General features: G+C 37.6%; 2 protein-coding genes across 2 annotated transcripts in view; both read left to right on the top strand.

Annotated features, from left to right (window-relative positions):
* Positions 1 to 27,404: 27,404 nt before the first annotated feature.
* Positions 27,405 to 49,410, top strand: LOC149789541 (uncharacterized). Its single transcript, XM_089973311.1, has 4 exons — positions 27,405 to 27,566; positions 28,412 to 28,492; positions 29,841 to 29,942; positions 49,195 to 49,410. Exons 1-4 carry the CDS (start codon positions 27,519 to 27,521, stop codon positions 49,312 to 49,314), a joined length of 351 nt encoding a protein of 116 aa, XP_089829437.1. The 5' UTR covers positions 27,405 to 27,518; the 3' UTR covers positions 49,315 to 49,410.
* A 22,344-nt stretch (positions 49,411 to 71,754) lies between these two features.
* LOC149789540 (uncharacterized) overlaps positions 71,755 to 72,089 on the top strand; it is a 6,470-nt gene continuing 6,135 nt past the window's right edge. Inside the window, exon 1 of the mRNA XM_089973310.1 lies at positions 71,755 to 71,818. Within this exon, the coding sequence (XP_089829436.1) occupies positions 71,801 to 71,818 (18 nt within the window). The 5' untranslated portion in view covers positions 71,755 to 71,800. The remainder of the gene's footprint in view (positions 71,819 to 72,089) is intronic.

Below are 72,089 nucleotides of genomic sequence, written 5' to 3'. Positions count from 1 at the left end.
ATGGGAATATATAGTGATACTGTCTAGCCTCAAGGTGAATTGAACATGGTGGGACTATACAGCGTCAAGGGAAATTGAACATGGTGGGACTATCTAGGGACAATGGGGAATTTGTATAAGGCCTGTCTAGGGACAATGATGGTAGAGGGCCAAAGACAACAGAGACAGAGACAGACCTACACTAGTACAAGCCTGAGATTTATATATAAAGCATTACCAAGACCAGAAATTTTGCTGGGGTGTTCAAAAATTTGCATAATTGTAATGATGCTATAAATAGCTACAATCAAGGTAAAGCTCAACGACAAAATGGATGTGACTAAAAGTAACGCTAAATTGACGAAATTGTCCCAGAATTTAAAGGAGAATAAACATATCCCCGAAAATTAAGTTACAATGTTTTAGACTAAAATGGATAAACCAAGTAACTACTTACAATATCAACTTGTGTGACGATCGTGGATAAACACCCATGTATCTATTTATAGCTATAATCAGCTGAAATTCCTATGAAATCTAACTATCTATTTATAGCTACAACTTGTGGGAAATTCTTTTGGAAAACCTCACTATCTTTTTATAGCCTCAGCTTGAGTGGCGTTCCTGTTTATGAACTCTAGTACATATATATAGCTACAACCTGTGGAAAACCCCAAGTCCATTTTTAGTGTCTCAAAATTTCCAGCGTCAGTGACGTCACTGTACTGGACACTAGGGGATAAATGACAACAGTGTTGCAAGTGGCTGACCTGAATACGCGCTACTGTAGGTTGGTATGTAGAATGTATTTGATAGGGATAAAGGGAGTTTTATAGGGACAAACAGAGGCCAATACACACACACACACATACGAACGCGCGCAGACATGCGCACAAACACACTCACACGCATACACCACAGAAGAAAGAAGAAGAAAAAACAAACTCAAAATATGCTATTCACACAGAAGGAAGCGGACAAAACCACCAAAATATACTATTCACACGGAAGAGAGGGAAAACAAACCCAAATATACTATCCATACAAACGTACGCGAACGCATACAAGCCCCAAATATACTATCCACACACGGGAGGTAGAAGAAAACAAACACAACCAAATAAACACACACACAGAGGGAAGAGGAAAAAAAAAACTAACCCCCAAATATACATCAACACAGAGGGAAGCGGAAAACCCCCAAAATATACTATCCACACAGAAGGGTGGGAAAACAAACCCAAATATACTACCCACACAAACGTACGCGACCGGATACAAACCCCAAATATACTATCCACACAACGTCGCTAACGCGTACAAACCCCAAATATACTATTCACACAGAGGGAAGCGAAAGAAAAAACAACCAAAATATACTATCCACACGGAAGGGAGGGAAAACAAACCCAAATATAATATTCAAACAAACGAACGCAAACGCATACAAACCCCAAACATGCTATTCACACAACTTACGCGAACACACACACACACACACACACACACACACACACACACACACACACACAGGGAAGAGCAAAACACAAACCTCCAATTATATTATCAACACAGAGGGAAGCGGAAAAACAAAAATATACTAGCCACACGGAAGGGAAGGAAAACACACCCAAATATACTATCCATACAAACGTACGCGAACGCATACGAACCCCAAATATATTATCCAGACACGGGAGGAAGAAGAAGAAATAAAACAACCAAATATACTATCCACACAACGTACGCGAACACACACACTCACAAACACACAAACACACACAAGCACACACACACATACACACACACACGCACACACACACAAACACACACACACACACACAAACACACACACACACACACACAGAGGGGTAGGAGGAAAAAACAAACCCAAAATATACTATCAACACAGAAGGGAGATAATACAAACCCCTAGTATACTATCTACACATGGAAGAATAAGAATACAAATCCCATAACTACTATCCACACACAGAAGTGGGATGTAAACAAATAAACCCCATATCTACATTCCACGCAGAGGGAAGGAGAAACAAAGAGCCCAATACACACTATCCTAAAAGTGGGAAGAGGAAAAAGCCATAATATACTAACCATACAGAGGGAAGAAGAAAACCGTTTTACACTATCCACACGGAGTGAAGAAATAACCCTTTATAGATACTATCAACATAGAGTGAAGAAAATAACCCATTACATTCCATCAACACAGAGTGAAAAGAAAAGTTTTTTGAAAGCACCTAAGTCCTCACCTGCAATGACCAACTCTGCCAAACACCTACACCCCACCCCACCACCAACACTACAAAAGCCATTTAACCCGTTATTTTATGGCATCAGTGTGTGATTTAGGAAACATCAAGACACAAAATGATGGATGAATAGACTGACAATTGTTTACCGATTTGCATGCCCAAAGAGCGTGCGTGAAGGAAAACAACCTTCCATTTCAATTCTAACTAAAACATGATCCAGAGGGATAGAGAGAGGTAAACGAGCACAATTTCATAAAGTGTGAGTAAAAACAAAACACGCCATCCTTATTATACAATGTCAAGACCAAGAGACACTTACGTTTTCTTTCTGGTCTATTCTCTTTTAGAAGGTAGTATGAAATTTCACATCAGGGCCAACGCATCGGCTCACTTTGTCAATTTTTCCATTTCCATGTCTTCACTAGCACAAGTTCTTCCTCATCTTCAATTTCTTCTTCTTCTGAATCCCTCTCCTCTTTTTCGTCTTGTTTCTGTTTCTTCTCTTTTCTCTTAGGGCACTCTGAATCCCAGTGTCCTTTCTCCCGACAACGATAATAGGCATCTTGACTTTTGTCTCTCTTTCTTAGACGAATCAGGTATTCTGGAGAGAAATACCCATTTACCTTTGCAGATAGCAAACTTCATCAGCACTTCTACACTTTCGTATGATTCTCATCAAACCAACGACCAAAAGAGTAAGTTTTGTTGCCACTTTCGCCTGTGAATTATGCTTTCGTATGACTTTTAGCAAATTTTGACCAGCAGGTCAATCTGTGCTGACTCTTCCATCTTCTTGATCGTTTGAGCGTGGAATGAATACTCTGACTCTAAGACACTCTCCCTATATACATGGACCTGCTGCGTATGAAACCTAGTCAAATGTAAGTTTCCAATAAGATGAAACGATTTCATTGAGAAAGTAAAAGGCAATGACGTACCGTGTCGCCTCACACAAGAGCTGAAGTGTTAGCTCAATTCCGTGTCAGCGATTTCGAAGACGACATAACTGAGCTTTGATCAATCCTCTCCACTTATGCCACAAAACTACGAGACCTGATTCACGCCAAAAGAAATTTCGTTCGGTCCATAAAAAATAGTATCACATCTGAGAAACTCAACAACGAACTTCTAGAAAACTTAGAACGACGGCTTACACCTACAACGTGAAATGCATGAGTTCAAGTAGTGCGTAAAATTTTTATAGTCAAGACGAAACGATCCATTTTCGAGGAAGAAAGCAGACACCAAGCGACAATGGCGATCCGTGTCACACAACACTTTCAAAATGTATTATTAGAGGTTTGTTCTAGCAATCTGCACGGTTAAATTAAATGTTGATGTATTGTCCAATAGAACTGACACAATATCCATGGGATCGCCCATGGTACGGTTGTTCGTGCATTAGTTTAATTTTTTAATATTTTTTTAAATAAATCGCCTATAGGATAGACCCAGTTAAGCATGGCCATTCTCGTCACTGTGTGAATAGCTACTCAAGTAAACGCAATAAGAAAATAAGTATAGCCAATGAAATGGCTTACAACGGGTGATGCATTGTTTTTTCTAAGGCTGTGTGGCAAAAGTGTGTGCGTGTTTTGGAAAATGGTAAAAATTGGTTATACAATTTTCTCGTGACACTTATGAAGTGAAAAGTCTGTGCAAGTGTCAAAAGCCAAGGTCATAAATCTTTCGTATTTTGTACGGCTTGTAAAGATTTCCACTTTAGAAAATGTGAAGTATCACAAGTTATTATCACAAACAGAAGTGGAACACAGGGGCTTGTAAGAAAGAAAATAACTGAGACAGTTGGTGTTTACAAAACACGCACATACTTTTGCCACACAGCCTTAGAACAAAACAATGCATCACCCGTTGTAAGCCATTTCATTGGCTATACTTATTTTCTTACCGCGTTCACTTCAAACTGACTTGAGTAGCTATTCACACAGTGACAAGAATGGCCATACCTTTTTTAAAATTGATGAATGAATGAAAACAATGAACATTTCTCACATAGAATGTGAGGTTTTCTTAGTTATCTTTGACCTATAATACCGCAAAAAATAACAAACCAAAAATATTGTCCTACGTTTTTTCTTTATCATTCTTTCTTTCTCTCTCCAATGTAATGTTAAGTCTGCCCATTTCTCAAAACACTCCAAACTAAAGTACTACCCGTTCTATTGTCACCCAGTGCAGTAACACGTGTGTGTGTGTGTGTGTGTGTGTGTGTGTGTGTGTGTGTGTGTGTGTGTGTTAGGCTTCGCTTATATGCATATCGTTTGTACAACAATTTAATTACAAATAGAAACCATTGACGTAAACCATTTAATTTAAGCGTGCAGATCGCTAGAACAAGCCTCTAATAATACATTTTGAAAAGTGTTGTGTGACACGGATCGCCACTCTCACTTGGTGTTTGCTTTCTTCTTCGAAAATAGATCGTTTCGTCTTGACTACAAAAATGTAATTTGACTAAGTTTTACGCACTACTTGAACTCATACATTTCACGTTGTAGGTATAAGCCGTCGTTCTCACTTTTCTGGAAGTTCGTTTTTGCGTTTCTCAAATGTGATACTATTGTTTATGGACCGAACGAAATTTCTTTTGGCGTGAATCGGGACTCGTAGTTTTGTGGCATAAGTGGAGAGGATTGATTAAAACTCAGTTATGTCGTCTTCGAAATCGCTGACACGGATTTGAGCTAACACTTCAACTCTTGTGTGAGGCGACACGGCATGTCATTGCCTTTTACTTTCTCAATGAAATCGTTTCATCTTATTGGAAACTTACATTTGACTAGGTTTCATACGCAGCAGGTCCATGTATATAGGGAGAGTGTCTTAGAGTCAGGGTATTCATTCCAATCTCAAACGATCAAGAAGATGGGAGAGTCAGCACAGATCGACCTGCTGGTCAAATATTTGCTAAAAGTCATACGAAAGCATAATTCACAGGCGAAAGTGGCAACAAAACTTACTATTTTGCTCGTTGATTTGATAACAGTCATACGAAAGTGTAGAAGTGCTGATGAAGTTTGCTATATCTGCAAAGGTAAATGGGTATTTCTCTCCAGAATACCTGATTCGTCTAAGAAAGAGAGACAAAAGTCAAGATGCCTATTATCGTTGTCGGGAGAAAGGACACTGGGATTCAGAGTGCCCTAAGAGAAAAGAGAAGAAACAGAACCAAGACGAAAAAGAGGAGAGGGATTCAGAAGAAGAAGAAATTGAAGATGAGGAAGAACTTGTGCTAGTGAAGACATGGAAATGGATAAAATTGACAAAGTGAGCCGATGCGTTGGCCTGATGTGAAATTTCATACTTCCTTCTAAAAGAGAATAGACCAGAAATAAAACATAAGTATCTCTTGGTCTTGACATTCTATAATAAGGATGGCGTATTTTGTTTTTACTCACGTCATGAAATTGTGCTCTTTCAACTCTCTGTACCCCTCTGGATCATGTTTTAGTTAGAATTGAAATGGAATGATGTTTTCCTTCACCCACGCTCTTTAGGCATGTAAGTCGTTAGACAATAGTCAGTCTATTCATCCATCATTTTGTGTCTTGATGTTTCCTAAAATCATACACTGATGCCATAAAATAACGGGTTAAATGGCTTTTGTAGTGTTGGTGGTGGGGTGGGGTGTAGGTGTTTGGCAGAGTTGGTCATTGCAGGTGAGGGCTTAGGTGCTTTCAGAAAACTTTTTCTTCTTCACTCTGTGTTGATGGAATATAATTGGCTTTTTTCTTCACTGTATGTTGATAGTATATATAAAGGGTTATTTGTTCACTCCTGTGGATAGTGTATAATGGTTTTCTTCTTCCCTCTGTGTGGTTAGTATATTATGGCGTTTTCCTCTTCCCATTTTGAGGATAGTGTATATTGGATTATTTGCTATTTCTTCACTCTGCGTGGATTGTAAATATGTGGTTTATTTTTTTTACATCTCACCTCTGTGTGGATAGTAGGTATGGGATTTGTATTCTTCCTCTTCCATGTGTAGATAGTATATTAGGAGTTTGTATTATCTCCCTTCTGTGTTGATAGTATATTTGTAGCTTTTTCCTCTTCCCCCTGTGTGTGTGTGTGTGTGTGTGTGTGTGTGTGTGTGTGTGTGTGTGTGCGTTCACATACGTTGTGTGGATAGTATATTTGTTTTTTTTTTCTTCCTCCCGTGTGTGGATAGTATATTCGGGGTTTGTACGCGTTAGCGACGATGTGTGAATAGTATATTTGGGGTTTGTATGCGTTCGCGTACGTTTGTATGGATAGTATATTTGGGTTTGTTTTCCCTCTCTTCCGTGTGGATAGTATATTTGGGTTTTTTTTCCGCTTCCCTCTGTCTTGATAGTATATTTGGTTTTTTTTTCTCTTCCCCCTGTGGGTGTGTCTGTGTGTATCTGTATGTGTGTTCGCGTACGCTGTGTGGATAATATATTTGGTTGTGGTTTTTTTCTTCTTCCTCCCGTGTGTGGATAGTATATTTGAGGTTTGTACGCGTTAGCGACGATGTGTGAATAGTATATTTGGGGTTTGTATGCGTTCGCGTACGTTTGTATGGATAGTATATTTGGGTTTGTTTTCCCTCCCTTCCGTGTGGATAGTATATTTTTGGTTTTTTTCCGCTTTCCTCTGTCTTCATAGTATATTTGGGTAATTGTTTTACTCTTCCCCTTGTGTGTGTGTGTGTCTGTGTGTGTCTGTATGTGTGTTCGCGTACGTTGTGTGGATAGTATATTTGGTTGTGTTTTTTTTTTTTCTTCTTCCTCCCGTGTGTGGATAGTATATTTGGGGTTTGTACGCGTTAGCGACGTTGTGTGGATAGTATATTTTGGGGTTTGTATGCGTTCACGTACGTTTGTATGGATAGTATATTTGGGTTTGTTTTCCCTCCCTTCCATGTGGACAGTATATTTTGGTGTTGTTGTTTTTCCGCTTCCCTCTGTGTTGATAGCATATTTGGGGGTTTCTTTTTTTCCTCTTCCCTCTGTGTGTGTGTGTGTGTGTGTGTGTGTGTGTGTGTGTTCGCGTACGTTGTGTGAATAGTATATTTGGGATTTGTATGTGTTCGCGTAGCTTTGTATGGATAGTATATATGGGTTTGTTTTCCCTCCCTTCCGTGAGGATAGTATATTTTAATTTTATTTATTCTGCTTCCCTCTGTGTGAATTGTATATTTTGGGTTTGTTCTTTCTTCTTCCCTCTGTGGTGTGTGTGACTGTATGTGTGTTTGTACGTATGTCTGCGCGCGTACGTATGTGTGTGTGTGTGTGTGTTGGTCTCTGTTTGTCCCTATAAAACTCCCTTTATCCCTATCAAATACATTCTGCCTACCTACCTACCTACAGCAGCGCGTATTCAGGTTAGCCACTTGCAGCACTGTTGCCATTTATCCCCTAGTGTCCAGTACAGTGACGTCACTGACGCTGGAAATTTTGAGACTATAAATATGGACTTGGGATTTTCCACAGGTTGTAGCTATACATATGTACAAGAGTTCACAAACAGGAACGTCACTCAAGCTGAGGCTAAAAAAAGAGAGTGGGGTTTTCCAAAAGAATTTCCCACAAGTTGTAGCTATAAATAGATAGTTAGATTTCATAGGAATTTCAGCTGATTATAGCTATAAATAGATTCATGGGTGTTTATCCACGATCGTCACAAGAGTTGATATTGTAAGTAGATACTAAGTTTATCCATTTTAGTCTAAACCATTGTAACTTAATTTTCGGGGATATGTTTATTCTCCTTTATATTCTGGGACAATTTCGTCATTTTAGCGTTGCTTTTAGTCACATCCAGTTTGTCGTTGAGCTTTACCTTGATTATAGCTATTTATAGCATCATAACAATTATGCACATTTTTGAACACCCCAGCAAAATTTCTGGTCTTGGTAATGCTTTATTTATAAATCTCAGGCTTGTACTAGTGTATGTCTGTCTCTGTCTCTGTTGTCTTGGGCCCTCTACCATCATTGTCCCTAGACAGGCTCTATACAAATTCCCCATAGTCCCTAGACAGTCCCCCCATGTACAATTTCCCTTGAAACTATATAGTCCTACCATGCTCAATTCCCCTTGCGGCTAGACAGTCCCACGATATATTCCCATGTTAAACTCCCATTGAGGCTAGACAGTCCCACGATATATTCCCATGTTCAATTCCCCTTGAGGATAGGGTACAAACTCTGTGCTCCCCATGTTAAATTTCCATAGAGGCTAGGGTACAACCCTCTTATTTTAACATTAAAGTCCCCTAGAGGCTGTACTAGATTATGGTCATTATGATGAGCATTCGTACCTCAATTTGCATCATACACGAATATTTGTACTTGATTAAAAGAACTTGAACGTTTTTCATTGTTTAGCGCGTACAACATATAAGTGGATTCAGCTTGTCTGTTCAACTATAAAATATCTACCTTGGAACATTCTATATTCTATTCAATTACATGGCCTTATGAGACATAGGCCTGACCTAATAGAAATTGAAAAGAAATTCCACATTAAGATTCATTATAGTCAATATTTCATCGCATGTAATGAATAGTGTAAAGAATAAATTATTGCATCAAACATATCTCTACCGCTGAATATTTCTTCCGTACTGTGCACAGCATCCTGGAAAGATTCATCTGCATTATGCTCATATAGATAAAATTAGCACTATAAATGTCATTGGCAAGCTCAAATCCACTGTCAAAGAGCTCGGATTAAACCGCCACTCACAATGTCCGTCTACACCATGCGATTTGTGCAAGCCACGGTGAGTGAATAAAACTCTGTTTTGAAATCCCCAACCCAAAGATATACAACCTGCAGCAACGAAACCCATCTGGACAAAATCCCAAGACAACGATCTATATAATGATATGCGATAATGGATCAGTAAATGCGCATGTGGTAAATATATTCATCGTTGTATGCATAATTCAGTTATTGCATTGCAACTTGTTTAGCCATCACTTGTTCTCACAATTTGTCTCAAGGAATTATAATCAAGACCACATATTGGGCATTGAAAGTGATGATATGAATCGATTATGCTTTGCTGAAATAAAAACTGAGCATTGCAATTAATACTAGTATTGCGATGTCGGCCTTTCTTGTAAAAAAAATACGTTTAATTTCTTTCAATTTTCTCTAATCTTACAATAATTTGACTAGATGCGTTTCGTTGGTGTCAGTCCCAACCATTTCGTCTTCACGAGGAATACATTCACGAAAACGAAATATTTTCTTCAGCAATGAGTTAACAACTTGACACATTTTTATTCGCACACAACGTTTGGTGGAGGACGATCAAACAAAAGTTGTTTGTGTCCTCCGAAACCTTTGTCAAATTAGGTTTTATCTGAATCGCCTGGTCCATCTATCAGATTTTAAAATAGCGGCAACTATACACCCACCCACCCACCCCCGCCCCGAACTGTGCAAATATGAACGTTGATAAATCGTTCTTACAATGGAGAATGGGATTTGTCTCTAGAGTTTCTTTTAACCAAAGAAAGGGACAAAAACAACGTTTCTTGGCAAACCATGTTAACGTTCCTAAGCTTCGAATACATGAATCTCAAGTCAGGCATATCATTGCAGTCAAAGAAAGATACAGGAAGATTAAAAGCGAGGAGAAAAGGGCCGAAAAGGAATCCAAAAAAAAGCAGACATTGACTTTAATAAATGTTTAAAACGTCATTATGGATATGATTATTATCATTATCATTATTATTATTATTATTATTAGGGGAAGTAAGGCACTTAAAATTGTGAATAGTCATTGAAAAGTCATTGAATTTCACTTTTCCTGATTTGCATATACCCATTATATAACAAGGTTAGTTTAAGCCGTTAAATTATACACATTTTATTAGGAATCGAAGTAGATTTGGTTATGTTTTTAGTCCATTACAAGAAATATTTAAAATTGTACATGTTGTGGACCTACATGAGTTGGTTGAAATTTGATAGACTTATCTTCAGAGGATTTTAAATGACGTTCAGGTCCATAAAGCAGTTTTTCAGTACGATAAACGTTCTATACAATTTTGACCCTCAGCTTGTTACAAAATATCTGGTAGCACAATGTTCCCCTCGCCAACAAATGAGGTAGACATCTTTGAATTGTCCTGCCAACAAAGCAGTGTTTATAATTTTTATTCCATTTTACATTGTAGCTGTTTTTCAATGGGGCTATCGTGTTTTATATCTCTGTGTTATTTGTTCTTTATATGCCATCTTATGATCTTATGCAAACTGTATCTAGATAAGACTTAAATATGAATAATATAATATTTTTATAAAATTTATATATCTAAATGTTTTGTAATTAAGATTTGTTTGCATTATTTCCGTATAATTTATGCTGTATTAGACTGTACATAAGCAAGTTTTACCTTTTATATCTTCTTTATAGATGCAGTCCAAATCGTGTTTCGCTTATTTTATCCTTCAAATGTGTTGATTGCATTTGAATATATGCAAAATACAATCTTCTTGTTTTAGCTTTGCAGCCTGAGTGAGCAAAGAATGTATCATTTGACAGTTAAACTGGTATGCTGTCTAAGTTAGTATGTTTCCTTCGTCAAACTTTGGTTCATTGGCCAACTGATCTTGTGATCTGTGCTCTGACCAGTGAAATCATATCAATGTGCCAAATTCACCCAAAGTGTGTAGGTTTTTCTCATATGTGTCTACAGATTCAATTGTGCATTATACAGTTTTGCAACTTTATAATAAAGATAGAAGGGGATAAAATGAAATTACCACTTTTAGCTTGCAAACGCTGTGACATCTGGATATAGGATTATCAGCATATTTTATAGCCAAATAGTAATGTTAAAGTCTATGCTAACTTGAATTAGAAATGATTTTGAAACATAATATCAAAAAGATATCAGTGGCGCTAAAATGCTCGTTGATCTGAGAAACGTTTTCACAAAAATCATCGACTTTCCGTCATCAGCTTCAACTTTTTAAAATGTGTTCCTCGTCTGTATTGGAAGTTACTGTATTTTGATGATTTGGTTTCTTTGGCGGTGTCGGGCTCCGTCCCTAACACTTGATCAATGGAATTTTGTATATCCCGTTCAGTTACTTCAGTTTAGCCAGAATTGTACGTAACAGGTCATCCGATATGTCCATTGTTTCAGCCTATAAGCCTGGAATTGTTGATATTGTTAAGACCTTCAACCATCAACGACGTATATTTTCGTAGGATGCGGTATACCTTATGTCGCTACAAAGCCTTAACAATGTTAATTTCCATAATATATTTCAGATAAAAATGCTTTTGTCAGACTATAACTCCTTCAGGAACGTATGACTTTGTACAGTCATGAATTAATTATTTTCATATACCCCAAAAATAGTCAGAGAACAGAAATTACTATAAAATCTACAGCACATATCCAGCTTTCAAAACAAACTTAATAATGATAGCATTCATCACTTTGCCATGAGGGAAAATATATTTAAAAAAAACAATGCTGTCTGACTAAAACCCATTAAATACAGTTCAGGGTCATCTAGTTTTCGATAATGGCTATGACAACATTTGTGTCACAAGTCGTGTGACTGAACAAGCAAACGAGTTATGTTGAAAACGAACCAACCATATTATATTCATATTAATGTCACTGTTCATTTCACATCACTTCTGGCATTAGATAATAGCTAAATCTAGTGCAAAATTCAAAATGGTCACATAAAAGAGAGCTGTGCTATTAAACATGGAGTTATTGGTTGTCAAACATAGGATTGGATCCAGAAATAATATATAACTATTGCCGAGAACCCTTCAGCGACGATAGCTCAACTGCAAGAAATACGACTAAGTGTATAAAATATACAATCGTAACACAGATGTGTGCACATGAAACTGTTTACAAATACCTGCAACTTTTAACGAATAGATGTTATCAGCCCCAATCCCTGATTTATCGGTTTAGTTCAACACCATGAACATGAACATAATCGGATATAGCATTTTTTAGTTATAAAATTATTAAAATATCACAGTCTCTTGTGAATCATCTTAAACAATCTATACTGTATGTTGACAATTTATTACGCATATTGTAGTGATTAAATCGTATCTCTTGCCAGAAATTGATCACTGTCAATTAGACCAGTAATCACTACACATTTATATGGATTTAAGAGATAACAAAGATATACTGTTTGCAATTCAGACAAAATGTATGATGCCAGCAGTTAATTATATCAGTATGTAAGAAGTAATGTATCTCTATTCTAAACGCAATATGTACAACTAGTAAAAGCAAAAGATCAGATAAACTTGGCATATTGATAATTTAAAACAATACTATGTTTATTATATTTTAAGGATTATTTGTTCCGTTTGAAGAGTTCGAAATTGTGATTTGTGTCACTTAAAAAAAAATGAGAAACCACTACAAAATCTGATTTTTATCCAGCCAACATTTATCAGGAAAATAGTAAAGTGCAGAAAGTGTGCATTACTGAAGGATAAGTCTCTAATTGCAATATGTACAAATAATTAATGCACAATATATCTTCAAATGTCCAAACAAATGTATCATTCCTTAAATCAAGGAGGTGAAATCTACAACGAAATAAGATGAACTGCATAAAATGAAACACGAACGGAACTGGAAAACGTACAACTAGTGATCTCTCTAAGCCAAGATATGAATTTTAATATCCATCTTAATGTCATCAGCCTCATCTGAAGATGCGTCTGGATCCATCGATTCAGACCTTTCACCATCTAGTTGTTCTAGCAGATATTCTTCTGATACAAGATTGCCAAGAATAGAGAGATCTCTTACTCGACACTGGTAAGTCCAATTGTAATTTCTTGTAGAAATGTAAAGGAACATGGTTAGAAATGCTTACATTAGATTACATATTTGTCAGATGAAGAATACACCTCTCTATATTTAAACCCTCCAAGAGCAGGACAGCCCTGTGCAGATCACTCTCTGCTCTCTCAAATGAAGTTAGCACTGCTTCCTGTTGTTTCATGTAAAAAGCAATTTGTGCTCCTCGTGTCACATGCAATGAGTTCAATTTCTGCTTCACATCTCTCCCTTGTTTCAAATAAATCCATCAGAAGTCTTTTAAGTTCTTCTTAACTGCAGCTGAAAACTCTAGAGATTTCAAACTGTCCAGGTCCAGTTTTTCTCGACATGACATTTTGCTGCCTTCCAACAAATTGTACTCCTTACGATGATGTTGAACAGCCGTGTTTAATGTTTTTAGTTGTCTCCCAAGTCTTACTGAAACAGCTTGTCAATCTTGAATAGATAGAAAAACATGGAATATGACCTTTTATTATGAGTTATATTTATAAAGCCAGATCAACTTAATTTATAATCCAATGAAACAAAATTGCATGCCATCAAAAATCACCAAATTAATACCCGTCACATTTTAATTGTTTCTTGTCATTACATCTCAAGTGCTACCTGGTAATGATTGAATGCCTGGACTAATGTAATTTGTATTAAACGAAGACAACTGTATATCAAAGCACATGTTTTAAGTACCCAATATAGCCAATAACACTTCTTTTGTCGAATAGAAAACTTCATTCATGCAAAGAATTAAAAAAATATATGTTGAACTTCGCTACTTGCATCTTTCAAATTATCCTTTATCTGATGATATCATGGCTTGTATCCCAATTCACCATGTCATTATGTCCATACATATTTCTTCATCTGCAGTAAGAGGTTTCTCTCTGCCATCAGCCTTTTCATCACCTGGACTTTGGGAGATACTGTTTTTCTATTACTGGACTCGGGTGCATTTTATGCTGGTCTGATGTCTAAGACCTCTCTGTGATTTTTAAGGACATTTCATGGCCTCCTAAGACCTGTTCTACACTGAAAAACAAATCAGACTGCTCTAATCTGTCAGTAAATGGTAATAATCACTATAGTTATTGCCTTTAATTTAATTAGGCTACTGCCCCAGTTTTCATTTTAGGCTGCTCGTGTGCCATTCACTATTGCTTTCATCGTTTGCACAATACAATTTCCTCCAGAACAATTATAACAGGGAAACTTAAAAGGAAAAAAGAATACAACATCTGTGTTGATTTTAGACTGACTGAATCAAGTGCATACCAAGATTACTTGATAGTTTGAACTTACAGCAAAATAAGATCCAATCAAGAGCACAATGATCATTGAAAAGGAAATGAAACAAGTAGAAGATTAAAAATTCAGCAAAAACACTGCTGCATTTATTTCTAAAGTGCATACGAGCTGGACAAAATCAGAGATACAAATAACTAAAATACATTTTAACAGGTAATTGTAACCCAAGTGTGAGGAAATAAATATCACAGTTTGAAAGACTGGGGGGGGGTCTGATAATGACCAAAGGTGCTAGAGTCATGGATTTATTCATTTATGCAACAAATATTCACTTTTTTCAGCATGATATACTTTGAATCGGTCATTCTTTAGTCTACGTATATCAGAGTTTGTTGTAACTTTATCATGAAAAATGTGGACATTTTAATTGTAGTTGATAAGGAAATTATGGAAACTTTCCGACCATATCTAAAATACTGCTCATGTACCAACCCACTAACTTGAAAAAGTGTTGGGTGTTCATGTGTGTGCATTTGTGCATTTGTGTGTAGAAACAATTGACCATTAATTCGTCTGTTTTTAGAAACCTTTTTCAATCTAATTTTTGTACCTTATCTGATGCACAGAAACCATAGAACCACCAATTTAAGTCATCAAAAACTGCCTCGCAAACTATGCATTCCTATTGTAGCTGATCCAGCTCATTTCTAGTCATCCTGCCTGCATGAATAGGCTAAAATATTTGCATTTCTGCAATTATTCACTTGAAAAAAATCAACAAAAAACATATAATCTATTTTTCAATGTGATCACCATTCACACTGCATCTTTTTTAATTATTGTTAGTTTAGTGGCAACATTTAACAGGCAGACTTGACCTCGCGCATACAATTCCAGCTTTAATTTTGAAATATACTACATTCTCAAACTATCATGCTGGCAAGATGCACCCTTCAGTAAAGGAAACTGCCTGTACAACAGTCTTAAACCATACATATTGTAGTAAAGGGCTATGTGACTTGAGACATAAAGAAAAGAAAATATATTTACCCAGATATTTTCCTCCTGATGTTCTCTTTAACTAGTGGGCCAACAACTCTAAGTAAAGATTGATTGAAAGAGTATATTTAAAAATAATGCTGACTGGATACATATCGAAATATAATTGAAATTTATTTGATGTCTTTCCTTTCAAAGAAATTATAAAATTATTAAAGGAAATAGTATTGCTTAAGGCAATACTGGCACATTATTCGTACCACCATTTCAGGTGTAAGGACACAAACTACTGTATGAAGTTTTGTATTTATATTTTAAAAAATATAACAGTTATAAGAGAAAAACATCTTACTTAAATGGTAGTATTTATTCAAACTGATACCTAATGTTTTAATGGGGTAGGTGGTTCCTGAAATATGTTATAAAGCATAAATTCTAAATATTGCTTGTGCCAATGCAACTGACATGGTGAAGTCACCTATACTATTTGAATATGGAAAAAAATCATATATTTAATAACATACATTACTGAATATTACAGAAAAATTTGATTCAGAGACATTGAAAATGAGTAGTTTAAAGGTATTTTATTGTTTAACTTTATTAGAAACAATGCGAAATCAACTAATCTTCGAAAAAAATGGGGGAAAGGGTGATTTATAGCCGAAAATAATTCAAGCGTTCTGCCTAAAACACCTCCAGTCCCGAATATTTTAGAATATTCACTATATTAGACGATGATACGATCTTATTAACAATGACTTCTTTCTACTCTAAATTGAAATTTAGATATGATGCAAAGTGAAAAGAACTTAACATGAGCAAAGATGAAATTTTAGAGATATAAATTCTCCCTGACCTATACATTGGGGTGCTATCATCTCGTAAACCAAACTTAATGAATGATCGGCTGGTTTACCTTGCAAGAGAGTTATCTGTGGAAAATCGATTTTTATCTTCCACTGACCATCTGCTTATGTCATCTGTTGGCAAACTTTTAAAAAGACAGTGACAATGAAATTATTTCTGCAAAGCCAGAAAAAGTGATACACATGATAAATTCACAGTAAGCAAAAAGATGTCACTTAATGCATTCAACACAAAACTTTATATTGCACTGACATGAAGCCACAATGGATAAGATACTACACATAACTTTGCACTGTTGTATACCACACTTGACTATTTAAATTGTTTGAAGGTAGGTTTCGGGATTTTCCTTTCAAACTTTGATATTTTTTCTTTTACCTCAAGAAGTCCGAGTGCATCTTTTAATGCTATTCGGGGCCCAGAATGTTCTTCAGAACAATCCCTGGTTACCATCCAAAACTATCAAATGATCAGTCTATCATATGAATGATTCTACTTACACTATTAAGTTACACCCTCTAAATGATATTGTTATAACATTTGAGTGTTTGTGCATAAAAATGGGAAGTGCAGACATTAAAGCTTACATTTAACTTGTGATGAGAAAAGTGGCAGAGGAACTACAGTTTGTTGGCAACACCAATGCCCAGTTCTTAGAATTTTGCATGTACTTAACAAATTAACATAAGCTAGTAAACAAGTGAAACATGTAATTACTTTCAATAACAAGATTACTCTGCAATTTCTGTACATTCCTTCCTAATGATAACTGTAGAAAATGTAATCAATATAGTGCAGGCCAGAACTACAGCATGAAGAATATCGTTTATTTCTGCTACTAACTGGGATCTGCTGCTGGTAAAAATTCTTGTCACTAAGGATTTAATCCATATATTAGAACCCAAATAAAAACATTAAATATACTGAAAAAATATTTATATTCAACACTCACTTTAACTAGTTTAATGTTTAACTATCGCTAAATGATAGTGAATTGGATTTCTGCGACAAGCACGAACGCATATTCAGAGTGCTGTATTACATTACTCTCACTTTCTTCTTTTAAAGTTTGCAAAGCAGTGTTAATTTGTTCTTTTTCTGATCTCATATGTTTCAAATTTGAAAAGATTCATCTGAGCTAATATTTTCTATCTAACAAATCACACCATAAATGCTTAACATCTGGGACCATTAAAAGTATACACAGGTCCACTAACTAACTAGATTATAAATATAATGAATTTATGAGGCAATATTCATATTTGAAGAAACCAGTCTGTTTCTTGGAAATGGATCATTTACAGTTGCTATAAATATCAAATAAGGAAAGTACTCTTACACTATTCTTACTCATGAGTCATCTTTTAAAGAATAATCTCAAATGTATGAGTCAATTTAAAGAGATGTTAATAAAACTGAGAAAATAACTTTTTATTGCTTTTTATGTGCCAAAGAGCGTAATCCATATACAGGCTAGCAAACAATGTAATCTGGTATAAAAAAGCATAAAGATCATGACAAAAGCGTAATAGTTGGCATATATGATTCAGTGGAAACAATGTCCATACAGCTGGAACAAAATATCATGAGGAAATTGTGCAATATCAATTTGCAAATAGTCAAGTCTATTCACTCCAGGATTTGTATGTTATGACAGGTCTTAAGGTATGTATACATTAATAAAACAAAAAAATGGAAAGGAATCTGAAATATAGTTAACATTATATGTGATAAAGGCTAATCTGTTAGTAGCATGATTAGATGGTAGTGACATGTTTTCTTACTCGCAAAACTGCATATGCAGAGGCTACAGGAACCTTGTTTTCTTTTAATTTTATCTCCATAATGCATAAGGTCATCAACAAGAAATCTTCACGATTTTCTGGAGTCATCTCCTTGGAAATGCTTTTAAATTTCACTAAGTATGCTCACAGGCGCTCCAAGCACTCCCCATCAGTCAGTCCTAATGCAGGTGTTCGCCTGATATTTCATTAAACTATGTAAAGAATCTTTAAAAATGTTACATTCCTTGAGTAGAGACACCTTATTCAGCAATTAATCAATTTTCAAAGACGGGAAAATAAAACTTTGCATGACAAATATTTACCCAAATTTATTTAGTCTTTTGATGCAAAAACTTGCATACCTTTTGCCATGTTTCAGGTTCATAAAATAGTGTCGGAATTCATGACATCAGACAGAAACAAACAGAGCAGTATCATCACGTTTCTTGTTCTTTGATTTGCATCTTAGGGCACTGCCAGCTTGAAACTCACTACATTCTTGAAATAAACAAGCAGAAACCTAAGAAAACAAATACATACAGCAAAAAACCAGAGGGTGAGGCAAAATGTAAGGGTTAATATGCAGTGATTTAAATAATCTTAGGGTCAGAATCCTTCACCTCTATGCAAAGCAGCTCAAGCCACTAGTTGATAAATTATTCAACGCTTATGCACGAGGTGAGAAAGTAGTTCTAAGACTCACGATCTACAAGATTTTCACTCAAGCATTAGCTGTATGTAAACTATGATTCTGTCTTCAAAACTGCATATCTATGACCTTCTGAACTATTAGGTGGAAATTAAGCATACATGGTACTTATTATGGTAACCATCTGTAGTGGATGGAGATGTGGTAATAAATTATTGTATCTGTCATCCGATGGCACTGGGCAAGCAACGATAAAAAAGCATTTAAAAAGACACTAGCTTCACACAAAATATGAGCAGATTAATGAAACTGTCTTGTATTGAGGAAAAGAATACATAAAGTATAGAATCAAGTAGCTAAAACTATTCTAACATTGTGAACTGCCTTTTACATGCATATTCTTTATCTTTTCTGTGAAGTAGCCACCAATGAATTTATCAACTTCATCCTGATCAAGAAAGAACTGACCATCATGTTTAGGCTTTCCTGCCTCAGCTCCCGATGAATCCTTTCTGACCAATTGGAAATCTGCATCAAAATAAATATTCTTTTGTGGATTCTGAAAATTAAATTATAAATGAGTTATATTGTGGTACATCTGTCTAGTCATTGATGAGCTATTTATTTAAAAATCAAATTATTTATTACCATCAATACATTAACAAATAAAACAATATCATACAACATATAACTTCAATTGTAGAGTTCACTTGAAATGAAGACTTCAGTCAGAATATACCATGAACCACATCAAATAACAAGTGCAAGACGGAAATGTGCAAACCATTTCTGCATGCATGCTTCATATTTTATAACAATTTAGATTTATGTATAAACTACTTTGATGCATAAAAGAGCTGTTTGCTTATCTTAATGTGTCCAAGAAAAGTTGACATAAACGAATATAATCAGAATCTACAATACTAGGCGTTATGTGACAGTTATATATATATATATATATATATATATATATATATATATATATATATATATATATATATATATATATATATATATATATATATATATATATATATATATATTGGCTTCTTAACGTAGATATACCTCAAAGCGTTTCCAGAATCAAACTTTTCACAAAGATGTATGGGGTGACTGACCCTGTACCTAAAATTTCGATACTGCACCAGGCATTCATTTATTAAAATTTTATAAACATTTTTCAACTGAAATAGAAACAAAAAAATAAAAAATAAGAAAACATATAACAAGTTTCATAAATTTTCAACTGTATACTGTATCTAACAGATGGACATACAATTTTTAAATAAAAAATATTACTGAAAACTCACAGCACGTAAGTAAACTGACATCTAGTGTTGAGATGGAATTGTTTGGTCCTTATGTTTCCCTTCTAAAATTTCGACAGCATTAAATTACATGAAAGCATCTAAATATATTTCTTGGTTTCCTGTATCAACGTCACATGAAACTGAATCTTGTAAACACAAAACTTCATTTAATAGCTTGTTTCAACTGTTTGAGAAAAGCTAAGGCTATGTGACCAACTGAAATAGTTAAAATATATATACTGGCTACTTTGCCAGATAGCAACTAACTTTCAGGATTTTTTATATCATGTATACAGTTTATTTATTCCTTTTTCACTGTAAAACAAGACATGGCGATTACCAAAACAATGGAATGGAATATGTGTCACACAGATGGTGCATATTCCTGCTTTATCAGTATGTATACCTAAATATTTTGAAATTTTTTGTAACTATGCAAACAGAATTCCAAGTTTTGTGACTAAGCATTTTATTTCTCCCACAGGGTGATTGCAAAACTAGAACCCTCGGTGAAATGAGATTACCTTGGTGGAAAAGATAAAAACACATACTAAGTTCTGTGAAATGTCTCAAAGCAGTTTTGAAAAAAAAAGATCTGTTAACAGATAGATCGACAAAACAGGCAGTTGTTGTTGTTGTTGTTGTGGGGCTTAACGCTATTTTTCAGCACCAGATAGGTTATACATGGCGGCCAGTATAACTGGTGGAGGAAGAAACTGTGAAAACCCCGGAGAGAAGCACCGACCGACGGTAAGCTACTGGCAAGCTTTCTCACATAGCCAGATGTGCCAAGCCGGTGACTCAAACCTATGCAGACAGGGGTGATATTGCAGTGATCTGTAACGGAGAGTGCTTTAGACCACTTTGCAACCCTGGGCCAATAAAAACGGACAAAGGGCATTAGCATCATTGTAAAGCATGTAAATAATAAAACAATGACATTTCTAAAGATGAAACAAAATCAAAATTATCATAAATATTTATTTTAGAAACTGAATGCAGGTCTACAGTTATTTATATTTTAATCAGACTCTCCTGATCAAATCACTTTATGTGAAACTGAACCTATACAACAACTTCAGAAATGTAGGACACCAATTAAATATACATACACGTGATGTGTAAATGCTTTCACAGGATACTGTGGCTAAAGCTGTCAAATATTTGACAAACCCAGTGTGCTAATTTTGGCAAAAAACATGGGTTATAAAACCTTTACGAACTAGATACTTGTTAGAATATTCTGTAAAACCTAATATTTTATGCCGATGTATGCTTGCTACACACAACAAATTGAAAACCACAACAAACAACAAATTTTCTATGGAGACAACAGAACTCGAATGAAAACAACAGGAATTTACCAACCAATTAAACAATAATTTTCCATTAGATACATAAATAATTAACAACTGGTTCCAAGAAAGAATCTAAACACAAAAAAGGAATAATTATGAAAAGGTCAAGAACTGAATGCATTACTTCTGAATCAACCAATCCTTTATGATGCTTGGACAATTTGGCCTTTAAAGCTTCACAGAAACCTTTGGTAGACACATGACACTCCAGCAACAGCGCTGTCATCCATTCAAAAAGTCCTATGTGGAAACCTAAAATGGGATGCTTAGGAGAGGAAAGCTAGAAATAACTACGTATCATTGTAACTGCCACAGACTCGCAGCCACACAGTTCTATGTTACGCTTGTGCTGTCTGCCTGTTAAAAGAAAAATGCTGATCGTAGAAATGAAGGTGTAACAAAAGATTACCTTTGATCAACATTACTTGAAAGCAGCAAAGTCATTACATAGCAATAATCAGAAATAAATGTCTTCAATTTGCAAATCCACTGAATATTCCAATCGGAAACTTTCACTGCTTTATGATTTCATGCAAAAATTACGTTGATTTCTAAAAAGAGTTTGGCAACGGTAAAAAAGATAGGCTGAATAGTGCTCCAGATTGCTAAACAATGGCTGAGATATACAGCAATGTGTCAGAGCAATTGGTCAGGTTACTTAAAACTAGTAAAATGGTTATTGACACTGAAAATGTATTCTAAGTTTATTATCAATGGCTAATTAGTATCCTTTATGCAAACTTAAGACGTCTAATAATGAGATATTTATTATCTGAAATGTTTTAAACTTTGCTGACCAGTTTACAGGAAGAATTGAATTTTGTTTCCACATGTACATATCAGATCCAAATTTCTTGTCATAAGTACCAGTTTGAAATGAAGCCATTCCAGGATGATTTGCTTCCTCAAATTGGTCAAACAAGCTGGGTGATTTTTCAGAAGCAGTTTGTAGATTTCTCGTTTTGGAAATGATAATGGACCTTTTTCTAATTTGTATATATTAAAGAGGATAACTGTATACCAACCCTGTTCATCCACTACTACAATCTGCCGACAGTAGCTTGTTTGACATACGTGGTCATCTGGCGTACTCCACACTATTGTATATGTGTCCACACAAACGAAAGTACCATTCTGAAGAAAAAGAAAAAGAAGGTTACTTCTCATTTGAAAAATATATATTCCCTTCTGTGGAGTAATCTCTATACAATAAAAAATGTTTTTGTAAATAATATTAATTCTACTAAAATCTAGTGAAGAATAATAATGTAAAATAAAATAAAATAAAACAAATCACATTAATATACAAATGTTGCACAATGTTATACTCCTTTCAACTACTTTTCAGTTACTGGTAAATATGCTTCTGACTGGGTGAAAATCTGTTTTCATAAACTGACTAGATGATCTAACGATTAACAACATAATTAGTAAAACGATAACATGGACTGTATATCAACATCTTGAAGATGCAAAACATACAGAAAACAATTTCAATTCGTACAAAACAACTTCTGATCGAGACTTTACGTACAACAAATGCACTGACTGTGAGGTGGTGTAAACAGCACTGCTGTGCCATCTTCAACAAATTCATCAGTAAGAGCTGCCCAATTTTCTAGTTCTTTTTTCTTCTTCTCATGGTAGGAGATTTCTGGTACATCTAAGACATCTGCAAGATTTTTATGCGCTTTATTTGTTGTTGATTATTATGAATAACACAGATTATTCTTCATATGTATGTTGCATTCACATGTAAAATCAACGTTGATAAGCGCATACATGTATGCGAAGGAACAAAATGCTAGAAATACAATTTGCTTTTGTAGCATATTCAGGCTCTAACCACTGTAATTTTATTCTTCTGTAATTACGAAACTGCTGGCTGTTCTAATTTTATTGCTTTTCAAAATAGATTTTTTGTTACACTTCTGGTAGTATTTACCAATTACAAATATTTGTCAGGTAAGCATTTATTACGTACTGAATGACTGAGATGTCTATTAAAGAAAGGCTTAGAAAATATCAGAGGAAACAAGATTAAACTTTCTATCAAATCGTATCGGAAGGTATGTTTGTAAAGAAGAACGTGTTGTTTTTGCAAGAACTCTGTATTAGAATCATAAAGTATAGACATACTGTAATTTGTCTAAGATTGTTTACCTACATGTCCTGAGTTTAAGACTATCGAACCGTTTGCAGATATTGCCTTTGGAAGAGATCCACTTGTTTCATCCATGGCCACTGGGACATGTGATCCATTAGCAGTTGGTGAAATTCTCTCATACATTATCCTAACTGACTCGTTTTGAATACACACACACACACACACACACACACACACAAATATATATATATATATATATATATATATATATATATATATATATATATATATATATTGCTTGGCTGTCTTTCTATCTGACGATAACACCATTTTCCTTAATGAAAACAAAAACAGACACAATCATTTTTATTTACTGCTAAATGGCTTCAACGACAAATATTTGCATTTAATGCAACGTTATGAAATAATATTTCCAATCAGAAAACACAAACCATTCCAAAACTGTGACACTAACATATATATAATCAGTATTAAAGACAGAATATTGCTTCACGAAAGCACGTGTTCTTTTTTAGGAGTTTTATTCACAAATGCTCTCATTTAACTAACTATAACACTATGATCTCACGATTGTATCTTGTGTAAACCAAGATTGAACAGCCTGTCACATGAAAATTTAGCTTTGCTACACAGTCCTATAAACAAGGCTTTGCACATTTACAATTATCCTGATACATTTCCATGGTAATTTGTCAAAGCATTGAGTTTTAATTTTACAAATCGACTGGAATGTGCAGGTCAGATACTATGTAAAGGCGTTGTAGCATAAATAAAAACTTGGGAAACAAACGCCAATGGGTAAGTGAACCGTTTACTGTAATAAGTTTCAAATGGCAACATCACGGAAAACGATTTATCAGGAAATCTCTATCAAAAATAATTACTTCTTCCATTTGATATAAATCATTTCTGTTATAATTACTTCAGTAACAGACAACACAATAAATCCAAGATCCAAATGTATCATAAGTTTAGGAATGAAGCCCTACTCATGATATACATACCATGAACAAAGGGAAATTTAATGGCGCATCCAAACCGGATGTCTTTTATTTTAAATTGCGCATATGCGCAATAGAGAAAATATTCAAACAACATTGTTAAGGCTTGGTAGCGACATAAGGTATACCGCATCCTACGATAATATACGTCTTTGAGGGTTGAAGGCCTTAACAATATCAACGATTCCGGGCTTGTAGGCTGAAACAGTGAACGTATCGGGTGAACAGGTTCAAGGTTTTGTAGTTGTTTTCGCTAGCTCCACTCTGTGCACCCCTCATGAACAGAATATGTTATGTTTCTCCATAAAATGACCGTATCTCTTCTGTCTGTTTCTGTTCAAAATCGTCTTATTATGGTACTGATGTAAGATGTGCCATCAAAACTTACTGCGATGGCAAAACATCACGGAAGACAAATCCAAGTCAAATGCAATCTCTGGGGCAGAGAATTTCATCGGGTAAGTGGAATCCCCTTTAAGTGTATCCCAGCACAAAGTCTTTGTCTTCAACACAGCCATGTGTATTGTAATTAAAACGTTCCACACTACGAGAAAGGGAATCATAGAAACGTTCTCGGACCGCTCCGGTGGCCGAAGTGGTTAGAGCGTCCGCCTCCGATGAAGGAGGTGGCGGGTTCCACCAGAGACTTATACAAATTGGTAGCAACAGCTGCCTCGCTTGGCGCTCAATTGTAGTTTAGTCCGGAATGCGTAAAGATGTGTCAGAAAATTAAAACCATCGCATCCATTTCTGTATATAAACCAGAAGCGCATGAGGACAAAACGCCAAGCTGCGTTAAAAGAGTCTTTGAATATGGGCCTCTAGTAAAGAAAACCTTACGTCGAAGACGATTTTAGCAGATTGTGTGAATCATCTTTATTGAACAATGTTTAATTTAAAGTCTTGATGCATTGTTAATAAAAGTGTACGCCATATATTTTTTCTAACATGATGAAGATAACAAGACAGTTGAGCAAATGACAAATACATAAGTAGCCGCAGTGGTGTAAAAATGAAATGTTCTGTGAGCAGTCATTCCTTCACACCTGGAGAAAATATAACGTTGGTTCTATTACTGTAAAGATCGGTCTTTTAATAAGGATTTCACCATGTCACCTGTTGTTTTACTGCTGCAAATTATTCTTTTATTTTCTGCAGACCAAATTTGTTGTTTTGTTCATGTACTAGAGCTGAAACAAATTATGAAGACATGGAGATGTAGACAAGATTTAATATTTTAAATTCGTTGTACCTTGAAAAGGCTATTTACAGTGAGAGTCCATTTTCATGCATATGCAACATTATTTCATCATCAGACTGTATGCACGATTTTTATATTATGTTAGCAGACTGGTTGTATATTGTATACATTACAAGACCTAGCTAGTTATATTTCGTAATGTAAATCATTCTGAGCTAAGATTTACAAGGTAATACCAATTCTGCAATTACACACACACACACACACACACACACACACACACACACACATATATATATATATATATATATATATATATATATATATATATATATATATATATATATATATACATACATACATACATATATATATATATATATATATATATATATATATATATATATATATATATATATATATATATATATCTATATATATATCTATATATATATATATATATTGTTTGATATATCTGATTTAAGTCATATTTATTTAGTTTTATTGTTTGTTTGTCATTTATTACTATTGTACATGCTATTATAATATATTCTTGTTCACGTGATTTGGAAATTTTTTCAGAAATAGTTTGACCTTAACTGATTTCATTTGCAAACACATAAAGCTGACCTAGTTCCCGGCCTTAATTCGTAATTAGTAACAGTCAGGTGGACAAGTTTTTTTTTTAAATTTATTTTTATTGTGGAATAATAAGGATGAGATCGAGTCTGTATTGAATACGTGGCCCAAGGCTTTTAACTAGTTTACTGAAGTAAACAACTGTTTTTATTTTATTCTTAGAGTAAAACGATTGCTTTTCGACAGTGCCATGTTTTGAGTAAGTGACCCTCATACAAGCACCCATTCTGCGTCTCAAAATTACTGTATAACCTTTGTTTTAGAGAAATAATCTGTCTGGGCTTATAATACTTGAATGTAAAGGTATTCTTTTATTGTGTCAGTTTGGAGTTATTTTAATTTCTATTCGAGTCATTTGGATTCAAAAGCATTACTTATTTTTGCCTGGAAATATCTGTGTGCTTCATACAGAATTCCTGGACAAAGAAATCTCATTAATTCAAACACCGGATTATTTCTTGTGTTTCTACAAGGAACTGTAGATAACAACACTGTACCAGATACAGCATACATCATCGCGTTCCATCTTGGATTCTCCGTCGGGACTAGAACTTAAATTCATTCGAACATTTTATCATTAGGACTTCTAAAATTTAATTTGTGGATCATTCCTGGTTTTTTTTTATTTGATTCTTAAAACCGTAAGTTCGCGTTTTTTAATTGTTACAGTATTTTTCCATTGGAAATTATTTGTTAAATTTTACAAAGATTGTTGTTCTCACTCTTTCTTTTGTAGCTGTTTCTTCGAGTCTAAACACGTGACATTATATATATATATATATATATATATATATATATATATATATATATATATATATATATATATATATATATATATATATATATGAATCTCGTTGAAAAATGGCCAACTTTGCTCGCCTTGCATATTATAGAACTCGATTCTTATTAAATATTAAATCATAGTAGATCCGCAAGCATTGTGTTCATCTAACTGACACTAGATTCTTATTAAATATTACATCATAGTAGATCCGCAAGGATTGTGTTCATCTAAGTGACACTATCAGGTTAAGAGATCTATGTCTGCATAGAGGTTTAAATAAAAACTGGATTCGAAACTGTCGTGACAACACTAGCATGAAGGTCATTTTGGGACATGATGTTTGGTCACGACATGCATTTCGGGCTGAAGAAAAGGACGATACTACAAGCGGGACGAGACACTGTTAGGTTGTACTCAAATCCAGCGGCAACATCTTCCCATCATCACAATGAAAAGTTTAATAATCGTCGCTACCCTCATTGTTCTTGCGTACCAGGTGAGTAAAGATTTCAAAATTTCTCATATCGTGACTCTTTGTCACACACACACACACACACACATATATATATATAATCTTCATCAATGCAGAAAAGCCAATGTTTTTAACAATCATTTACTTTCCAGTCCTAAAAGCCGCTGTTGTAACTAATATATATATATATATATATATATATATATATATATATATATATATATATATATATATATATATATATGTGTGTGTGTGTGTGTGTGTGTGTGTGTGTGTGTGTGTGTGTGGCCAAAGTTGAATAAAGGACAATTAGGACAATATCATTAGTTTTCAATGACTCGAGAATTCTTAGAGATAAGGCTGAGCTTTATGTTTTAGCTATACATTTTGATATCTCCCTGATATGTTTTTCAAAATTCATTCGGATGTTATGAATTTATATAACATCGGCAGCCTCTGCCATTTTTCTTTAAACGCTAAAGTGTTTAAACATCATTTAAGATTTATTTTTTTAAGTTTAGTCTTCGTTATTTAATTTCTCAAGATAGGCTTAACTTTTTACTCTCTCTCTCTCTCTCTCTCTCTCTCTCTCTCTCTCTCTCTCCAGGATGCTTGTTCGGATTTAAAGTCACGTGAGTTTCCACAATACACCCTTTAATTTCGGCACTGATATTTTGTTCAGAATTGTTATATAAAGACTACTTCATTATGCTTATTGGTGGGAGTGTAATATTCCACCGACGGGATAAAACTCTTCCATGAGATACTACGCACAGCCTCGCTCCCGACGCAGAAATCCTACCGTCGGATCTATGATGGTTTTCAAATGCTATATTACCGCAACTTGACTGTGTTTTTTTTTTCTTCAGCAAAGTACTACACATGCGCCTCACTCCACTCATGAACCAACTGAGCATGACTCGTTCATCTTCCACTATGACTACTTAACGGTAGAAACTCTCTCTCTCTCTCTCTCTCACACACACACACACATATACCCTCTCTCTCTCTCTCTCTCTCTCTCGCTCTCTCGCTCTCTTGCAAATATATATATCTACATATGTATGTATAGTGAGAGAGAGAAGGTTAATATATATTAAATGCACACACTGCTGATGACGATAGTCACCGCTCTCTCTTTCTCATTTCAGACAAAGATCAGATGCAGATCTGATATATACACACTATGCAAATAAAGATAAATACGGTTTTATAACTCGTAACAGGTTGATCGAAAACGTAAATGACTGCTCATTATGTAAAAAGAAAATACCTATATGGCCGTTGTTAATGCGCTTTTGTCCCACAATGACCTAAACTCAGATGAAGACAAAGCAAATGATATTGATTATTTACATAAGTGATTTATTTAACAAATTTGAAACAACACGAAGGAAAAAATAGTATTTTCGTTTTGAATATATTTGTAATTTAATCGAGACCTCAGAAAAGCCAAATTATTTTTGTTCGATGTATCGTGTTATAGACAGCTCGAAATCACCACCACATCGTATTGCGTGATATGGTGAGCTCATTGGCATGAACCAAGTTGTTAGAAATACCGCAAAATCGTTGATTGTTATATAGGTAGCATACTGGGATGTAGCCAGATGCAAAGTCAGTGGCATTGGGCAAGTTTCTAACTCAGTGGCAATGTGCAAGTTTCTAACTCAGTGACAGAGGGCAAGTTGGTAATTATGTGGCAATGGGCAGGTTGCTAACTCAGTGGCAGAGGCAAGTTGCTAACCTAGTGGCAGAGGGCAAGTTACTAAGTAGCACAGGGCAAGCTGCTAACTCCGCGGAGGAGGGTAAGTTGCTAACTCAGTGGCAAGGGGCAAGTTGCTAATTCAGTGGCAAGGAGCAATTTGCTAACGCAGTGGCAGAAGCCAAGTCACTAACGCATTGGCAAGAGGCAAGTTGCTAACTCAGTGCCAATGTGCAAGTTCCTCAGTGGCAAGGGTCAAATTGCTAACTCATTGGCAGAAGGCATTAGTAAACATTAGTTGGTATGAACGAGCTAATAAAATTGGTTTGACTAGTAAGTGATATAATTTTCAGCTCTTATCCAATCGTTGAACATAATAATCGACTGTATTACTTTCGAGGGGTAACTCCCCGCTTAAAATGGCTGTATCATTTAATTGTCAAACATTTTCATTTATATATATATATATATATATATATATATATATATATATAACACTTTCAAATTTTTGAAGCGGCTGGTTGATATTGTGAAAAGGGGTTCTATCGCCTTGTCAATGACGTTGTCGGATAGCGCACACTTTTTCATTACAGCAAAAGATGGTAATAACGAAAAGCAGGGATTGTTACATATTCACCTTGAGTGACCAAGAGAAAGTGGACGTGCACACAGACTCTGGACTGCTTACTCTTGAGGTAACATAAAGCTTTCATTATTCCAATTCCTCATTAGTTCAGTGGATTTTATACTTCCTGGTTACTTATCTAGGGCGATGAATCTTGTATAAAAATGCGTGCGCATGATTGTTGGATGAAGTTTATTAATGTTACTGTATTCATGTACCAATATAATAATATCGAATTTCACGTACCATTGATGCGCTGGTGTTGTGTTTTACTTATCCTTTCTCCTGTTAGCACCCACATCAATGAATGTGCTTCCACATACTCTGTAAGGACGGTAGATATACAATCCAGTTGCACACAGGATTGGAATTATGTGAGTAGGAAAATAGGACGTGCTTTCTTGCCCTAATTCATATTCACTGAGTGCGATAAAAATAACGATGAGCGTAAAGAAGACTTTTTCAACTGGTCAGTTTTACAGTAACTAGTTAATATTCACATCTGCCTGTAAGTCAAACTAGGATTCCAAATCTCAGTATTTCAAGTAATTTTCTGCAAAATGATCTGATATACTAAAACGAAAAATGACTGATATTGTACTAAACAATTCACAGTATAGCGGTTATATCTAAAAATATCCTGTAAGTTTGCTCTCTTACGAGATGCTAGTTGCTCGTTCGTTTGCTATTAGTTAATGGAGAGAGTGCGCCGCTTGGAAAACATTTAAGTAATGCCAACGTACCGACTAGCGAAACTTAAAATGCAAGTAGTAAAGGGGGCCACTATAGCCTCAATGGAAATTAGCATTACAAGACCCCCCTGGGCCACTATAGCCTCAATGGAAATTTAACATGGAGAAAAACCCTGGGCCACTATAGCCTCAAGGGAAATTTAACATGGAGAAAAGTCTTGGGCCACTCTAGCCTCAAGGGGATTGAACATGGGGAAAAAGCATGGGCAACTCTAGCGACAAGGGAAATTGAACGTGGGGAATTGTAACAGGGTCCAGACCTGATGGGTCTATGGAAAGGGAACAGGGGGAGAGGGACATAACACACACACACACACACACACACACACACACACACACACACACACACATATATATATATATATATATATATATATATATATATATATATATATATATATATATATATATATATATATATATATATATATATATAAAATAATAATTCGGGGGTAGGCAATTGAAAGTCATTCTCTTTTCGAGAAATTGGAGTGGCCCTGAAAAGGGCCTTTGTGTTTCTTCTTCTTCTTCTATTTCCTCCACTTCTTCCACCAAGATCTCGCTTTTTCCATTATTCCTTTCTTCTTCTTCTTCTTCTTCTTCTTCTTCTTCTTCTTCTTCTCTGTTATCCAGTCAGGATGACCCATGGCTCTGAACTTTTCCTGGACTTTGATCCAATTGTTGTTTAGCCGCTCAAACTCTGCCTCTTTCTTTTTGTTTTCCTGATCTTTTCTTTCTTTATTCCATCTCTCTTTGATCTTCTTGACCTCTACCTCCATCACTTTTCTCATCAACTCCTCTCCTTTCTTCAGTCTGTCCAGACCTCTCTCCACAAAAGAGCACTCTGTCCCATGTGACATATTTTCAAGAAAGCACCTGACTTTGCTTGCATTGTCAAGTGCTTCCTTTAAGCTTCCCACTCTGACATAGGTGGGATTTATCATACCTCTCAATCTCTTTTCCTCCTCTTCTATCATTCCTGCTATCACTTCTTTTGTTACGTTTAGGCATTTAGCGTAGTACAGGTACTCTGCTATCTTCCATTCTTTTTCTAGTCTCTCCACTACATAGATACCATCCATTATCCAATAGTATATATGTACCAAGTTGTTAAACAACTGACTTGCAACCACCATCTTCGTTTTTATTATTCCGTAGAATGGTTCGAACATCAAACTCTGTGGGTTCTTATACTGAAAGCGCGGACGTGATGGAAAACATCCTCCTAAGACTTAAAATTGATATTACCTAGATCATCACTTAAAACGCGCGGCCGTGAAGGAAAACATCCCCCTACTTTTCTCATTTCATATAATATACTATCCACATAAGTTAAATCAGCAATAAACTAACCCCAAATCTACTATCCACACACACACACACACACACACACACACACACAAAGAGTCAGTGTTTATATACACACTACTCTACCTACACACATTGGCAAATCGATGGTTATTTCTTTTCTAGAGTATTGTGTAGCCCTGAAAAGGGCTGTTTGTTTTAGAACTTCAGATGCACCTATCTAATGCTGGCACCTTCCTGGTCTGGCACCACACACACATCTTCGACTCCAGTCTCTTTTTACTTTCTGTCTTGAGAGTGCAGAGGCGGGATGATTCGCTTCAGCACCCCAATCCTCTGTCTCTGGTATCTTGTAAGTCATCCTCTCTCCTATTTTCTTTTCCTCCTCTTCCCTCTCTCTTCTCTCCTCCTCTTCCTTCTTTATTCTTGCTTCTTCTACGATAGCCTCCGCGGACAGTTCATTTACTATGCGCCTGGCATATTCCAGGTGCATCTGGAGTTCTAGCAGTTTCACAATCCTTGTATTCATTGTCTTGCTGTTAACAGGTCGACGATGGGTAGCCCAACTGACGATTAGTTTTTAAGTTATACTAAAAGCGCGGACGTGAAGGAAAACATCCCCTAAGACACAAAATTGATATTACCTAGATCATAACCCAACAACGCGCGGACCTAAAAGAAACACTCACTCACTTTTTTATACTACCCAGCACTATTCTAAAAATGTTCATTAATCACTTCAATATACTATCCACATACTCAAAGCAAACTAACCCTAAATCTACGTCAAGCAGCAAAAAAAAAAAAATAACAAAAAAAAAAACAAAAAAAAAAAAACAAAACAAAACTTGATCTTAATATACTATCCACACCAACGTACTTGAGCACTTACAAGCACACAATCATATACACAAACACAAACACTCACACTATAAAAGAGTCAGTGTTTATATAAACACTACTCTACCTACACATATTGGCAATTGGATTGTTATTTCTTTTCTAGAGTATTGGGTAGCCCTGAAAAGGGCTGTTTTTTTGTTTGCTATGGCAATCTTTTAGTTTCTAAGAATGCTACGTCCTCTCAGGATGGACTTTCTGGCGATAGGTCTGCTTCTTCGGAAAGAGAAGAAGAACTCTTTGGTGTCGATACGACAATCGACAAAGCCTTTGTCAGGTTCAGGTTGCTGCTGCTGCTGCTGCTGCTGTTGCTGCTGTCTCTGAAGTCTGTACTTCTCTGTCCATTCTTCTTTCTCCCTGTTCACTTCTTCTCTGAAGAGCTCTTCGATCAGGTCTTCAGTGACTTTTAGCATTCTCAAGTTCTCAATTTCTTCTGGCTTCGGTATCAGACTGTGTCTGACCCTATGCAAATTCACGTAGGCTTCGTTTAGCTTAGCTAGTTTGGAGCACATCTTCGTAGGAGGATGAGTCAACAATGGATGGTTAGACTGGAGGCTACCCTGGTTCTTAAAGTCAAAGCGCGGACGTATAGGACAACATCCCTCCACGGTTTTCGATCCGCAACGTTTAATGAGTGTCATGAGAAAGATAGAGAGAAGTCAAAGTGCAGGAATCAACATTCTTATAGTCAAACAAAAGACAAAGGCATTTGTTTTCAAAACACAACATTTTTTATTCAAAATCACTTAACACTAACCAACAACTCTAACATTTTTTAACAATAATCCAACAATAGAACATCAAACATTTTTTTCAAATGACAAACATTTTTTTCAATTTACACTCTACTTTAAACAGGGTTGGCAACGTGTTGAATGAAATTGTGATTTCCACTGTTGCAAGTCATTGAGTCATGGATGGACACTACGTTTCCTAGCTGAAGACAACAAAATAAGCATACTAGTCACAAAATCATCGATTTACTTTCTCATCGTTTCTAGAAAAACCATGATCAAAATAAGTCACTAAATGTTCTTTTGCTGATAATAAGTGCTCAATTTCGATCTCGACTTTCTCTTTGAATTTGTCAAAGAGGGCTTTGATGTAATGGATTTCTTGAGTCGTTAGTGGAGGACAGAAATATTCACGCAAGTCTTTATACCACCAACGTAACACGTCTTTTTTAAACAGACTCCAAGCTTCGTCCAGATATTCTTTGAATTTTTCTTCTTGACTGATGTTTTGACATTCATAGTAATCATGCTTCATCCATATCGTAACTGTGTCTGCCAGGTATGTAGCACAGTAGGAGACCGATTGCTGTTCTTGTTCTGGACATCTCGACTTGATCATGATGTCCTTTTCGTCTTTGTCTTGGGATTCTCCTTCCACGGTCTCCTCACATTTCATGTCTAAAGTTTCTCCACTAGGCAAAGAGGGATAACAGTCTTCCATGGCTTCTAATAGTCTAGAATGACTTCTCTCAAACTGTTGATTTCTATGGTATTGTCGAATTCTCCATACAGGAGGACGTTCACTGTGTGATCTGGAGGTGGATTTGCAAACTGAAGTTCCACACGAATTAGGCCCGATTTTATAGGGTGGAAATGTCCCTCGTCGCTGCCTTGGTCTGGAGTGAAATCAAAACCCCACAAAGCATAGCCTCCTGCGTAATCGTCGTACGAAATACCGTGACTGGTGTTGGTTCCTAACTGTCCCGTGGCTTCGTACAGGGACAAGTACGATCTCAAATAATTCTTTGCGACACCAAAGTTGGGCTCAAAGGGTCGGGTACACAAGGTCTTGCCGTCGCGACTGACTTCGATCTTGGACACATTGTAATGTTGAAACTCAAAAGGATTTTGATCGTGGGTTCCGTTGAAGGCTGAATTCCTGACGATACCAACAATCAAACGCTTGGGTAACTGTCCTTGGAACAGATGATCTTCGATCATAGATCGCTGTCCAGGGGCAATGGTGAACGTTTTCACTTCTACGCGTCGTATCGGATACTTGGCGGTCGTTCTGCTCAACGTGTGACTGACGTCGTTTCCCACTTTAGGTAACACTTCCACACGACGCACGTAAAGTCGGGCTTCTTGAATGATAGTTTTGTATTCGTTGGCATGGGCCATCAAATGGAAAGCGGCACTGCTACGATTCAGTCTCAGACGGATATCCACCCCGTTCAGCAAATACTTTTCTTGTAACCACATGTCCAAATGCAAACGATCCGTCAGTTCTAAACTTCGCCCTTGCAGAATTTTCTTACGACGGTCGTTAAACCCCACATTGTGAGGATTGTCATCTTCTGTCAGGACTGTGTCGCTAAACGTGCCTACACCTGCCGTGTCAGGTTTCCATACCACGCAAGCATCCAGATGAGTATTCTTGGCTTCTTTTCCGTACGTCAAGAGATTTTCCAAGTAGGCACGATATGGGTAAGTATCCATGCTGCTGCTGACCAGTTTGTTATTCAAGTACAAGTCCACTTCGCTGAACAAGGAATGCATGAAATTGTTGACAGGAGCTACTCTAGCATCGCCTCCTGGATTGGTGTTGTCCGTTTTGATCACTTTCACTTTCAAATACAGGTAACTGCTATTCAGATCGATGTAATCTTCGGGTTGTCCTTTGATTTCAAACTCGATGGGAGCGGAATCCGTCAAAGAGGAGACGGGATGAAATTCCACCCATTGGGATTCTTGCATCGTCATCATGGTAGGGGGCATGGCAAAGAGATCCAGTTCCGACTTGGAACAAGCGCAAGACTCTCGGTGCATCATTTTTTTGTCTGTTTCTCAGTAATCGAAAACGTCTAAGTCTCGAACGGTTCTTCTTTTCTTTGCCTTTCTAGCTTGAAGTCTGGTGAAAGGGTGTTTTCTTCTTCGTCTCTTTCTGCCTTGTCCTTGCTGAATGCCTGACTCGGTAGCGTGCAGGGCATTTACAGGTGTATCTCGTCGGTCCAAAAGGTCTTTGCCCGTTTGCAGCAAGACATTTTTGCCTGCCCTCAAGAAAGCTTCTTTAGGGTTTTGTTTGTCGATGATGACATTTTGGAGAAATTCTTTGCCTTGTGTCAGCGCCGCATCTTTCAAGGCGTGCAATCCGCGTGTCACCATCGGTTTCAACACCGGGGCCACCGAACGAAAGGCTGATTTCAACATATCTCCTAAACCGTGTCCTCTCTGTCGAGCAACCCCTCGGTACACTGGATACATGACTTACGAGTCGTGAGAGAACCGTTTTCGAAAATGGAGTTTCACCGTGACTTTTCCTTTGGTGAATGGAATATTTTGTCCCAAATCTCCTTTTATAGCAATGTTGACAGTGTCCAAATAAGACTTGCTGACAGGCAAATAGTGAGGATGTACAAATTCGCGGTGGACGTGGTAAGTGTTTCCACCTTTTTCGTCAGTGGCCGTGGCAGAATCCACTTTGAAAGGAATGACACGTAGTAACGGTGCGGAGGTGTGTCCCACCACGTTGTACTCCACCACATAGGAGTACACAAACATCAAATTCAGTCCTTGGTTCAGTTCTACCGGGGCACGAAATAACTTGCTAAAAGACTCGTTGTCGTAAACGATTGGTAATTCGTTTTTCTTGAGCATGGCCATTCTCATGTCCATGTCTCCGCCCAACATGTCAAACAATTCAGGACAAAATAAAATGGACAGGATTTTACTCCCGTCAAATTTCATCAAGAAGCGACGAGCTGCTTTGTGGTATTCCATGGTGACACTTTTTTTGACACTCTCCAAAGCTTTCAGAAACACGACATTAAATCTGGAGGTTATGGTGCTCACCAAATGTTGACCACTAAAATAATAGCCTGGAGGAATGAACAAGTGATAGGTGGTGTACTTTTAATCTTTTGTGCCAGGGGTTTTCTTGTCATATTTGCCATTGGTATCCAAGTACTGTTGCAATTGTTCGTCATGAACTTCTACATAAAAAGAATTTTGATTGGGAAGGACATTGAGGACTTGGGTCGGGTCAATGATTTCTACTAAAGCCACTTCCCAATGGGCTTCGTGATCTAAGGGGATGGTCTGAGGTAATTTGGCCGTGTAACAGCACAACGTGTTCTTGGGAAACACCTCCATGGAACTGTCACTGGGTAAGGTTAAGTAAAATTGGTTTTGGTGACTCATAATTCCAGAGTTCTGTGGCTGTCCGAGGGGTTGCTGGACGTCAGAGGCGTGTCTTCGCTCAAAATGGGGTTGTTGTTGGAGTAGTGGCTGGCACTGGCACTGGACGCAAGGATTCCGTGGTTCCCGTTCGAGGTGAATTTCAGGGAGGGATTAGGAAGCAGGTAACCGATGCAACTGCTCAATAAAATGGTCCACAATTGTTTGTCTCCTTGTTGCAAACTCAAATTGTCAATGGCTGCCCCGATGACACAATACACCACGAAGATTTGGCAGAAAAAGACGATTTGCGTTTTAGGCACTCGTTCTCCGCACCACAGGGTTGTTTTTGTAAATCTTGCAGAGAAGAACTGGGTGAAGGAGTGGTCGACGTAGCTGCGTCTGTGTGAAAGGGAATGATGGTCACTTCTTTTTATAGTCGATGACTTGCGAAGCGTCGATCCAAGAATCGAAACTGGGTGGATATCCTTTCCAACGTACTTTGACTTCTTTGACACGTCGTTTGCCTACTTTACGGGTTCTGAGTTCGAGAATGAGTTCGATGTCGTACACGTCGTCTTCTTTTTTGGTGACACGTTGTAACTCGGGCAAATAAAACGTTCCTTTGAGCACTTCTCCGTTCATATCTTCCAATTGATAGACGGCAGGATGACGGCATGCACTCGTCCAGTGACACGAAACAATTCGGTCGTCCAGTTAGTTAAGTAACCTTTGTCGAAAGTGCGTTTGGTTTTGCCAATGCGCACCCAATCTCCTACAGTCATCTCTCCACTTTTCTTGGGGACAGCCCTCGTCGGGGACGTACCAAACAGGCGCTCAAACACCAACACTTCGTTGTCGGGAGTCACTTCTTGCGGGGCAAGTCCGATGCTTCGATGGTAAGATTGGTTGTACACTTGTACCAGGTGCGGTAAGATGTCGATGTACTTCAGAGTGTGGTGATGCGTAAAATATTTCCACATGCGTTCTTTCAAAGTGCGTTGAAAAAGTTCCACGATGCTGGCTTTGGTTTCGGGATTCTCGGTGGTAAAAAAATGAATGTCACGTTTCTTTAATTCTTTTTGGAAAGCTTGGTTCAGAAATTCGGTACCTTTGTCCGTTTGCCGTCGAAGAGGGTGATGACCACTTTGTTTCAACACTCGTTGCAGGGCTCGCACTAACTCGCTGCTCGATTTGGAAGTCAAGGGCACGACCTAGGCAAATTTGGAAAAGACGTCGATGACACAAAACAAATAGTTGTAGCTACGATTGTAGCTGGCCAAATGAGAGACATCGGCTAAATCGGCTTGCCATTGATGATCGATGCCTTCCACTCGGGTGCGACTTCTGGTAAACTTGCGTCGAATGGGTTTGTGTAAAGTGTAGGTAGCTTGTTCTTGTAACCATCGTCGCACTTGAGGTAAACGGAGACTTTTCAATCGAGTTTTGGCAGCACGAAACAATTTTTGAACTCCTGCGTAACCTGCAGGATGAGAGGGATCGTAGTAAATGCTGGCTAAGACTTTTTCCATTTTTTGTGTTTGTGTGTTGATAAGACACCCACTCTTGGAGGATGCTACTCTTTTTCTCTTGGGGTACTTTCTTTGTTTGCAATCCTTTGCGTGTGCGACCGGCAATAGGTGTTGAAGAGGAGGATGTCTGAGCGGGGGATATCGGTTCTTGTTTCACTTCTGTCTTCACTTCTGTCTTCACTTTCTTTTTCTCTTGTGATGAAGAAGGGGTGGCCATCATCTTTTTAATCCATCCAATTCTGGAGGTAGGTGGTGTTGTTAACTTGCGTACTTTTTCTGGTGGAGTTTGAAACACTTCTTCTTCTTCTTCTCCTTTTTCTGTCTTGGTCACTGGTAGTGGTGGTACTGGTACTGGTACTGGTAATGGTGCTGGACTTTTCATCAAGGTCTTAAAATCTTTCAGAGTGGGTAGAGCTGTTTCGTCTAAAGCTTTCTGGTGAAAGAGTTGCAGTCGTTGCAAGAGTTGACCGTACTTTTGCGATTTTTCTGTTTCGGACAAATCTTGGCGATCCATCAAGGACTGCAATTCGTGTTGCAACTGGGACATCTCGCTCAAATGGGGATTGGGAGGTAAATGCGGAGTGCGTTGTTCTTGCCAACGATGGTATTCCATCCATCGTTTGTAAGGCACTAAAGCTAGTTTTCGTCCTTCCATGGGGTTGTCAGGGGTCAATTCTGAGATCTTGGGACTTCCGAGGGCCTTTTTATCTTGCTCCCACCAATCCTCCAAACATGGTTCCCAAGACTCCTTTCAGTAAGGGACCTAACAAGATGGGTAAAATGCCTCCACGCTGGACCATCATCTTCTTCTTTTGACGAATGGGAATTTTCTTTTGAACCATTTGGCGAAGAACGTGACGATGTTTACCTAAGCATTGTTTCTGGTGTTTGGACAAAGGGATCGTGCCTTTCAAGACGTTCAAACAACATTCGCACACGGTATCCATGACCTCTTTGGAGGCTGTTTGAATGAGTTTTTTTCGTAGGGGTGGAGAAGCTTTGGACAGGACAGATAACATGTCCCCATGTTTGACTAAACGAGGAGGCAGTCCTTTCCTTTTCTTTCCTTGGGGTTTAGAAGAGGGATGCTTTCTGGAGGGTGACATCTTTGAGTCTTCAGCACCAAAAACACTGATACCCCTACTTAGTCACAGACCTTTTTTATACTGGAACGCGTCGCCACTGATTGTCTTGACGTCGTATCAACTTGAGCACAGGCATGACACGTCGCGCAGGGGTACGCAACGGACTAAATCGAGCCAGTTCTTGCTTGGACAAATCCAGTAAACTTTGTAACATGCCCGATCTTTCTTGGACTTCGACTTTGGGAGCAGGTACTTTGTGAGACGCAGCCACTGTTGCGAAACTGGAGGGTCCTGCCACTGGGGAAGTTCTTGGGGTCATCAACGGAGAAGTTCTTGGTGTGATCAACGTCTCCAAGTACTGTTCCGTTCTTGGTGACATCAACGGAGAAGTGATGGAACCTGAGGCTACCGGAGACGCAGTCACTGTCGTGGCAGGTCGTGGTTTGCGAGTGTAAGGTTGCGTCCTGGCCGAAGTGCCTCTCTTGCGACTAGTTTTCTTCTGTGGGCTTTTCTTTTTCTGGGGACTTTTTCTCTGTTTCTTTTTCTGGGGGCTTCTTTTCTTTTTCCGGGGTGGTGTCTGGTAAGAGGAGGGTCCCGCCACTGGAGAAGTTCTTGCAGACACGGGTCTTTTTGGGGACCTGGTCTTTTTCTTTTTCTTCTTGGAGCTTCGTTTGACTGCTTTTTTGTCTTGGGGAAAACTTTGGGAGCATTAGGATCCCATCTTAAGAGAGAGCGAATGATGACCCCTCCTAGAGTACCGCTCACTCCAGGTTTCAAAATGATTTGTTTTTTGGTTTGAGTGTCAATGCGGGGATCGGCCAGTTGGGTTAAAGCGACTTTGTTTCGATCGAAAAAGCGTTTGGTTTGATGAGGAATCTGAATGATCCCTTGGAGTAATTGACGTGCCGTCACCGTGAACCATCGTAAGACTTCTTTGAGACTAGCTTCTAAGACACGAGCTCGTATTTGTGGATTTTTTTTTTCGACTGATGCCGTACAAGGCACGAATCAATTTGACGGGAAGATGCGACTGAAGGGACGTCATGTTCACACTGTGTGTGAGACAGACGAAAAGGGTCTGAGGTTTTTATAGATTTTTTGTGGAATGAAGTTAAGTCGAGGACGGAGACGTGTACAGGACAGGCCCTCCATCTTGGCACCAGTGGTGAAACAAGTGGGTACGAAATCGCAAATTCTCGGGGGTCGTAGGTTTCAAATCGACGAGTAAATAAGCGTGTGGAGTGTGAGTGGCATCGTCGTACGCCTGAGTCAGCCAAGGCGTTCCTAACTGTTTGGCTAAGACTTGCACTTGCGATTTATCTCGAGGGCTTTTAAACAAGACTACGTAATGCGCATTTAGACTGATGGTGCGATGGGCTTTACTTTGTTGAAACAAATTTTGAGTGATGTAAACGACACTGGCATTACGGTGATGCCCTTTGCGCGTGAACCACAGTTTAATTTCTTCTTCGTCTTCTCCTAACATGTCGTCAAAAATGACCAAATGGGTTTGACGGGAGTCAGAGACGATGCCATCGTCTTCTTTAGGAATGCCTTCCACAAACACGATGGAATCGCCTTGACTTTCTTGCAAGATGCTGTACGCCGATTGCCACTCTTTGTAACACCACACGATGCGTTGAGGTGGTCGATCGATCAAATGATGTTTATGTTCGATCAAACGTTTGACAAATTCGGTTTTGCCTGAACCGCTAGGTCCAGCAATGAGCATGTTAAAGGGATGACGAAGATACAAAGCCTCCCAACTGGTACGATCTAAGTGTTCGTCGATGACTTTGACAGTGGAGGAAGAGGGAGCCGAGACAGTATAAGTAGCCATAGTGTTAGGAATGTCACTTGTGACACGAAAAAAACAACACGAGATTTTATATACTTTTTTCAGGACACGTTTATTGAATGTTTCAAATATGAACAACACGAAAGACAAAAATACATAAAAGCCAAATAGTGATGTACAGGAATAAAAACACATCAAAACGATCAAAGTGGAATACAAACAAGTCTCTGTGCAACATGTTCTGGGTAAGCAAGATGTCCTAGGGACAGTGTGTAATGTTCTTACAGCCTCTACATGAGGTACGGTCACACAAGTGTCCTCCGGGAATGACCTTTCAGGAATGTCCACGACAGTCCTGTCCTGGGTGATGGGTTCTTCTGGTACTGTCACTAACACAGGTTGAAAAGTTGCAAGGCTCACAAGCGCATTCCACTTCAGAAACCCCACACTTGAATCGTGTCTTTCTAAACTTGTTTTGTGTTTCTCTGAAAGTATTTATCTTGTTCACTTGGTCCTGGTAGTCACAATGAACTATCGATCTTGCCTAGGGTTCCGTTTTATATACAGACCAATACCGACGTGTCCATACGGTAAGGTGAAATGATTGGGAAGTCGCACTCGCTTCTGGCACACGATTTGATAGACTTTTTGCAAGGGTCGACTGACGATGTGGTGAGTGGGTAAACGTACAATCTTGTTGGGTTGATAGGTGGTCACTTTAAAGTGTTCGTCCTCTCCAGACTGCAAGGCTTCTTTCAATACCCCAAAATTCACCACTCGACTGGTACGATAATTCAGAGTCAATCCTTTCACTTTGCACTGCGTGTGCACTTCTCCTTGTTTGTCCCGATATTCGTAACCGTAATTTTTAGGACCACCACTGGCGAAACTTAGAATCTTGTCGTCGGGATGCTCGTCTGTCCAGGTTCCTAAACGGTCTCCTTCGATGTCAGGGTGCTGTTGACTTGGGTGATGGATGTAAATGCAACTGTCCGTGTCAAAGTACAGGACGCGTTCCCGTAACAGTTCTAATGCTTCGTACAATTTTAAGTGAGCATGAGCTGTCACGTAAGCCGCAATGATGACATTTCCAAAAGGGTCGTCTTGTACAAAGTCCAAATCTTCCTCGTAATTGACCAAGATCAAATCCTCGCGAACGACGTCCACGTGTTTCATGTATTTGGTTTTGTCGTGAGTCATTTGGAAGTAGCGAGAAGGTTCTGTCAAATATTCCGTCTTGGGTAAACACGGTCGTTGTGCCATTTTACCCCACAAGCAATTTAACATCACTTTGGCAAACGATCGCCTGCCTTCGTTTTTCTCGATGTGGTCTAAAGAGATGCCTTCTTGTGCATAGTATTTCTCTTTGAATGTCTTTTGGTCTTCGGGAGTGTGACACCAGGACGGATAGCCACTGTCTTCTTGTTTCAGTTTCAAAAAAGCATCCACGTAGTCTGCGAAAATGCCTTTCTGCGTAGGGTCACCCTTCTGGTATTGTTGTGTCTTGGGAAAGTGACAAATTTCGTACACTTCTAACAGTTGGTATCCCATGTCCAGAGCTTTGAACAATTCTACGCTGACCCAGGTTCCCGTCAAGGCCCGTTCTTCCTGGGTGTGCTGACAAGGCTGGTCCTGGTTGCACGTTTCGGCACAAGTTCGGCACAAAGGAAACATCAGTTTGCCTTGACAATGGTGAGGTAAGACGGGATGGTACAGGTCCGTGGGAGGCAAAACTTTGCACTTGATCAAGCCTTCGTATTGTCGAATGTTTTTCAGGTCGATGTGTTCCGTGAACAATTGTAGGTGCCCTGCAGGAAAGCGACAATATTTGTACACGTAGGGATACAGCGAACACACGTCCAAGTATTTGATTTCTTCTCCTTTCTCTTCGTCGGCTTGGTACATCAAACAGGTGGCATTGGTCCTTCCTCCGTACAAACTATCTCTGGGGTTCAGGGGGTCCACCATCTTGTAACTTTCCACGAGACATTTAAACTCGGGATCGGTTTTCAAACGGTGATCGTACTCGTGTTCCCACATTTCCACCACTTGGTATCCTTCCTGTTCTAACTTTAGGCGTCGCTGACAAGTGTCCTGGTACAAGTCTTCCATGGTTCGTTGTAGAAACTGATTTTTAGTTTTACGGTCAGGGTAAGAGACGGGACATCCGTGAAATAAGCAGCCGTTAAGCTCGTACACGATCTTGGGGTTTTCTAAGTCGCAGCCATCTACCGAATGCGTTCCAATGGTCTTTTCGCCCCCTCCGTTGCGGGCATGCTGAATCCATTTGTCTTCCTTGTCGCATAAGTAATGTAACCAACGTAGGGCTTTGACCGAGTATTGACGTTTGACATAGTTGGTCGTTTGAGGACTGATGACCGCCACGGTGTTTTCAGGCATGAATCTTTCTCTGTACACTAAGGAACACGCTTTGGCAATGGTGCAAGCTTCTTTCAAAGGATCGACCCCTCCGTGTTCCATGAACAGTTCTCGAAATTTTCCACAGCAACGCCGTAAAATGTCCACGTCGGAACGACAATACTTTAGCATTTCTTCCTGAAAGTCGAAAGGGTCCGAGGCGTGAGCCTGGTACCAAGCGTAGAAAGCTTCTCGTTGTTCGGTACCCATGTTGTCGGGGTCGTAATCTTTAGCCTCAGGCAAATGGGGTAGAACGGCGTGTTGATTGGCTTCCGTATTGAAAAAGTGTGGAAAATACCCTTTAGCCATTTCTGTCATTGCAAACATTTTGGGCATTCGACTCAAAGGCATGGCCAAGTAACTCATCGAATCTTTAAACTGTACTTGTCCCACTTGCATGGAAATGAGTTTGGCTCCGTTCAAAGTCAATTTAGGTCGTTCGGTGCCTTGTTCCGTATAATACCTCAAAAGAAACTGTCCATCGTATCCGGAGAAATTGTGAGCCATCACCGTGGCATGACGATGACAATCTCCGTAACGTTCGATGTCCTCTTGGCTCCACGTCTTGTCGATGGGGTCTCGGACCCATTGGGCAAAATAGGCTAGCGTGTTCGGTCCCCGAAAGATTTTTTCACGCCCTCCAGGAATCTTGCTGCCGTGAGGGCAATGACTGAAAATAGGTTCTTGAATGCACTTGTCGCAAGCTCGATGAGTCACACAGAAATTAGGAATGTGAATGCCAGTCTCTTGCATGCATTCGAAATCGAAAAAGATGAAATTGCCTTTTTTCATTTTTGTGACCATCCTCTTTCTCTGGTTGGTATTTTTGCACGTAGCATTAATGTTCCAAGTCCACGATGTGGTGACAAATGTGACATTTTTTCTTTCCTGAACATACGTGTGCCTTGGCATTATTGGTACGTATGCCTTGTCCACACGTAGGGCACAATCTCAGGAGTTGACGAGCACATTTCTGCTGTGAACCTTGCGTCTTCAAATGTTGTTGGTAATAGGTAGGGCTGAGAAAGGTGCGCAGACAAGTTGAACAAGGCACTGGTCCTTCGCTCAGACAGGGTGGAGAGATCAAACATCCTGAGCATTTCCATCCGCAATGTTTGTGTTGCTCTCGATTATTATAACAACGGTCACATTTCTCACAGTAATATCTGTATCCCAGGAATCCAGTGATATTGGTAATGGTATCGAAATGGTCATCGTGATGATAAAGGTGAATGTATTTTCTATCCTTAAAATCTTGGCCTCGAAACAACAGAAGTCCACGCACTTCTTGAGGGTGCACTTTCAAGGTGTAGCGTGGAGCTAGGACATCTTGCAATGTTTGCCTTTCAGGAATGCCACAGGGTGTGTCTTTGGACAGGCCCGCTTGTTGTAACAGGAGTTCTGCTTCGTTTCGTTGTTTGGCTCGGTCCGATTGTCGAATAGTTTTCCAGGCTCTTTTCCATTCTGCGGTGTCGTTCTTGTTGGCATAGGTTCGCCCCACCACGATAGCCCGGGCTAAACACATCTGGTCATGAGGGTTGTAAATTTCGACGAAGCTACGCTTAATGCTGCGAAGATCGTTCACCAATAACATCTTTTTGCGTCCAGTCCCTTGAGGAAGAGAGACGTGAGCCATTTTCAGTGTGGCTTTTCCATCGGTGATGTCAAACTGGTCATTGGATTGTTGCACCTGTTGTATCTTGTCCATGACTTTGGAAGGGGTCAGTTCTGTGGGTCTGCTAAACTCGATCCAAACAGGGGACTTCAAACCATCGTGTTGCATGGATAGTGTCAAGTGATCGTCTTCTTTGTGTTGACATTGTCGCTTGAGTGCGGTGAGTAAAGAATCCCACATCTCGGTGATGAACCCATCTGCTTTCTCTAAGGGTACTTCGGACTTGAAATCTTTAAACTTCACCGTGTAGCTGTAAGCCGTGGTTCTAAATTTTCTAGAGGAGCGCTTTTCTGTCTCTCGAATGGAATAGTATTTGTCAGGGTTAACTAAGGGCGGTGAACTTGGTTGAGAGGGCTTGGATTCTGGTTCACTCATGTCGTCTTCAAAATCACTGGCATGAATTTGTGCCAAGACTTCAGCTCTGGTACCAGGCGATAGATCACGTTTCTGCCTCTTACTTTCTTCTTCTTCTTTCTTCTCAAATGAATTAGATCGTTTCATCTTGAAAGCAAAAAGTCAAATGACTCAAGTTTAAACACCATGAGCTACTTTATAGTCCTGGCAGACCAGCGTATATAAAAGTGTACGTGTCTTGTCCTTTCACTATTCATTTCACTCTCTACCTGATCACAACGATGGAAGAGACTAGCCAGATGGAACGTTTCATCAGAGCGTTGCGAGGGGTCATTAGAAAATTCTCTTCAGACCAGCCTTCGGACTACTCTCCTTCCTTTCGAGATAAAAGTCAAGATACTTGCTATATCTGTCAAAAGAAAGGGCATTGGTCTTCAGAGTGTCCAGACCGTCAAAAAAGAAAAACAGGGGTTAAAAGAGACAAAAGTCAAGATACCTGTTATTATTGTAAAGAAAAAGGACATTGGTCTCCAGATTGCCCCAAATAGAAACAAGAGGAGTCAGAAGAAGAGAGGGATTTTTCAGAGAAAGAAGAGGAAGAAGAAGAGGAAGAAAGCAGACAGGTGAAGAAAAAGAAACAGGAGAAGAAAAGAAGAAGGTAAGAAAGTGAGGAGGAAGAAGAGGAAAAGCCTGTGAAGAAATCTAAAAAAACAGAGAGAGTAAATAATGACACAAAAGAAGTGAATGAACTTTTTTAAGAGTGTTTATGTTGTGAATTGAATTGTAACTATGGATAACAGAATACATTAATGATAAAAGGTAAGTGACTTTGGGTTATGATTTTAAAATAAGAACCTCCACCCACGCACTCATACACAGACACGTACTATAGGGGTAAAAATGGGTTGTTATTTTGAGTTATTGGCAATTGAAATGGTATCTCTTTTCGAGAGAAGTGGGTGGCCCTGAAAAGGGCCGTTATTTGCTTGGTGTAGGGGTGAGTTTAAGCAATCAACTTTAACTGTCTTAAGCCTTTGCCACGTCCGAGGCCTACATTTGATGATGATGATTGGGTTGAAATCACTAAGGGTGGTAAGGTAGGCTTAGTCTCAGGGTTGGCGTGTTTAGCTCGGGAAGGTCGTATTCCCTTCGGTCGTGATGAAGAAGTATGATACATTTGTTTCAGACTTCTTAACTCCGCTAAAATGTCCAACAGTACCGTGACCGTTTGACTTTCACCCTCTTGTTTCTTTGCTGCTTCTTCTTCTTCTTGCTGTTTTTTCTTCTTACCTCTTCTTCTTGCTGCTGTTGCTGTAGCAGAAAAGCTTGTTCTGCTTCCTTTTGTCTCTGTATAAATTTCTCCATTTCTTCTTTCTGTCTCTGTCGAAAATTCTCCACGTGCGGTAAAGATGGTAACGAAGGTTCTGGAACAAATTCTTGCGAGGTCAGAAAATCCACAAAATCCCAGTTTACGGCTTCTGAATGTAAGTCCGGGTTCCCTTGGGTAGTATCCACCGTCGGTGCACCCCCATGGATCGTTTTCTGAGTTTCCGTCATGTTGAATCACTGTCGCATAGATTGACAGCGCACAGGCGCTAGCGAATGTATATAGGCCATGTGACGTCACAGACTGCTCTCTTCCGATTGGATGCGGACTGACTGAATTTCGTCACGCGTGTTTGGATTGGTCAACGAACTCTATCCGTTTCAATCCTTCCTCTCCCTATAAATAAGCGCAGTTCAGTGCAATCACTCACTCACCTATTCTCGTAGCCGCAAGATGTGGACTGACGTTGAATCTTCCACCCTCATGTCTTCAATGATGTTCAGGACGGACATGCTCATGTATGTCCGATCCAAGTGGACCGTTGTCCACAGGACCACCAGCAGTCTGTGGATACGAAGAGTCTACATAGAGAGACAATGTTGCCTCAAGAGGACTCTGATGTATGGCCCTGCTGTAAGACGCAGCTTGAGGACAAGAAGATGCCACAGATGCCTTTTATGTTAAGGGCATATTAACATAAATCCAAAGGCCCTTTTCAGGGCCACTTCTATTTCTCGAAAAGAGATTGACTTTCAATTGCCTAACCCCGAATTATTATTTTATAGGTGTGTGTGTGTGTGTGTATGTCTTCGCGCGTACGTTGTGTGTGTGTGTGTGTGTGTGTGTGTGTGTGTGTGTGTGTGTGTTATGTCCCTCTCCCCCTGTTCCCTTTCCATAGACCCATCAGGTCTGGACCCTGTTACAATTCCCCATGTTCAATTTCCCTTGTCGCTAGAGTTGCCCATGCTTTTTTCCCCATGTTCAATCCCCTTGAGGCTAGAGTGGCCCAAGACTTTTCTCCATGTTAAATTTCCCTTGAGGCTATAATGGCCCAGGGTTTTTCTCCATGTTAAATTTCCATTGAGGCTATAGTGGCCCAGGGGGGTCTTGTAATGCTAATTTCCATTGAAGCTATAGTGGCCCCCTTTACTACTAATGCATCTGACGTATTATATAAGAGTAGCAATTATACATGCTTTTTGTTGGGGGAGGCGGAGGTAGATGGATCCTCTGGTATCAACCTTGCTGAATCCCTTCGCACTCTTGCTTCAAAGCGAACGCTCTCAACAAGCATTAGAATATATATGAATCATTTCCGGTTGTGTACTAATTTGTTCCATTATTATTATTGTTATTATTTATCTGATATGATCAGTAGTGTTGTTCTGTTGCTTATCGCCAATGCTAGTAGGCATATATGCTTTTCAATCTAAGAATTAGTTCTTTACATCTACCTCAGAAATCTCATTTACTTATTCCATAATATTATTGTTACACGTTATTCTCTCTCTCTCTCTTTCTCTAGCCAGTAGCTTCTCGTGGGTCGGTGGTTCTTTCTGGGGTTTTCCCGGGTTCTTCCTCCACCATTAATACTGGCCGCCATATATAGCCTATCGTGTGCTGAAAAATGGCGTAAAACCCCACAACAACAAAAACAACAACTCTCTCTCTCTCTCTCTCTCTCTCTCTCTCTCTCTCTCTCTCGCGCACAGAAGCACATATTATAATTATTCTGATATTACTGTTGTTTTGTTGCTGTTGAATATACTACTAAATCAAGTAATTTGTTCTTTACATGTACCTCGTGAATCTATCTACTTATTCTATGATATTATTCTCTCTCTCTCTCTCTCTCTCTCTCTCTCTCACCCACACACACACACACACATACGCACACACACACACACACACACGCACCTCACAATTTGAATGACCGATTTACAAACTTACAAATACTCGTCTCATCAATCTTCTCTTTTATCCTTGATGTGTATTTATCTGCGTATGAATATGCATGTATGACATTTTCTCTTTTTTCTTCAGATCAAATTTATGCAACTGATTGATTCCGGCACAAAGACATTGACGAACAAGGGGTTATTGCCATATCAAATAGTAACAACTTGTGGACCAAACACCCTGCACTTCTATATCGTTTCCTAGATCCTCAGATATTGAAATGAAATACACAAATATAGCTTCGAAGCATAAATTATTCACATATTGCACAACTTTCGAATAAATCTTAATGTACCTTTATGTAATGTCCGTCTATGTCCCCTACCTTCTAGTTTTAGTTACTTCCTCCTTCATTATTCTCATAATCCGTATGACATTACTAGTTCAGGCAACAAAGAAATCAAAGCAATCAACCACTTTCATTTCCTTTCGCGACATTATAGGACACAAAGGAATTAATAGTAGGTTTACCATTTGATGAGTTTCTGAAGACAACTTAAATTAAGTTAAATTTTTTTTATCCCTTCTATAATATCCTTACCGTCCATTACCCTCCTATTTGGAACTATACTACTATCCAACGTACCCATGCAGGCTGTGAACTAAGAATTATAAATATGAAATCAACAGATTTTTGAAACTTTGTCAATAAAATATTTTTTTCTATCTTTCATTATCGTCATATGCCAAACCCCATTATAAAGCTGAATCTCTACCCCTTATACCCCTTATATAATGCCCCCTTATATAATGCCCCCATATATAATACCCCAACGCTTGCCTGCCATCTTTTCCTAAAAACACTGCTAGTTCCAGACCCATATTCCAGGCCCCCCAAAATGTTCTTCTTTATACGCGGACGTTTACGGTCCACCGTTTTCAAAAATGTATTAATTTCTGATACATGTGTTGACTGTTAGTGGCTCAATATCTGCGTTGAAAATTGAAAACTGCGGAGAAATCGAAAATATTTACAACTCATTCAATACGAATGAAATTCTCTTTCAGCTTACTTGGTGATTTTATGGTATTTTTAAGACAAACATATTCCGTACCGAGCTTACGTACAAGCAAAATTGCTTGGAAAACATCCGAAAAAAAGTATTTTTGTCCCGCCCATGCTCTGACAAACATCATACCTACACTCGCATGGAGATTTAAGTAGGGTAACATGAGTTTATATAGACAAAATTTGAAGGAAGTAGGATCGGTCACATTTCTTTGATTTTGTCTAAACGATTCACTTGATATGCATATTTTCTTTCTCAACTGATGCAAGGAGTTTCTCTAACCTAAACTCCTGTTGATCTCCATTTGCATTTCTGAACATGAAATTTCAAGAAACTCTGACCGGCTAGACATTCTTAAGTTGATGTAAAATATTTTGTAAATATGTTTGACTCTTACCGCACATTTATGCTTAGGAATACTTTGGCAATCATACTGTGATAGAAATCGAAGTAACTGCTCAGGAACTCTGTGACAATCATACTGAGTGTAAATACCCCATTACCTTCTTATAAAGTTTGTGGCGATCGTATTGAGGAAGATACACCCACTGTCTGCTTAGAAACTCTGTGGTAATCATACTGATATAGACACCCATGTATATGCTTAGAAACTCTGTGGCAACCATACTGATACAGACACCCCAGTATTTGCTTAGAAACTCTGTGGCAACCATACTGATATAGACACCCCAGTATTTGCTTAGAAACTCTGTGGCAACCATCCTGATATAGATACCCCAGTATATATTTAAGAACCCTTTGGTAATCACACTGAGGTAGATATAGTAGCAACAGATAAGTAAGGTTCCTGGTGCAGTAACCCTAAAAATCATCCAAACAAATACAAAGTCGACATCGGCCGCCACCTCCGAGGAAACCCATTGTTAGTATCTGACTAAGGGTTATCTTTGTGGTGACTGTTTTTATGGAAACCTACGCGAAAATATTGGTTTGGGGGATCATTAGGGTTATATCGTCAGAATCACTCCTTATCTGTTACTACTAGAAATCGGTATCATCGGAAATATTTTTAGTTTGATATTTTTATTGTTAGATCAAATTTATGCTTGATATATTACTGTTTTAGATGCAATTTTAATCTGATCAATATCAGATTGATTATAGCTGATACATTCTACTTTACATCGTCGCTGATACAAATTTTCATATTTACCGATTCTCATTGGGAGGATGTCAGCTAACATTCAGTTAATTATTCTGAATTCACGTATTAAATTGTCCATGTCATATTTGACGTCACATAAATAAGACTGTATTTGATCAAGCAATTTTTAATACGTGACACTAGCGGATTTACACGCACTCTTTTGTTTCAAATTGATGTTCTATTTCTTTGCACGCAGTTGCAAAAGAAACACCAACGCCGGATATTATCAGAGAAAACGGATTTAATGCTGCTCCGCTTGTTATAATACCAGATCATGTTAGTAGCAATGTAATATATGAGGGTATTTGCAAGATTCTGGTATAATACTTGTAACAATGTTTAACGCACCAGAGTTTCTTATTGTAAAACTTGTAGTACTGCATTAGCACATGAAGTCAGTTGTTGGAATATCGTCAGATACATGCTTGAAATGTATGATTTGCTTTCTCTTCATTATCGTTTACATTATAGTTAAAGTTGTAGCACCTTCACCTGAATCAACTAATATAAGAAACTCATCATTGGCAGGATCTGCTAGAAATTTTCTGCACTTGTCGTAGAGATCTGATGATGTGGCCTCATATCGCCGATCTGTCAATGCTTCATTTTTCATTAACCAACTATACCAATCAAACTTGGTCTTTATTTCTGCAGCATAATTATTTATTATACTCGCATAATATTTTCCTGTTTCATTGATAAAACCAAGTACAAAACCTGTATTTCGTGTACTAAATTGTTTAGGCGTAAGATGTTGGATAATTGCATACGCCGTTGCAAAATTTTTGTAACATAATTTTTTTTAACATCAAATCTGTTAATTACAGCACCAAAATCTTTTTTAATTTTAATCGCAAAGTAACAATTTACAAAATTCACATAAAGTAGTTATTTGATTTCATCGTAATTATCTCGCAAAGATAATATTCTAGATTGTTCTAACGATGGTAATGGAGCATCTTCAGCTTCATTAGTATCGTAGTAAGAGTATAAATTTACTTCGATATTAACATTCATTACATCATCAATCAATCTATGTTTTTCATCTTTGCTGTATCCGTTAATGTCAAAAAACAGATCCTCGATTATTTGGTTCGACTTACATAGGATAATGGATCAAAAGCAGTAACACGTTTGACACCATCAATAATTGTTTCTTGAATCAACATCGGCAAAATCGCGTTAACATGTACTTTCACAAATATCTCAGCATTTTCTCGGTTATTAAAAAATTCGAGCAATGTTATTTTATCATGATAATAAATACCGAGTTCTTGAAATACCCGACGTTTTAAAAATTCATCTCTGAGTTTCGTTTTTCTATATTCAGTTTGACATTTTTTATTTTCGGCATGTTTATTGAGCTCATCATGTACTCGCTTTACTCTATCTTGATCCGGTTTCATGTGCTTTAAATTTTATTAAATTTGATCTGTTTATTATCATCATATTTTTCTTGTTAAGCTCAAGCAATATTTTTAAAACAGTTTTCAGCTCGCTGTTGTTCGTCACGGCAATCATCGGGATAACAATATTTACTGATGATATTAAATTCACTTATTGCCGCTTTTAGCTGAGGTCTTCTCATACCCAATGCGAGAAGAAAATTATCCTCCTTTTTTGTCAGCGTAACATGATTGTTGTTCAACCAATCTAGCTTTAAGTTTTTCGTTTCGCTAATCTCATTGACATCAATAGATTCGGGATCTTCTGTAGCAATTAATATATCTTTTTTTCAGATCAAATATACTGTCATAAAATTCTTTGGCGACAGATATAATTGGTGGATCTATAATTGACATCTTTAATTTTGAATCGTCTGATTAAATTTTATCACAATGGTCATAACTCATTATCGACGGTGTATATTTATATCATATGCAACTTGCCAGACATTGTGTCGCCGTTCAGTTTGATGAATTTTTTGTTTTACAAATCTGACAATTGCCAACCAGTCATCGTTGTCAAGCGTTGTATTATCAAGATGTGTATAGTAAATTAACTCAGCGCCCATGTTAATCGATCCGGTCATTGATCCGCCAAACAAATGTAAATACGGAGTTAGTGCGCCTTTCAAATGAGCGTAACTTATTACATCATAATCAGCTGCTCGCGTAGACCTTGTTAATAATCGTGTCATTTTTGCGTTGCTTGACAAAATTAAGTAGTCGGTCATTGTATTACCGGATTTCTTTACAGCGTCATCATAAACAGACTTTGCCTAGTTGCTGCTAGCTGCTTGACTTTGAATTACGCTTGCTGGTGGAAAATCTTCTTCCAAATCGATGATTTTATTTCCGTTCATGTCGATGTTGCTTCTCTATGGCCTCCGGCAAGAGATAATTTGTTATCGTCGACGGATTTTAATTGCACGTAACGTACTGCCCGTTTTTCATCTAAATTTGCTAGTGGGCACTCAGTTTCTAAATCTAAAATTTTATTTCCGGATATATCTAAGTTACCGGTCATAGTTCCACATAACAACGGCAAATCGCTATCGTCGGCTGTTTTCAACTGAGCATAACTTAACGCTTACGTGTCTTTTACATGCACTGGTGGGTGTGCTGCTTCTAAATCTAATACTCGCTGGTCAGACATTGACAAGTTGCCCGTTATTGTGTCCGCAGATTTCTTAAGATATCCTGTTAAATGAACAGTTCTGTTTGTCTCTGTATCAACCGAAGTTGACCCTGTTAATGTTGTTCCGACTTTCGTGTAATAACTCATGTTTTTTATTTTACTGTGCACAAAAGTTATTGATGAATTTTCTGCTCAACAACGGCTTTAACTATGATCGCGTATACATTTACAAGATTAATCCATAGCAGGATAAATACGATTTGTTAAACGATTGCAATAAAACATTGCGTGATGAATTTGACGCAGGCGACGATATATTTTTGATGAAACAACCAGAAGATTTAATTCCACTAAGCGAACGTGATTCACATGAACAGAAAATAATTATATTTAATGATATTCCGTTTCACATGAACAGAAAATAATTATATTTAACGATATTCGGTTGAACAACAGCGAACCTGATTCACATGAACAGAAAATAATTATATTTAATGATATTCCGTTGAACAACAGCGAACGTGATTCACATGAACAGAAAACAATTATATTTAATGATATTCCGTTGAACAACAGCGAACGTGATTCATATGAACAGAGAAAAATTATATTTAATGATATTCCGTTGAACATGATTGATATAAGATCTTACTTATATCTCTAAAACTGAAAATGCAGTGCGGTGTATGTAGCACAGGGATTTTATAACTTCTGCAGATTCTAATAGGCGAAACACAGATTGCTTTATACTGTTGCCGGGACAAGACACTGTTGATGTGCGGAAGATAGCAAACGACGAATGTGGCGATGTAACCACATAAATATTTATTGAGTTCTATAACGAGGCCATCGCGAATAACTATAACTTTTTCTTATTTGATAAACATGCACGAGATCCGCCGAAAATGTTTAAGTGTTGTATTGACCGATTTCTTTAAGCGGTAAAAATTTTGAAGACGATGTATAATAACAATGGACAAGCCAAAGATTGATTTGCTAAAGACATTTGCATCAACCAGAGCTGCTTTTAAGAAACAAAGTTCAGGAAGAACGTCAAGGACAAGTAATCCAAGCAGAAGAAACTGCCAAACATGTTAAGCCGCTGAACAAGGCTGTACTGGGCAAGCAGCCTGATTTATCGAGGTTATCCTTCGATGAGTTTAAAAAGGATCATCAGAGAAAGTTTTGCTGAGATTGTTCGGAGAGAAATCTAAAAAAGAAACAACAAAGGTTGCTGAAACACATGTCGAAAATATTGCTGATCCTGTTGCACGTCAAACTGAACTAAATAGGTTAATTAATAATCCTGCTGCTTTACAACAAGGACTTGCAAGAGTGGCAAATAATCCTGATGAATTGCGTAGACTAATTTCCGAGTTGTAAAAACAAACAAAAGAGTTGTCCAGAGAGCAAACAACAATATCTGAGATCGCTCTTAAAACAATGTCGATTTAAGATCAAATACGTTTATGCTGAAACAATGCACTGGATAATTTACATGAAACAGAATACTCAAATTTCGTTAACAAATACAATATCATAAATATCGGCAGAATTCGAATATAGTCTTTAAAACAATATTTATATATGAAAAAGATATAAAAAAAATGCTTTTGATATCTTGCCAACAATTATCAAGGAGGGTGTATAGCTGATAAAGAAATACAAAATGAAACAAGCCCAAATGACATATGTGGTTATAAGATTCAAAATGATAGCGGAAGTAGTTTTTAATACATCAAAACAATATCAGACGAGAATGAAGCTTATCCGGCAGGTTGGCCTTTTAAAATAGCGCTAGATAAATACGATTCTGAATGTGATAAAGCTTTACCTCTTTAAATTATTTGATCTGGAGTGAGTGTATTAAGGTCCACGGCGGAAATGGTAGACAGATTGATGTTACTGACATCATCGAAAGAAGCAGGAGATGCGAGCGACCGAATAGATAGCGAAATCGTGGATATACTTGATCATCCTCGCACAAACGGGTCATTGACACCAAGCAAGTATGAAATATTACATCGCGATTTACTGTAAGCGTGAAAAAAAGATGATGTCAACTACTTTGTTACTTGATTCTTCGTCTACCACCACAGGTGACGACAGGGCGAACTTGTATGTCAATTATAATCCGTCAATACAACTTGATCAAGCGCGACAATACGAAATGGATTAATTTCTCTACTGCGTGGCATTCTATAGCTAATGTTAAAACAGGCATGAACGATGATTTTACATTTAATCTTGGCGCTTGGACCTCGTTCAAGATACCATATGGCGCAAACAAAGTTGTTGGTCTCCATAAGACTATAAAGGAACTCATGACCAAGAATGGAGACGTCGCCGACAATTTCGAGTTGACGCCGAAATATAACTCATTACGTGCCATAATAACGTTACAAAATAATTTACTAATTGATTTTTCATTGGCGACTAGCATAGCGTCAGTGTTAGGTTTTAACAATTAACAGTACGGCTCAGTTGTCAGACAAACAATATCGTACGACGTTGAAGTTCCGGTTAACGCAACGCAAGTAAATACAATCCTGATAAATTGGTCGATTGCATCTGGATCTTATACTGCATGGGACAGTCAATTTCAAACAATATTCTCGTTTCCGCCAGACGATCGATCAGGTTCGTTAAAGCCTGTTTATCCGTGACTGATAATATATTATTCCATCAATCTTGGAAATCAAATATCAAATATAAACATGCAACTGACAGATCAATCTGTGCAGCAACTTGATCTTAACAAGGATATTGTTGCTTACTATCTGCATCTGAGGTCGGTTAGTAACCAGCAAATATTATCAGATCAGTTAAACGATTTTTGTAAAACGTTTAAAAATAACAAGATGAAACTAAGAAACATTTATCGAGAAAATATTGTGGGCATATTTTTTGGATATATATTTTCAAAACTTGCTGAAAATATACTCGTAATTGCAAATAAAGTTGCCCCAGTTGCCATAGACACATCTATTTTCAACAGATGCCGCGTCTGAAGCAGTTGCTGTAGCTGGAGAAAAGATCGCAGACAAAATCAAGGTCAATCCAGTGCCGTCTGCCGCTGATATCGTGGAAATAATTTCAACTATCGCATAAACCGCAGATGATGGACGTGCTATGATAGCAACAACAAAGAAACGGCTATCACCTTGCGGCGAGCAAATTATCCGAAAATTAGCATTATCAACCTGGCCGATTCAATCAAATATTGCGGCGTTCTAAATTTTATTGAACGATTACAAAGTAAAACATGTCAGTTAAAAATAATTTGGATCTTACCGAGCAATTTGATACTGCTGGCTTAGCAACTGAATTTAAATACGTTGACTATCTCGACGAAAACGCCTACGAACCAAATAAGAATGGCGTCCGCACATTTAATACACGAGACGAAGATGTGCTTTTCTTGCCGCACAAAGCAGTACTTGAAGTACGAGGTCAAATTTTAGACACAGCTGGAACTGAAATGGAGTTGGTCAACAACGGCTGAAGTTTCTTCAGAAGCGCACGTTACCAATTGGACAATCAAAGCGTGGAAGATATATATCAATGCACTTGTCTATTGCAAGTACGATTTTAAACATTGTCTAGTTCAGTGAAGATTAATCGAGATCTGTTGGAACAAATATGACGTGGTTCAAGGCCACTGGAGCTGGAACAGGTATCGCAAATGAGTTAAAACCAGATATGCTGCTAAAGCAGCTGTGGGAAATGGCCGAATTATGACACCAGGTGGCGCTGATGCAGCAGTTCAACATACGATTGGAGCGCTAACAGCAAACCAGGCTGGCGGAGATCTTGTCGCAGAAGCAATGAAAAGCTCATTTGGTGATGCACGGCGACCAAACTACAATTAAGGCTATGCTAAACAAAAAGCGTTAAATGCTTTTCTCGTCAAATTATAAAGATGCTGCCGTGAAGCACAATACGCGGATATTGTTATGATCACAATAAAGTATTTCGTGGAATCAAAATACATTTGTTTGATCCAGCAAAACAATGCACCTGTTTGAATCGATTCGGTGGAGCAAATGCATAGTTCTTACTTTCGAGACTCGCGGTTGGATGCCTCGAAATATTCCGTCAATGAGCAAATCAATCGAACTTGAGTCAATGTTGACCTCGTACACAAAAGGAATACATTTGGAGTAGAATAAGATTTATCAAATAGCAATTCCAGCAACCACCGATTACACATGGAATATCACAACTGAGCCTAGCGAGCAACTTCCAACACATATATTTTTTGTATTTCAGCAACAAATACGGCACGATAGTCAATTTCGAAACAATGCTGCATTCGATAACGCAGAAGTTAGACGAACATATGCTAGGATAAACTAAAAACAATATCCCGTACGAGCAATAGTATGTAACTTTGCGGTGGAAACTTTAGCGCTAGATAACAGTACTATCTCACGACGGTACATGTACCTGATCAACGCTATGCAAATGTATCAAGATATGATAGCGGCTCTCAGATATCAATTGAGGAGCTTAGAAAGTTTTATCCGATCTTTTACTTTGATGTGTCAAAACACTCGGAACGAACCATCGGATCAACCGCGGACATCGAAGTATCATGTACACTGGACGTGAATCCCGCTGATGTATATAATGTATACACGCTTGTTGTGAGTGACATAATCTTGACCATTGACGCAACCAAGAGCCAGACGACAGTTCAGGTGTCATGTCTAACAATATTTTGTGACGATAACAATTAACTTTTTTATGACACAGTCATCAATGAAATACGTTAGAAAAGAAATATATCTGACAGAAGGACACATTTAAAAACTGTCGATGGCAATTACCAAGCGACAAGCGGTTTCTCTTAAGATTAATACGTCGACAACAGGTGCACAAATGAAATTAATGTTAACGCAGCAACAAGTAACAAAAGTATCGAAGGGTAAACCTTTTCTACTTAATCTAAGCATTGCTCAGATAACAGCAATGGCGAGACATGGTGGGTTTCTTGGACCAGCATTGGCAAAGTTGGCAAATACGATATTACCAAAAATATTGCCGCATCAGGTGCAGCATCAGGTGCAACTAAAGAAGCTGTATGCAGTGATGGTATTAAAGAAATCCTCTTTATTTTTTATGTGACAGTAACAGATAAATAATGCCTACACGAAAAACAAAATATAGACATAAGAGAAAGCTAGAAAATTACCAACGAAACAAAAAAGAAAAAAACCAACGCGTGACCGAGACCAGCGAAAGCAATGCAACAGAGCTGAATATTAGGGCAACTTCTGGCAGGAATAGCGGGCAGTTTAATGCATAATCAACTCGGAATAGGCCGTGTAGTCATTGGTCGTGGACTAATGTGACCAGCCACAAGGAGATGATTCCGCACGCGATCAACAACTTTGAAATACTTGATAAACTATAATAAGTAAGGGGCTTTAATTGAATACAGGAAATTAATGCGTCGTCAATATCCAGAATTTTCAAGATGGATCCGGAACTCACTGGGTTGCTATTTACGGTAACAATTATTTTGATTTATTTGGAATTTCGCCCAGAGATATTATCAACAAATGAATAAAAAGAAGAGAAAATGCAAAAAAGTATTCGTCGAATCAGCTGCAGTCAGTGGGCACTGCGGCTTATTGTTATTATTGCATTATGTTTGTCTGACAGAAGTCCTCAAATTCAAAGAACTCTGCCAATGATGTTTTAAAAAGTTTATCTTGCAATTTGACTAATGTCCGAGTTTGTGTAATCATGAACGCGACTGCAATTTTGTATCACAACCGAATATAACATGGCAACATATTACGTTAAGTGTCGAACTAACACATCTAACACAGATGAAACAACAGAAAAACAAACATTAAAAGAATGATGTTCAAAAGTATTTGTGCCATATGCGGCGCAAAGATAAGTATGTTCTTGAAACAATCTGGAGTCACCAGACCTGGTATGGATGTTATACACCTGACAATGTCAACAACGCTGCCAAGCGTTGACAAACTTATTTTAGTCAGAGACTAAATACGGATTTTCTTCAAAATACAATTATTTATTATTGAAATTTAATTTTTCTGAAAATCCGAGAAAAATATTTAAAAGTATTACAAAAATCTGAAAAATAAGACAATTTTTGAGAAAATCCAAATAAAATCTTGAGATTTTGAGAAATTTGGCACAAAATCACAATTTTGGCGTGCAAATACCCCATACAAAATGTTAAATTCCGATTGGAAAGTCGTGATCGCTGAGATATCCAATCGAAAATTATAGTTTTGATGGGATATTTACCCGACAAAACAAGAAAATCTGACCGAAAACAAAAAAAAAATCCTAAAATTTGGCAAATTACCAAGATCCGGCCGCGGCTAGACACTGCCGGGACATAATTAAGCTGGACCGTATAAACCGCTTGATGAGCAGTTGGACGAAAACGATAATCAACAACCAGAACAGGAGTCTCATAATCATCTCTACGCAACAGTGATGCGTCATGCTATATGTTATCGAGATAACGAACTATATAAGCCAGATTGTGATAAAATAATCTTAAACGAACTGCCTGATATGCAACCGAGCAGAATTCGAGAACGCATTGACAGAATACTAGTACACGGATTGATTAGAACTAAATATAAGTTGGGACTTGGCAGATTTTATGATGATCTCGCAGCTGAATTACACAAACCTAAAATAAAAAGTTCCTCGACGCAAGTTGGTCGCGAATGTTATTGATAGCATATGGTCGATAGAACTAGAACATGTGTCTAACATTGCCAGCTACAAAAAACAACAAGAATAACGTATGTAACGTGATTGGCGTCGCTTGTAAATACGCATCTAATGTACCTACGCTTGATAAAACTGGAATGTCAATAACAGATGCACTGAAACAAATAATTGTCAGAAGCGAACGACGACCAAATAAAATATGGCATGACCACGGCACTGAATTTTTCAATAAAAAGTTTGAACAATTTCTGGTGCAGAATAACATTTGTGAATAAGTTACTGGCAATGGGGGTAGAAGCGTTATCGTAGAACGATTTAACCGACCTCTAGTCGAAGAGATCCACAAAAATCTGACGATGAAAATCACAAATAAATACAAGGATGATTTACAGAAGGTTGTAAATGATTACAACAACACGAAACACAGAAAAATAAAATTGTCGCTCAACCACGCGATTAAAACCCGTTGCTGGCAAATTAAAATATGTATCGGAGACACAAATTTAACGTGCATGATCGAGTCAGAATTTCTCGGACAAAAAGACATAAAAGGATTTGAAAAGAGCTGCAGAAGACAGATCAATACGTTTTCATTATTGAACGAGTAATCAGACAAAAACAGGTTATACAAGTCTGGTTAAATGGCGCGGCTACAGCGATAACTTTAATAGCTGGGTACCAACTAACAGTATTAAACTGTACGATTTTGACCAACAAAATCAGTGTAAATTTGCTCGCATCGTTAAAGAGCATTTCATCGGAGCACACAACGACAACAAATATATTTTTCGATCAGATTCGATAGATATCAGATTCAAGATTTAAACAAATATAAAACCGAATTGTATGTTTTTTCTGTCGGCCTGGAATGGATAGATTCATGAACGGTTTTAACATTTGCCTGAACACGTGATGTTCGGCAACATTTAACTCAAACTTGGTCAGTTGTTTTGCCAGATGATATTTAACATCGAATCTGCCATTTAACGATCTTGCGTACGTTTTTAATCAACTGTGACATTATCGACGGTGATATAATTGCTGTCATCATCGTCACTGTCATCATGTATCAATAACGTTAAATTAAATTCATAATTAACCGGGACAGGGTCTGATTTTGTGATCTTTAAATCTTAACGATAACTTTGTTATCGACGTTTTAAATATCTTCCAAACAATAGCATGTCCATTATTTTAAGAACTTTTGTCTAATTTATTAACATAACAATTGTAAATATTCGATATCATATTAAGCCAGATATGAAAAACAATGACAAACTCGAAGACGTGATTCGCTAGGCTTCTCCGGATGACAGCGACGCCAGACGACACACGGCAACCATCAATATGATTATTGAGCGGGATGGGCAAGATAAATTGATGTTAACCGAAAACGAAGAAAAAAAGATTTTTGGGGAAGTTGATAGTTGCCGTTGTGTATGACAGGGAAGCTACCATGAAGCATGCTCATTCTTGTATCAGCACACAAGAACTATCACGAATTTTAACAAAAATCTAGTTGTCATATCTATAAACAATTTTATTATTGTATTTCTTTGAAAATGCTGATTTTGTATTTTCGTCTGCAACTAGCTCGAATGAAACTGAACAAAATGTCAAAATACTTTTAATGCAGCTGCCATTGACTTGACCTTTTTCTTTATTTGTTTCTAAGTTTGATGATATAACTGGTCTGGCAGGTCTAATATTAATACTACTACCTTTACCTTTTCTAACATATTCTAGAAAGTTCTCGATTTTCTAACCTATTGTCGCTTTTGATATCGTGTATGTGATTAATCACTGATACTTCTGGAATAACGCCGTTCAAGGTTTCAAATACAAATCTGTGTGATTGGTAATTAACTTGATCAGTATTAAAATACGCGAACCGTCACGTGTAGATATCCGTGTTTATCAATATTTCCGACAACCTTTTAAGTTCTGATATTTCGAATAATTGCTTGATCGGAACTATCATAAAGATGAAGCACAGGATGTTATTGAAACTCACTTGCAAAGATAAATTTACAATATTGTCGTCGATAACTTCTTTATTTAAATTATACAAACGTTGGCATTCCGGAATTTCGAGAAAGCGAGAAAATGAAATCCTTTCGAAAGTTTTCAACATATGCATCCACCTTTCCTTCGACTTTTAATTTTTATCCCGCTGAAGTTTTCTTACCGAACGGAACAGTGGTTTTGTTGTTGATGACCGAGCCCAGCATATTGTCGTACCAACCTGGATAATTGTTGTTTTCGTAGTATATCTCTGCTCTGTAGCACTTGACATTACTCGTACATTTTCTATCGCCTCCATATACATAAACGTAAATATTAGATTTTGAAATTGCGAGATATCGCACAACAAAGCGTGATCACTCAAGCTAAAATTGAGACTGCGTTGATCGGATTCCACAACAGTTATCGATTTGATAACCACGCTGTGTTAACAAACTTTTAATCAATGAATATGCTTCATCTGCTGCTGCCGACAATCAAACGCGAACTCGACACACATAGATATCTAAACATTCTAGTTCAGTATCATGTGATACTGTCGAAATTGCACGTGATTGAAACAGAAACCGATGAAGAAATTGCAGATCCGTACATCGAGATGAAATCTAAACGCGTTTTACCAGGCACAGATCTTAAACTGTTGTCGGACGAAATTCATCCAGAAATTCAGAAAAAAGATAGGAGAATATACTGTATCAGGATCAGATTGGAAATTCGAAGCAATTTCTTAAATTTTGTTTCACACAATGAAGTACAATGTATTACGCTGCAGCTCATAAGTTGAACTTCCAATGACAATCAAAAACAACAAATGCTGCATTAATGTTAAAAATACTAATGATAGATATTTTCAATGGTCAATACTTTCTGCGTTTTACACACAAGATAGAGATACTGATCGTGTCAGTAAATATTTTTCGTATATCTCAAGGCTAAAGCTTTCCTCGATTGAATTTCCCGTTGCCGAAAATGAAATGCCAGAGTTTGAGCAACAAAATTGCATTTCCGTAAACGTATTTGGTATTGATGAACGAGATCAAATTTGTCTAAGATATATTTCTGCCAAAGCATCTCAATCAACAATAAATTTGCTGTTTTATAAAAATCACTACACGTGGATCAAGAACTTTAACGGACTAGTCCGAGAACAGTACAATACACACCTTGAACAAAAATATTAAATATTTCTGTTATCGATGTTTGCATGGTTGCGAAAACAAAGAAAAGAAACGTTTGAGAAACATATATAGTATTGCTCGGACGTGCAGCGAATAGCAATGCCAGAAAAGCATATTACAGTTTACAAACTGTAATCACAAAATGAAGGTACCATTTGTGATTTACGCTGACTTTGAGTGTCTGTTACAACCCATAATTGGTAATGAAACTAAACCCGACATATCATCGACCAGAAAAACGCAGAATCATGGTCTTTGTGGAGTTGCTTATAAAGACGTTTGTGCGATTGATTCAAATTAATCCCAACCAATCAAGATTTATCGTAGTCCAAACCCTGCTTTTGTTCGTTAAAGAAGCTTATTAACAAAGTTGATTTTATTTCAAACGAACTAAGAACAATTACTTCGATGCCACAGATAACACAGCAGTAAGAAACATAATTTGACACAACATTAAATGTTCATATTTGTCAATCGCCGCTTGGCGATGATCGAACCAAAGATCATTGCCCTTTTAAACGGACAATATCTCGGAGCCGCACATGGCAATTGCAATTTACATTACAAACACTCAGAATTTATTCCTGTTATTCTTCATAATGTACGGGGGTAAGATCCAAAAATTATCATAGAAGCTTTCGGTGACCTAGAAATCCGAGAGCGTTTAAAGCTCGACAACGGAATAATAAAATGTATTCCAAACAACTCTGAGAAGTATTTGTCTGTTACGTTAGGTAAGTTGAGATTTATCGACAGCCTACATTTTGTCGTGATGTCGATGGACGAGCTCGTGCGATGCTGTAGTGAATTTGATAATTTACAAGATAAATTTGGTGATCGGGCTAGTTTGTTAAAGCATAAAGATGTGTTTCCATACGAGTATCTCGATGATTGGTCGACGTTTGACGCGACATCATTACCCGACAAAGATATGTTTTATTCAGCACTAAAAACTGAAAATATTACGAAAAGTGACTACGAGTACACGAAATCGATTTGGAACAAATTAAATTGTGAAATTTTTGGTAATTATCATGATTTGTGTTTAATGACCGATGTTTTATTACTCGCTGATGTATTTGAAACTTTCAGGTGAGTCAGCTATAACATTTATCCAATTGATCCTTGATGATATTACTCTGCGCCGGGCTTATCATGGGATGCACTGTTAAAATTCAGTAAAGTGCGACTTGAGCTACTGACTGACGTCGACATGTTTAACTTTATCGAACGCAATATCTGCGGTGGAATAATTATTATCACGAGCAAGTATGCTGCCGCTACTTACAAGTACATGAGTAAATGTAATTCTAAGTCGAAATATATTGTTTACCTTTACCAAAATAATTTCTGCGGCATGCGATGCCGGAGCCAATGTCACTTGGAGGATTTCATTGGACTGACCCAGCACAATTTCTAAGAGAAACCAAAAAACATACCAGACGATGTAAGTTATTTTGTTGAGGCTGATCCGATTGTTCAGCACGATTTAAACAATGATTATCCTTTTTGCGCAAAATCAATGTGAATCGATTATAGTTTATTATCAGAAAATCAACGAATTATAGCCCGTAACAAAAATACTTAAGTTGTTAGTAAGCGTGTTCCAAATTTGTTGGATTAACGAAATTATGATATTCATTACACAAACCTGAAACATGCAGAAAATGCAGGTTTGATTTTACGGAAAGTTCATCGTGTGTTAAAATTTAATCAGTCACCGTGGATGAAAGGTTATATTGGTCCTAACACTTCCCGCAAACTAGTCGCTACGACTGACTTTGAGAAAAATTTAAGTTAATGAACAATTCTGTTTTTGGGAAAGACAATGGAGAATAATCTGAAACTTGTCAACATCGATAGTAAACGATATCGATCGGCGAAATAAACTTGTCTCCGACTATGATTTTATCAGCATGAAAATATTTAATGGAAACCTTGTTGCAGAACAACGAAGAAAAACAAAATTAAATAAGCCAGTTTATGTTAGTGCCGCTGTACTTGATTTATCAAATTGGCTAATGTATGATTTTCATTACAATTTTGTCAAGGTGAAAGGTCCGTCGAGTAAATTGTCGTTTACCGGCACTGACCAGTTTGGTTACAAAATTGAATGAGGGGATACTTACAAGGACATAATCGATAATCGATTGCTGTTTGATCTATCAGGTTATCGAAAAAGTAGTGGATTTCAGGATAACACAAATAAAAAAGTAATCGGAAAGTGAAAGGATGAATTTAATTTCTTGATAATATCCGAGTCTATTGGGCTACGAAGTAAAATGTAAGCGGTAAGATTAGCTAACAAAAAAGTAATTAAAAATCAAAAGATATATCTCGAGGAATTGCAAAAAAAAATAATGATTAACTTCCTCGATTATAAATACGCGCTTGACGGTGGTGTTAGTTATGTCAGGACAATTGCGATTCGAACAAATCATCATAAACTTGAAACTGCCGTTATTGTAAAAAGCGGATTGTCGAAGTTTGTTGAAAAACGTTCTTGTGAAAACGGAATTAACACTCTAGCGCTTGGTCGTTATCAAGCACGTCAGAGGAATCATCGTGATATTTTGTTTTCGTAATGATAGGGTATGAAATGTTTTCTAAAAATAATAAATACAATGTTTGAAACATTGACATGACAGATAGCAGCAGCCGCAAGATTACAAATCTTATAGTTGACAGTAAACTGTTGACAGTTGAAATAATTAATGAAACTTCAGGAATGTTTTAGTAAGTTAGCAAACTTAAACTTTCATTAATTCGATCTGCAGAATCAGAATATTTTGGATATCTTGAGCAGCTAAGGTCAGAGTTATCAACACGGTTTAATAACTTCAGTGATCTGATCAGTCAACGAAAATACACAAAATTAACAATAGATCTTCATCGGTCAAAAGTATTTTCTCCGATGTTAAGTATCGACTTAACATAATCGGGATAAAAGATTTATTCGAGAGTCGTCGACGATTAAGTGGAACAATAAAGTTTTGTCTTTACCATCGCGTCGAAGAAATGTTTCTGATATCAACAGTTGAGACACTGATGATATGGTGAAGAAATCTATAACAATCAAGTATACTTTTTACCTAACAATCAAGCATAACTTTTATCTAGCAATAAAAATAACAAATCAAAAATATTTCCGATGATAGCGGTGTTTAGTAGTAGTCCGATTTCCATGCTTCAGCAGGTTCTGATATTTTTGCTCTTGGTTTCCTAGGAAGCTGAAGTTTTACAGCCTTAAAATATGTTGAGAAAAAAGCGGAAGCACATCAAAGATATTTGTTCAAATTTCGAATCGGAATCTCTCGAATTGTGGAGATGGAACATGACACCATAATAAGAGAACACGTGCTTTATAAAGAATGCATTGTTTCCGTTTTCTACCACCACACTGTTAGGCACAAATACAAAAATGTTAATAATAGTAGTGATGCATAATACAAATACATTTTACAAATAATGAAAAATTGTTTGATCTTTGTTACTGGATTATTTGAAAATAAGCCTTTATCGGTATTTGCTATGTAAGTGTACCACCAATAAATGACAATAATTATCTAAGTAGTTACAAATGTTGTTCTATGTTTCTGGCCAGAACGTACACATTCGAATACCCATGATCATGGGCGTTACCATGATACACTAGTTTCTTCATTTTGATCATAGTCGAGTCAGGATTCATATCAGTCAAAAATCATGTCTTACACCACATGTACAAGGAATCCAAGGTCAAATTCTCATAATGCTGGCCAAGCCATAACATCAATTCACCTCAGTGAACACATTATGGATTAAGACAGTACAATCCGATTAAAATCGAGCTCTCCGATTGGACGGACCCCAAGAAACGAGATCATGTTATGTTGACCTTTTTCATTCACCAGTCACATAACAACTGTCTCGTCTAGGAAAGTTAAAAACGTCATTTGGTTCATAATAGCCATATCTGGGAGACCTGTTTTGATTCTAGGCCACACGCCAAGAAAAGGTACACATATCGTCGTAGATGTTCCTGTGTGAGCTCGTCTCTAACAACCCGAGTTTATCTCGGAAAGAACTAAGGATTAAGTCTCAGTATATGGTCCAAATAATTGTTTTTATTCACTCCGCCTCAGAGAAAGTGTCGGTTCTAAACCTAAAAACGAGGATCTTGACTGTTCTCGGACAATTGTTTTTGGTATTAGGGCGTGACGAGCTACAAGAACATTGGTGCTTGGATCGAAAATCTTATTCTTGTGTATCGAATAGCCAAAGATACTAACAATAATGCATGTTATTTTTTCTTTCTGTGCAAAAAAACTAGTCTTGATAGATAAATATATCAACGTATGGAAACTTATATCATGATTAAATGAGAAAACAAATTTGCAATTGCAAATATAAAAATTACAAAATGCTAATGCCCGAGCTCGTACTACTAAAGTCAGCTCTGAAATGTGTTCATTTGTCCTATAATTTGCATCCTATTATATTATCTTTCCTTAGTAAGACTACAGTATAGAGACTAAAGACTTTTTGTGTCATGGGTACCTTTTCATCACGTACGCCTGTAAAATTATATTCTTTAGAAACAGGAAGTGATGGAGGAGCCTTGGAGGAAGTAATTGACACTAAATACTCTGTCATAACTAAGGACAGTTTTATACATTGTGCTCAAGTAAATTATTCGGGTTTAAGATCCTCTCTCGATTGAAGAGGTCACAAATAATTCTAACTTCATTTTGAATAACTTTTTGAGGGATGGAGGCAGGGAGCGTTTACGAAAGTCTTCCGGCTTTCAGAAAGCATTACTAAATGTTCTTGAACTGATTTATAGAAACAAGAAACATGTAAGAATGACCATTACATTAGATGAGAGCAACTTTCTTGAGATAAATAAATCAGAAAACGAAAGAACGAGGTGAACGACTACAATAAGGTCACATTATATTGGTATCAGATACAAAGTGTCAGACTGTGCGTAAAACTCTTAGCATGGAGTTGATCCCAGGTCGTGATATTTAGTCGTGGACTATTGTAGACTATTTCGGACTCGTGATACGGATAAACATATAAAGAGTGATCCCTGGGCTGGAAAAATATACAAGTGTGATGTCCCTGTCTCAAAAAATTATCACTATGTTGTATTATAGGGGACAAATCATGTATTCACGGGTAAGAAGGCTGGGATGTTTGTGTAAAAAGATTTACAAATAGCTTGAATAGAGAAGTTCATTATCTGATTTGTAGGGGAATAAATTATATCCATTTTATTAGTTTAAAAATTAATTATCTTGAGGTAGCAAAAAATTCATTTCTGGCTCGAATAAATCTATCCCCTACCCACAATAGATTCATAAATTTCATATCTCATGAGTGTCTCGTCAAGATCGTTAATCGTTCAGAAATATATATATATATATATATGTGTGTGTGTGTGTGTGTGTGTGTGTGTGTGTGTGATTTACTCTCTCTCTCTCTCTGGAGGCACAGTAATTCATTCGGTTGATCGATATATATATATATATATATATATATATATATATATATATATATATATATATATATATATATATATAGATATATATATATACAGAATGTGCGCTGTACCTTTGGTATATAATAATAATAAATGATAATGAGGACTTTGTATAGCGCCTAATCCTTAGAAGCTCTAAGCGCTTTACAACATTAGACAACACCAATAAGATTTTTTTTAAAAAAAACAACATATAATGATATGATTACAAAAACAAACACCATGAAATTAGAAAACATTAAAAAAAATCATGCTGAGAATATTTAAGGTAGGAAACATTATTAGGTCTTTAAGTTTGTTCTTGCAGTCGAAATAAGTGAGTTTTGAGAGCACTCTTGAATGTGATCACTGTGTCTTTGTGTCTAAGTTCAGTGGGCAATTCATTCCACGTTCCTGGGCCCTGGTATGCAAAAGAACGCTGTCCATATGACTTTGTTTTCATTGTGGGAATAATGAGTATACGATTGTCAGAAGAGGAGCGTAAGTATCTTGCTGGTGTTTACACATGGGTGAGGTCGGATGGGTATGTTGTACTAGAGTCTGACAGTGAAACGTAGCACAGAGAACAAATTTTGTGTTTGATTCTGAGTCGAATTGATAGCCAGTGAAGGATACAGAGCAGCGGGGAGGTGTGCTCTGATCGTGGTACTCTAAGTATGATCAGAGCAGCTGTGTTTTGAACTTTTTGAAGTTTCTGGAGCAGATATTGAGATGAACCAGACAGAATTAAGTTACAATAGTCCAGTTTTGAAAGTATTAATGAACACACAAGTGTTTTAGTGGCATCAACTGAAAGATATTTGCGACTTGAGCTGATGCGTCTCAGTTCAAGATATGCAGCCTTGCATATGTTCATGACATTTTGGTGCAACGTGAGAGTACTGTCCAGAGTAACACCTAGGTTTCGTACTGATTGTGTGAATTTAATTTTGGTATTGCTGATATTTATTGTTTAAGTTAAAGGATGTGAATGAGAAAGTGTTTGTGTTGTGATCAGAATGGCCTCAGTTTTATCACCATTCATCTGCAGCTTGTTACATGTCATCCATGATTTCACATCAGAAATGCACCTCACTACACCTTGGATGGTAGCATCAGCTTCAGTTGGGTGGCTAGATTTGTATATTTGGGTGTCATCAGCATACAATTGGTGAGACACTGGATGATGATCTATGACACTTGAGAGCGATTGAGTGTACAGAATGAAGAGAATAGGTCCAAGAACAGACCCCTGTGGAACACCACAACATAGATCAACTGGGCTGGAGTGTATTCCATCTGCAGATACAATTTGTGTCCTGTTGACCAAGTAGGACTTGAACCATAGTAAGGCTGTATCATGAATGCCAAATACATGCTGGAGACGGTGAAGTGATATATCATTGTGCCAAATGCTGCAGACAAATCAAGGAGGGTGAGGACTGTAATCTTTCCGCTATCCAACGCAGAGAGAATGTCATTAACTACTTTTAGAAGAGTAGTTTCAGTACTGTGGCACGGGCGATATGCAGATTGTACATTGCTAAAAAGACTGTTTGAATTTAGATGAGATATAAGCTGAGATACAACAACCTTTTCTAAGATTTTTTTATATGAATGAGAGATTAGAAACTGGGTAGTAGTTCTTTAAATCGTTATGGTCTAGTGTTGGTTTCTTTAGCAGAGGCCTTACAATGGCAGTTTTGAAAAATGATGGGAATTCCCCGGATGAGAGAGAGGTATTAATAACATCAGTTAGTGAAGGCAATACTGGAGTTCTCCCTCTCTCTCTCTCAAACGTCAAAGAGAGAATGCTAACTGGTGATCAGAAATCTATTAAGGCAAGACTTAGATCTGTGTGTCACTTATAATTCCATTGTAATGCTATAAAACCGTGCTTTGGGGCTCAATGTAAGTTTACAGGTGCAAAATAGCTATCTTTATTCCGGCAAACAATAACAACGCATGTCCACACTACCCGTCTTACGCTCGCACCTCAGCCGACTCTGCAGTCCAGGGTATGGGATCTATATTACTCCACTATGACTAATTCTCTCTCTCTCTCTCTCTCTCTCTCTCTCTCTCTCTCTTACGATAGATAGGTAGACATATATAGACACACACACAGAGATAAAGAGAGAGAGAGAGAGAGAGAGATAGTATGTTGACTTCGTACGTGTGTATTGAAGGAGGGAGTGATCTCACATCCCTTTCCAGTGTGTCCGCCACAAAATGTAGTTCTGCAACGATTGCTAGTATCCACAATCCTTTCCGAAATTATTGAGTTGCTTCTTTATTGAGCTTCACTTTTCATTCATATTGATTAAATAAATAAAAGGGACGCTAACGATTTAAAGTTGGACGTTGGTTTCAGTCGAGAAAGTAGAGCACACTTAAACGTATATGTCTAACATCCCTAGCATTGATAGTGAGGCCATTCGATCAGCTGCGATTACATCGAATCTAGCTGGGGACTAGTCAGTGCGACGAAATGATGAAGCTACACAAGGTATGTCAAGCACGTAAGGTTATTTACAATTGATCTAAGATATTGTTAAACTTTACTTACCATGCTAATGACCATAACAATGCATGTGTCCTCTCCATCGCTCTCGCGGATTTTCAGCCAGCTTTACCATCGAAGAGTAAAACTGACATGTTGGATGATCAATCAAGAGCGGGGAGTGGGGGGCGGTGCAACAGGGGTTACTAAAATTTGTTTTATTGTCCATATCTGTGTTTCTCTGTTTGCAGATTAGTCTGTCAGGTTTGTCAACACA

Source organism: Sinohyriopsis cumingii, chromosome 10 (genome assembly GCF_028554795.1).
Source record: "Sinohyriopsis cumingii isolate HCF-2022 chromosome 10, ASM2855479v2, whole genome shotgun sequence".
NCBI lineage: Eukaryota > Metazoa > Mollusca > Bivalvia > Unionida > Unionidae > Sinohyriopsis > Sinohyriopsis cumingii.
This window is presented reverse-complemented; position numbering and strand designations above follow the sequence as displayed.

Coding starts and splice junctions, on each gene's coding strand:
- LOC149789541 (XM_089973311.1), top strand. CDS start 27,519: ATGAAAAGTTTAATAATCGTCGCTACCCTCATTGTTCTTGCGTACCAG. Junction 27,567..28,411: donor TCATTGTTCTTGCGTACCAG/GTGAGTAAAGAT, acceptor TTTTTTCTTCAG/CAAAGTACTACACATGCGCC. Junction 28,493..29,840: donor TCCACTATGACTACTTAACG/GTAGAAACTCTC, acceptor TTTTCATTACAG/CAAAAGATGGTAATAACGAA.